Source organism: Nyctibius grandis, chromosome Z (assembly GCF_013368605.1).
Source record: "Nyctibius grandis isolate bNycGra1 chromosome Z, bNycGra1.pri, whole genome shotgun sequence".
Taxonomy (NCBI): domain Eukaryota; kingdom Metazoa; phylum Chordata; class Aves; order Nyctibiiformes; family Nyctibiidae; genus Nyctibius; species Nyctibius grandis.
Window position 1 is genome coordinate 47,392,152 of NC_090695.1, and position 71,766 is coordinate 47,463,917.

A 71,766-nucleotide genomic window follows, 5' to 3' on the forward strand; every position below is an offset into this window, starting at 1 on the left:
TCAAGGGTCGGTACTGGGACCAGTACTATTCAATATATTCATTAATGACTTGGATGAGGGAATAGAGTGCACTGTCAGCAAGTTCGCTGATGACACCAAACTGGGAGGAGTGGCTGACACACCGGAAGGCTGCGCAGCCATTCAGAGGGACCTGGACAGGCTGGAGAGTTGGGCGGGGAGAAATTTAATGAAATATAACAAGGGCAAGTGTAGAGTCCTGCATCTGGGCAAGAACAACCCCATGTACCAGTACAAGTTGGGGGCAGACTGTGGACGACTTTCTAGAGGATAGAGGACATGGAAAAATACTAGAGCTGTATCAGCAGGGTTTGGGGTCATCACGAGACACTCTGGTAAACAAGTCTGAGGAACTTGGCATCTAGCGAAATGTCTAGCGGATGTGGGAGACGGAACCAGGAGCAGATTGCGAGACTGCCTGGCGCCTCTACCAAGACAGCTGGACAGCAACAATGATCCAATCATATAATTGCTACGGCTTGTAAGCTCATAGAAATAACCAATCAGGAATAGCCACATAGCTTCGTGCCTTGCTTTTACAGTATAAATATACACTGTGTAACCGAATAAAGTTGGAACATTCACGATAACTCCAGGAGTGCAGTGTTTGATTCTCGCTCACCGCAACAGCAGACCTGTTGGAGAGCAGCGTAGGGGAAAGTGACCTGGGGGTCCTAGTGGACAACAGGATGACCATGAGCCAGCAGTGTGTCCTTGTGGCCAAGAAGGCCAATGGCATCCTGGGGTGTATTAGAAGGGGTGTGGTTAGCAGGTCAAGAGAGGTTCTCCTCCCCCTCTACTCTGCCCTGGTGAGGCCGCATCTGGAATATTGTGTCCAGTTCTGGGCCCCTCAGTTCAAGAAGGACAGGGAACTGCTAGAGAGAGTCCAGCGCAGAGCCACAAAGATGATTAAGGGAGTGGAATATCTCCCTTATGAGGAGAGGCTGAGGGAGCTGGGTCTCTTTAGCTTAGAGAAGAGGAGACTGAGGGGTGACCTCATTAATGTTTATAAATATGTAAAGGGCAAGTGTCACGAGGATGGAGCCAGGCTCTTCTCAGTGACATCCCTTGACAGGACAAGGGGCAATGGCTGCAAGCTGGAACACAGGAGGTTCCACATAAATATGAGGAAAAACTTCTTTACGGTGAGGGTGACCGAACACTGGAACAGGCTGCCCAGAGAGGTTGTGGAGTCTCCTTCTCTGGAGACATTCAAAACCCGCCTGGACGCGTTCCTGTGTGATATGGTCTAGGTAATCCTGCTCCGGCAGGGGGATTGGACTAGATGATCTTTTGAGGTCCCTTCCAATCCCTAACATTCTGTGATTCTGTGAAAGAAGAGAGTGAGAAGTGGGTGACAAGTGCAGCAGCTGCCAGCTGGGTTCCCTTGTCAGCCTCCAGTGGCAGCGCTTCCCACACACAATGACCTTGGGATCGTTTCAAATCTGGGTTTAAAAAAAAAAACAAATAAAACCCCCCTATTTTTTTTCTTGCATTTTAACGTTGTAGGATATTAGTCCTTCTGTTTTTTATACCTTTGTGGAATTCTTCTGTTTTAATAGTTTTTATTCAATTATAGTGGTATCTGTAGTAATAAGTTATTTTTTAGTACTTTGTATTAAGTAAGTCTTCAGAAGAAATTTTTAACTTTTAAAGTAAGATTGTATTTGTATTGATAGTAAATCTTAAGATTTTAATAGCTATGTATTTGTATTTCTATTAAAATTCTGTTTGAAGGATAAAGGGCGTAGACTCTGTGTTGTTAGAGAAATACCGAATGTAAATGAGCCAGGGACGGAGAAAGGAATGGCCGCAGCCCTTCCCAGGCCCGCAGGCACAGGGCTGCCATCGAGCGGGGAGCAGGGAGCGGCCGCCGGGCTGCTGCTCCCCGGTACTCGGTGCCCCCCGCCCTGCCCCGCTGCCCCCCCGGCGCCCCGGCCGGGCCCCGGCAGCGGCTGCAGGCGGGCGGCGGGGCGGAAGGGGCAGCCCGCGGTCGCGGCCCCACGGTGGGGGCGGGGAGCGGTGGCTCCGCCCGCTTCCCCCTCACTGTGTGGCCGCAGGGAGGAGAGCGCGGGCCGCACCGGGGGAGGAGACGGCCCGGCGCAGCTGCCTGCTCCGCGGCTGAACCGAGCGGTTTTTAGCGTTTCTTTCCCCTCTTCCCGGGCAGAAAGGCGTTTCCGCGGCAGCTCTCGGGGCTGTCCGGCGGCCGGCAGCCCCTGCGCCTGCGGGAGGGGATAGCCGCCCCCGGTGATGCTCAGGCAGCTGCGGGGCTGCGCTGCCGGGGCGCTGCTCGTGGTCCCGGGGTTATTTTCCTTCGTGCTCCTGCGTCTGGAGCCCATAACTGCGGGTGCTGTAGTGAGAGGAGAGACTCTGGTGATTTTAAAGGAGTTTTTCCAAAGTGTTTTTGGGTCCTTGCTCAAGTCTGTGGATTACACGCGGACACTTCGCTTTCAGCCATGCCTGCCCCAGGAGCTTTCTGTCTGCAGTAATTTTCTTCCTTTGATCTGGCTGGATTCTCTTTCGGGCTGTGGAGCTCTGCTTGCACCTACCTGCTTCCTGCAAGTGTGCCAGAGAGAGTTCTTTCTCTTTTTTTTAAAATATTTTTTTTATTATAAATACGGAATTTCTTTTTTTTTTTTTTTTTTTAAAAGACCAAACCCAAACATCATCAGACCCACACAGTTTTCTGAAGTTACTGGAAATAACTATTGCCTGGAATTCAAAGTGACAATTTCCACCCAGAGCCACTAGCTAAATCCCAGGATCTCCAGGACTGGCTCTAGGATCTCAAGGATTGGTTTTCCATTGCCGTATCCTGCCACAGGTAACAGTTCTCCAGCCAGCCAGGATTGCCCCAGCTGTGGTCCCCAGCACTGGACCTAGGCAGCCCCTTTCGGAGGGAGGCAGGAGAAGGAGGTGCTTCCTGTGCAGCCTGCCAAAACAGAGCTGGCTCTGCAGTGCTCAAAAGGGTTGCTGCTTTTCAGGCAGCAATGGCAAACATGAATTCCCTCACAAAGTTTATGTGTGATTTCAGAGATGCTGCGTTGTTAGCAACCTGGGATCTGGGTTTTCTAATTCTTCTTTTTCTGGGAAGGAAGGAGGGAAAAAGAAAGAAAACTTTCTGCAGAAGCATATGTCCCCTTCAGAACAGAAGTGTGTGCCCACTTGTGAATACGCGTATTTATCAGTGTGTGGGTATAAGAATGACAAGAGATAAGAAAAGAATCCCCAACCATTTCTCTCTGTCTTCTGTGGTCTGCTGTCTGGCTTGGGCCACTCTTTGCAGGGCTGGAAAAAGACCAAAGAGCTGCCAGAGGAAATATAGATGAAAATGCAAGGTATTTTTCTAGACTGGAACTAAACCCAGCATAGCTTCCCAGCCTAACTCCAGCCAGATGGACAAAGAAGTACAAAGTGCAAAGTGTTCTGAAGTTACCTCATCCTTTTGTTTCCCATTCACAATAAATACTGTGTTTAAATTAGACCACTGGAGCCTGAGATTACCATTCAGGGAATTGCACACAGACAATCTCAAGGCGTGTGCACGTGGGGGGATGATCCTCACCGACCATCCCGGTAACGTGGAGAGGGTCCTCTCACAACTTCTGTGGTGTGTTGCTCAGTTTCAAATAGAATACTTTTTTCCTTTAAAAATGTTGTTGTAGGTACCTCGAAGTGGATCTCTTAACAAAAATATATAAAGGCTGACATTAAAGTGACATGCTCAGAATTTGTTCCTTTGTTTACACTGGGGTAAGTCTACTTCATCATCTTTTCAGCTTACAAGTATTTCTTCAGGTATTAACTTGTAATGGTGACTTTGGATGGGAAGACTTTTGGATGCAAAAATAATTGTTCTGGTCAGAAAAAGACCTTTTTTTGTCCTGCTTCCATCATGGTCATTCTGTTTCTCCTGATTGGTCTTACTTTGACAATTCTCCAAGCATAAACTTCTCTTCCAGTGTGAGGAATGGAAACCTGCCCAAGCATTACTCCTCTTGTGTCATGTTAGCGATACCTGCCAATAGCTGTGTCTATCTACTAGGGTCCTGTGTATAAAAGACTGTGTTCAATGGCTTGGTACATGTGGATTCAGATGAACTCGTAGTTACCACTTTCCTTAGCAGGGAGACGCAAGGAAATCCTAACAGCACTGGAGTAAAGGAAGAAATTATTGCAGACCCGAAACTCCTTGACCAGGCATTCCCTCTCAGCATCATCTCAGTCATGCGACGTGCAATTAAATTATCACCTAAGACACAGCGCTACAGGAACAAAAAAACCCCAAAACAAACCCCAACAACCTTTGTAACTGCCAGTGATTCAAATTTGCCATACATCTATGAGACCGATGTCCTGCCTCACATATTTGATTTTGCCACTCATATGCAGGGGCTCTACGTGGTACGCTGGAAGAATGTTCTGTCTATAAAGAATGGATCTCATTTCTGTTTTCACAGGGGTTTCTCAAGGATGAGGGAAGGGCATGTTCATCACATTGTGGGCCTTGTGCTTCCCTCTGCTGTGCAACCAAGAGAAAAGCACGGGCGTGCAGAAACCGTTTCCTGAGTTGCTGATATTCTGAAATGTTACTGTGGGCCTATCTGGAGTGTACTGCCCTGGCATCAACACTGGTTATAAGACAAACCTTATAAAAAGATCCATTTTAGATGGATGAGATATTGCGTACTGAAAAACAATTTTAATTTTGACATTGTACAATGAAATAGTATCCAGAGCTTAAAATATTCAGAGCTTAATATTTTTTGGAATATTTTGCTGTTGCCAGAGTTTTTCTGCTTCTTGCACTCCCCTCTTCCTCAAAATACAATGCTTATGAAATCCATAATTTTGCATTGTATCCAGGAAAAGTCTTTGCTCTCCGTTTTTTCCAGCAAGTTTTGACGTTTATGTGGGAAATCCAAACTGCAGGATGGAGGAACAGTGGTTCCCGTTCTCGTTTTTTTCACTGTGCAGTTGCTGGTGACTGAGGCAGCGATGGTTTGGGCACCCGCCATGACCTGGAGGTGTCTTGGGAAGGAATGAAGAGTATGGCAACAGTGATGCCCTGCAGCCTGGAAATAGGGGGTGATTTATGCTGCTGCCTGGCCCTGCCCGTACTTTCTGAGTTTGTGCCCCTGTTGTGACACTGCTCTAGAGAGGAGATGCTGGTTGTGGCCAAGATGGCAGAAACTCAAGAAGTGTCCCCAGGAGCAGGGTGTTTCCAGATGCCCTGTTTGGTCAGTAGTTCTTGGGTGCGAAACAGAGATGTTGAAGCCCGAGCATCCCTCTGTTCCTCAGCTGGCAAAGCAGAATCAAGAGAGCTGCGGAAGAAGCTCTGAGCCTCAGGTCTTGCCTGTGCTGAAACCAATCACTCCTGTATTCCCGAAAAGGCAGCAAGAAGTTGCTTTCCATGCAGTTCAGGGCACCAAGGGAGGGTGAGGATGGGCTCATGTGTAAATAGAGGATGGCATTCAGAAAGTCCTTCCTCTGTCAGAACCAGTCCCTTTCTTTTGATTGCAGACCACCCCTCTCGTAAAACCAAGTGTCTCAGAGACACAGGCAGAAAGGTGACAAAGCATTTCCTAGAGGGTAGACACCAGTTCATCTCGGGAACGGCTTCTCTGCACTGTGCTGGGATGAGATCTATTAACAGCACATTCTGTGCGTGTGTCTATGTTCTCACGCCTCTGAAAGTAGCTGGGCTCCTCTGAATGCCAAGACACAGCCAAAGCAGGAAGGAATCTGTGTTAGAGTGTTCAAAAAGCTGTTTTCTGGGAGAGAAGCAATCAGACATCGACAAAGTAGCATGCTGCTGTGATTCCTACAGCCATGTAACATGCTAGCTGTTGAAAGCAGCAGCAGAAAGATCAGCTTTCTGCACCCTTGGGTGAAAGTTCTCCACAATCACAGAGTCACAGATCCACAGGCCATCTGCGGCAGTGAAAAAAGCTGTGACACTTGCTTCTCCAGCACACTGGCATGCCAGATGTGAGCGCTGAAGAACCGGTGCTGTCAGCAGCTGAGCTCTGCATGCACGAGAACCCCCAGCCCAGGCACAGACAGTTGTCCTGTGCAGCAGGACAAACATCTGCCCACCTTGGGGAGGTTCCTCCCTTGTCACGCTCTGTGGGGTGCAGCAACAAGTACTGGAGGTGGCAAGGTTATAGCTCATCCCAACTCTTTTTATGGACACAAAGAGAACTCATGGTAAGTCGATTTTTATTTTTAAGTATCAGCCTAAATGTATGTTTTCATTATTTTATGCATTAACTCTTCTGTATGCTACTTTCAACTTCTGCATTTAGTCCTTCCCTTTCTTTGATGTTTCCCTGCCTTCCTGTCTTTGCACCTCACCATTAGTGACTGTCAGCAGAGCTATTTTCAGATCTTTTAGGGTCTCTTAGGGCAGGCTGGTGCCGCCCCTGGTGGGACATGGGGGGCAGGGAAGGGCACCAGGAGAAAGGGGAGAAAGCAGCACCCAGCCACTGTGCCAGGCAAACAGGGATTTATTTCGTTTTCTTCCAATAAAGAGTGGATGGAGCCCTGCTAGTGTCACCGGTAGGGCGGCCTCTTGCAGGGCTGGGGAGAGTCCTGAGGGCCGGGGGCCCTCCCCTTTCTGGGGCGCCGGGGCCCCCCAGGCGAGCAGTGCCTGCCTCGGCCAGGAGCAGAAGGGCGATGGCTGGCCGCAGGGCCCTCGTCCTCGTCCCCGGCAGCATGGGAGTGCAGCAGCCTCCAGGCCTCATCACTGCACTGCTGCACGACCACATTGATGATGCCATGGACCAGCAGTGCTGTGTGTTCCTCAAGGCCGGGCTGCATCTGCTGGACCATGGCCTCCTCGTCCAGCCCGTAGTAGCACAGGGCTTGCTGGATCAGCTTTTCTGCTGCTATTGCCAGCCACCACTGTTCCTCATATATGGCCTCCAGCTCCTGGCGTAGCCAGGGCTGCACAGGGTCAAGCAGATGCTGGTGTTGCTGGAAAAGTGCTGCCCAGACTCAGGCAGGAGGCCACCCCTGGGAGCCCTGGCCTCTCTCCCCGCAGCCCCCTGCTCTTCCAGGAATGGCATCCCCTGCAGAGAGTTCGGAGGGGACGCTGCAGGGTGATGGGGGCTGCTGTTGGCCGGGCGGACAAGAGCTGTGCCTGCCTGGCTGCTGGCGACTGATGGCTGTGCGGGGAGCGTGATGGCCTGCTCGAGGTAGCTATTTTCCTGCACGGAAAACTTGACCTTCTCCATCAGTCTTCTGCAGAGCGGGCAAGCTGGTGTTCTTTCTGCCCAGTGCAGGATGCAGCCCAGGCAGAACTGGTGTTGTCACGGCTGCATGATGGCATTCTTCTGAGCATCACGGCAGATGGGGCAGCTCCAGTCTGTCTCCATGGCCATGTTTGTGCTTTGTGGCGGGTTGTGTAGCACTGAGGATGAGGAGCCGCTCCCTCTTGCTGGCACCGGTGCTGCCAAAGGTGTTGCGTGCTGCAGACTGGACAGAGGCCATGGTCACTTGCTGTCCCAAGGAGGGGCGGGGAGGAAGAAGTGCCCAGGCCCCTTGAGAAGGACACCCTCCCAGCTCCCCGAGCCCCATCACCCACCCCACGGCCACCTCGGGGGACGTTTCCCCGCACAGCTCACCTCCGCTGCTGCACGCACACCCCGCGGTGCCCGGCTGCCTGAACCGTTAAAAACTGGCTGGATGGCCGAGCCCAGAGAGTGGTGGTGAATGAGGCAAAGTCCAAGTGGCGGCCGGTCACTAATGGTGTTCCCCAGGGCTCAGTTTTGGGGCCAGCGCTGTTCAATATCTTTAGGACATAGCCTCAAGCTTTGCCAGGGGAGGTTCAGGTTAGACATTAGGAAGCATTTCTTCTCAGAAAGGGTCATTAGACATTGGAACAGGCTGCCCAGGGAGGTGGTGGAGTCACCATCTCTAGATGTGTTTAAGAAAAGACTGGACATGGCACTTAGAGCCATGGTCTAGTTGACACAGTGGTGTCAGGGCAATGGTTGGTCTCGATGATCCCAGAGGTCTCTTCCAACCTGATTGATTCTGTGATTCTGTGAACTAGGGTCCCTGTTGGGTCTCTGTCCCACAAAGGAAGGGACCATAGAGTGTTGCACCTGCGGCAAGGGGCGGACAGGACAGGTGACCCAAACCTGACCAACGGGGTATTCCATCCCATACATGTCATTCTCAGTATAAAGCTGGGGGACCACGAGGGTCGTGCTCTCTTCCCCTATGGCCGACATCCTGGGAGGACTCTGCCCGCGCTCCTCCCTTCGCTCCTGAACCCGGTTCCTGCTGCTGCTGCGTGTGCTCCGAGACTGCCCAGCGCCTGCCCTGCAGCGTTAGCGGGGATGTGGTCATCATCTGGGGGAGCTCCGTAGCAGGTTTAGATTTTAATGATTTTAATGAAAAGAACAGACACATCTCGTTGTGGAAGGAGTCTGTGCTAATTCCTGTGTTTCACTAAATGCAGTGACAGAACTGAGATATTCACTAATTCAAAGCAAAGTGCTAATTTAAAGCATTTCACAGGCTTAGTTTTCCTGATTCCTCTGGAATCAGGTTCATAAACAGAGTTGTTTTAACGAGGCAAAGAGTTATTAAGCATTTCTAATTTAACTGGCACTGGCTGAGCATTCTTTCCTCCCTGATCCGAAATAAAGCATATCAGACAGACCCATCATCGCAGTAATTCTGTTTCCATTATAATTTTTTCATTGGGGCGGAAAGATGAAGATTCTCTATACCCCAAGCCTCTCAAAATTCATTGAAATACATATTTCTTTCCAAGTCCAAGTTCTGATTACAGTGGTTCAACAGATATCCATTATCCAATAATAAAACCTCCCCAGCTTCAACTCTTTTTCCTGTTATACTCAGTGGGGATCTGTGGTGTCAGATTGTAGCAGTCTAGAATTCAAACCTGATACTAAGGGAGAAATTCACCTGTCAGGTGCTTCCACAGTTTTGCAATTCAAATTACTTCTGTTTCTGCTTACTTGCAAATTCATCTCCGTGATCCTGCTCAGCTAACACGGGCTCTTGTAAAGTCCTCCCCTTGTAATGACAAAAACTTACTGCACGTTCACTTTTCATCTGTCAATCTGCATTATGAGGGACATTGCATTTACATCTGTTTTAGCGATGAGGAAACTGAAGCAAGGAAAAATGAATTTATTTACTTTCAGAAAAGCAGCAATAGCTCAATGAGAAAGAGGACCCCTAGTCCTCATCCAATGTACTGACCATTAAACTACACGCTGTTGTACTCAGGATTCCTAGGTGAATGAGGATTTGCATTAAAGACTGTGCAGAAAAAGTTTAAAGAAGTTCAAAATGCAAGTGAACATCTACGTGGAGAATAAATTTCACCAACCTTGTATTCTTTCAATACAAAGAATTTTTTTTTTTCTTAAGAAACCTTTCAGCCACAAAGTATTGCAGGCTTGGAAGGGTGTCCCACTCTAAATATCAGTTTGTTCTCACATGCTTCCTGGGAAGTTTTACTGGTTGCTGTCAGAGATCAGGCCTTTTGATCTGCTGCCATTTGATGTGGATTAAGAGTGTGAATCCGTGAACACAGCACACAAGTTAACTGGAGCTACTGTACACCTGCTCCAGAGCATGTTTCTTTGCAGTATGAGGATCCACCTGGATGCATTTGACTCTAACCAAGGATGGTAAGGAAACTCCCCTGCAGAACAACTATCCCGCTACCCACAGGTCCCCTGTGAACGGCTGTGGTCTCTCTGGTGTTCGGAGTACCACCTTGGTTCTGTATTCTTTGGACCACGTTGACCCAGCAAGTTATGAACATGTACAAGCATGCCAGCTGCGGGCATTTTTTTTCTCTATGCATCAGTAAACAAAATGTGTTACCAATGCATTTATTAGCATGCCCTGCTCTGAATTTGTCATCCTCACCTGTATGAAACATTGCCTGTATGACTTTCACAACTTCTATATTTCTATTTCATTTTTGTAATTAATTGGATTCTTCTATCATGCACTACTGTGGGGATTTAAAGCAAGAAAGTTCAGTCCTACAGAGATGAACTGAAGGTAGGCAGCAGCATCTCTGTCTTGGTATTAATTAGGTGTATTGATTTACCCTTGCAGACATGTGCCATTCACGCTGTTTCTTTACCTCTGTGCATTCAATGTGCTGCTTCTTCACGCTCTTGTCTGAGCAAGTGCATCAGTATAATCACTGCTTCCAGCTAAGTGCTCAGAAGCGATCCTATTTTATAGCAGTCCTGCATGCACACAGGCCATGAGAAAATGTTACGGAAAGGAAACAGATACCCTAGGCCCAACCCTACAGAGTGCTACAGACTTCCAGGACACCCAGGAGTGTTTCCCTCTTCTCTTGACTGCAGTGGGTGTAGGGCTTCTGCCTGTGGACAGACTCAACTTTCAACTCTTGGGGTTTTACAGTGTAACTAAGGGGAGCTTTCGGTTTTTGATTCTTCTTACGTGCAAGTATAGTCATCTGTAGGAAGGTGTTTTCAAAAAGGAAATTCGGGCAAGATGAAACTTCGACATATTTTTTCAGACGTCTTGTCATGTGTTCTGTTCCAGTGTAGTGTGAAGAATAACAGCTTATAACAGAAACTAAATTGCAATGTTTAGACTGACATGTCACATACTTTCACGAAAAACATTATTTTCCAGTGCTTTTCAAAGATCATGGTTGTATTTTGAAATGCAAGCAGGATACGTTTCTAAGGTGGAATTTGCAAGAGGGTGGAAGTTGCCCTTGCTGCACAACTCTACTTAATGAGGTGTAACCCACTAAGGGCTTGGCCCAGGGATTTGTACAAGTGGTGAATGAAACACAGCCTCATTTTCTGCCCTATGAATATTAAGATTTCTGTGGCTTTGGTTCTAGAGAAGAGCAAGCATGGTGTGGTACTAAGCGAGGCCTTTAATGTCTTACACATCCTTGGCTGTGAGTGAAAGAGACGTGCAGAATCGGTGGGCAGCTGACCACCTTATGTCAGTTTAAGACAAGCAGTGACACTGAGAGCTGCGGAGTCATTCTGGGTTTGTATCAGTGGGATTAAAAGCCAGTTTGATGAGAGGCAGAGTATTTCACAGGTCACAGCACCTACTGGTTGTTACCAGACTCTGTTGTTCGTGTTCCCTTTCCTTAACAGCCTGCTGTTCTTCCAACCTCCATCTACCCTTTGACAAACATTTCTTCTGATTTCCCTTGGGGCAATTTTCATGGAATTCCCCATTATGGCCGTGCCAATATGCGTTAGAGAGAATGGATTCTGGTGTGAATTACAGCTGCTACCTGCAGATTGTGCTGCAGACCTGTGCTGGGGGCAGCAGCCACCAAAGGCCACCTGCCCCCCAGGACAGGGAGTGCCTCTTGTGTGTGGGGAGCAACCTCGGCACTCCTCAAGCCTCCCAAACCCTGCACACAGGCTCCTCTCCCCGCTCCGTCCCCTTGGTCCTCTTTTTCATCCTTCCTTCTTTCCCTTCCTCCCTCCCTCAGTCCTTCTCTTTTTCCTTTTCTTCCTCCCTTGATTTTCCTCCTCTTCCCCTGTTTCCCCCCTTCTTTCTGTCCCTATTGAGATACTTCCTTGACACCCAGTGCTATTGTGTTCTCCAAACACCAGAGCAAAAGGCAGTGCCTTGCCAAAAAAAGCTCGTCTCATATCAATACGTTAACATTCCCAAAGCCTTTTCCCTCATGTTTGATTTCTTCAAGGAAGAAAATGCTGCTCCTCAGTTCTTCATATCCTGCATGATAGCAAAAGCGTCAACATACTTTCTTTTTGGTAATTTACAATGAAAATTTATTTCCAGTAAGGAACGAACAAATCTGCCATCCTTGGCTTCAGGAAAACAAGTGTACATAAATTTAGGAAAGAATATCCCCAAGACATGGACAGAAGCGATCACATCCCTAACAAGAAGGTTCTTGCTTAAACCAGGAATACTGCACCATGTGAAGACCTCTCAGACTCGCAGCTGATCACTGACCATGCCCTGTCACACATGGCTGGCAGGAGGTCACAACAACCTTCCTGTGGGAGCACACCAGCAAAATGCATTCAGCTACAAAACGTGTACCTGAACAATGCAGGCTGTTGGAGCAGCTGGCATCCTGCTGCTCCGAGTCTTGTTCACTACACTGTGAGCTGGACAGTATCTCACCAGGAGAGATGCAGGCTATGAAAACATTTAGGAAGTCCTGTTCAATGGCCTCTGTTGACATGCAAACACACAGTTAACAGCAGCGAAACTAAGTAACGTGGTGTTCCTATCAAGATTAGTTTCTGCACTCTGGTAAAACCACAGCGCTGATGACTCATCAGCAGGGGACTCTGCATCTTGAAAACAGGAGGCTGGCAACAGGGCTACAGTACACCCCCTGTGCCACTCCTTGTCCTGTCAGCCCACCAGCAAAACAACCTGTAATGGAAATAAACATAAAACACAGATGCACAAGGCAGTTGAATTGCTTAAAATCACTGTGTTGCACACCAGCGATTCTGACCAGACCACTTGCACGTGTCCTGGTTCTTGTCAGCAGGTGGGGGAGAAGGCGTGAGTGGGTCAAATCAATCTGCTTGGAAGTATCGCAATGTAAAACCACCTTATGCTTACATAAGGTCTTGCCCTGAGGTTTGTAACATGGACTTTTTAATACAAATAATGAACCTTTTGAGAGCTGCTGCTGTTGGGTAACTGGAGTGTTTCCTAAGCTGAGATCAGTTGCTGCTTCCCCTCATGTCTTACAACAATTACTCGGTCAAGATCAGTAGCAACCTCAGCATGCACACTCCATAACCTCGCTTTTTTGGAACTTGATTTGACAGCCGTGGAAGTCAAGGGGAGGAAGGTGTGAGAAAAACTTTGCATCCGTCTCATTTAGAACTCATATTAAAACTCTTGGCTTCATCTCACCCCTGCCACCAAGCTATACAGAAGCAGCTTAATCTGTTTTTAATGACAAGAGATCCACTTCAAGGAACAAGTCCATGGTCTTACTGACAAGAATTAGCACTCATCAGCTGTAAATGCATAGGGACTACCTCAGTGGCTGAGGGAAATAACTCAGTAACGGTAATGACGATTGCTAAGACTTAGTTTTATATAATCATTGACATTAGATGATCCCCTTACTGGTGGATTTCTCCATGAGTATGGCTTCTTCCCGTGAAGAGCCCAATCAGGCAGAAAGCAAAGACATGAAACGTTTGCACATCAAGAATAACAACTAGGAGACGCGCTTTGATGGCACCTGAAGGCAAACCCATACAAAAGCCTCTGAAGTCAATACCAATGACACCAGAGTTGCATTAGACAATGTAAATCTGAGTTCTTGATAATATGCAATAAGCTTGCTTTCCGTTAGAGATATAGAATATAACTATAAGCTGCAAAAACCCTCACCACTTAGGAAACTAGATCCGTATCCCATGATGAACTTTACTCAACGTACCAAACACAGAACCTCTCCCTAGAGTAACCTGGTGCCGCATACCAGATTTCTGCACGCTGATGTGTTATACCCCAACTCCGTGCTGAACTGCAGGGCCAGGCTTTAAAAATTTCTTTCGTCATACAAAATCCAGGTTGAGGTGCCCCTGCTGTAGTTGTGCCCCCAGGCCGTCTGTCAGTCCGAGAAACTGTTTTAAATGGGTTGCAGTGGTCCAGAGCACATTTCTGCTTCCTCTTTGATAAAGGCCTTCATCATCATACAAGTCAGCTGATCTGCTGACTCATCTTTTCACTTCATCTAATTTTTATTTTTTTTTGTAAGATGATCAGCTTTAAGTGGAAAAGTGCTTCAGACCACAATTTATCTTAAGATACTTTCAAATCCTGAGTGCCACGCACCTAAAAAACCCCCAGACAACAGCTAGACCATAACAATAAGACATCACTGAAAGAGTAGAACCTACCCATACTTACAGACAAAAGCTTTTTTTAACCCAAGCGCTGTAAATATTCTTGAAAATTTTTGAATGTACAGCAGCCAACATAGGAGAAAACAAACAGGAAGAAAAAGCCCTTTTGGAAGGTGCCCACAGAAAGCAATGATGCCTATTCTATCTGGTTTTTAAAACTTAACTGGTATGGCCAAAGATGCAGCAAGAAGTTGCACAATATAAAATATCTCCAATCACACATTTAGTTACTATGTAATATTTGAAGTTTATATCCCCTTGTTAGACAACACTAATTGGATGCACTTGTCTAGCTCATCCCATATTAACCTTGTATCTGCAGAATTAATGTGAAAAGATGCAGGAGGTCCCAAATCATTCCTGGTATCTGTAGTCAAATGCTTTGAATTCCACTCCAACAGGAACAGATTTATGGATATTACCGCCTGCACTGCTAATATACTGAGCAAAGCGCCAGTAAACACACTATCTTGCTGAAATTTGAGATTTTCTAGTGACCTGAAAGCACAGCTAATTATGAACACCACTGACCCGGTACAGTTCTTGATGTACAGCAATAGAAGTAATGATCAAGTGTCAGGTGGTAGATTAACTGCAACTTGTTAAAAGACAAGTTGACTGCTCAAATCATTATTCAAAGCTTTTTTGAAGAATAATGCTCCCCATGCCCAACATGCAAAAGAAACAATCAGACCACATTCATATATTAATTTTTATTTTCCCATACAATATTCACAGGGTCTGCTTTTTGTCTTATTCAAACTAAACTTCCCCCCCCCCCTCCAAACTAAAACAAGAATTGACATTTCAGGACATGAAAAGAAGTTCTGTAAACATAAAACATCCAAGCAATAGCTGAAACCCAGGGCCTTTAGCAATTAAAAACACAGTTATATCCCCTTTAACGCAGTGTGTTTACTTGTGTATCACACCATTAACCAACTATTCTTTTCATATATTAAAAAGATGCAGGTTTAACCAAAAGTCACAACACCATTCCTTCACTCACTGCGTGTTAGCATGTGTTTTATTATTCCTATTCAGTCACTTATTTAAAAACTATATACAGCTATGTTTAAACATGTGTCTTTGTGCCATGTTTTTAATAACACAAAAATAAAGGCATTTTGAAGCTATTGCTGCATATTATGCAGCAGGATACCAGAGGATTGGTTTGGATACTTAACTTCAATGCAAAAGTCAAGTCCACTAAACCTCTGCAGTGGGAGTAATATTGGGCTGAACAGTCCCACTTCACACATTCAAACATTATGAAAGAATGAAGAGACATGTACGTGATGGCTGACCATTATCTGTTTTATCCCATTGTTTAGCAATTTTGACAGCACACAGAACAGCTCAGTGGAAAAAAAAACCCAACACGTTTCAATCTTCAGAACAAATGCTTTTGTTGTGATTAAAGCTACACAAGTGATATTCAAACTCCAGAAGATAATAGCGGACACTATAAAAATTAACTCATGTTTTCACTCGACACTTGCACCTAAAGTGTACCACTTGCTTTGTTATTGTGTGCAATGCAGCACAAAAAGTACTGAATATCAGTTGCTGAAACACAAGAATAAAGCATGTAGGTACAATGAAAAATATCGTGTGCAGGCACAGATTTGTATCCTAAGAAGAAAGCGCTAGTTTTTTTTGTTTTCTGATCTTTGTGAGTTTAACTATGTGTGGGAAGCTTGCATCCCAAAATGGGACTGCAGTATTTAAAATTCAACACAAGATAGAAAAACATTACATATAATCCTGCATTTTATGTACATTAAGCTTTTTAATACCCCTGTGATGTTTTAAACAATTTTTGAGCTCTTTGAGGTTTTTCTTCAGTTTCCAAAAGAACAATCATTCAGTTCACAACAGAGAGTAGGTGCACTTCTGTTTATTTTTTCAGCCATCACAAGATTTTAAAATCAAGTAATCTTAGATAAATTCTTCAGACTGCTCAAGTGTCATCTGTACATGTAATTTCAAATTTTTGCTGGAAATAACACAGGCAATTAAAAAAGAGGTTAGCATTCTTTCTCTGCTTGCTGAGAACTTGTTTTAAGAAGCATCTTTTGAATTAGCCAGTATATATATGACAAATTTTTTCACCTTAGTTTAGCTTGTATGCACTTAAGAACTGGTCAGTCTACTTATTCCTCCAGAGCCATTTGAAGGAGTTTAGCCTTATTATGACCAACTCAACTCAAGCTACTTGTAGGTACATACATTTACTACCTTCCACATCCAAATAAAACAAGACCTTACAGTACATAAGCTACTGAAGACATGAGCAGTGGAAACAATGTTAACTATAACTCTACCAAAAAGATAACCTGAAATATTTAAAACATTTCCTGACCACTAGCAAAAAAGGTGGCAATTAGATGCACAAGGCCATCAAGTATCAGTGCACCACACACAGGGAAGTAAAATTTACAGCACTTGTGCAATGCAGTATCAATATCAAATTGGCCTCTTAACAGGAAAACGATTTAGTAAAAGGCTTTGTATGTGCCTAACACATGATATAACTTCGTCCAGTGCTGGTGCTGTGCTGCTTAACAAATCAAGCTACTTCTGCTCTTAAATCCAAAAAGCAGCAGCAGCATATACGAGTACAGAAACTGTACAGTTTCAGCGACAAAGTTACAAGATTCCCTATTTTATTGCATGTTTTTAAAATAAACTTGGGAGATTTGGATTTTTGAATACAGAAAGTGGATTTCCTGAGTAGTCTCAGCTTAGAATTTGTTCAGTAAAACAAACATTGTAGAAGAGGAAATGCATTTATTTTAATATAGAGGAATGTATGTTTAAGTAAACATACTCAAATATAAAATTTAGCAAGTTTTGAAGATGAAGACTTACCAGGCTGATGGCGAATTTGCACCATGATGTAGTGTCAAGCTTGCAACAATTTTACAAATAAGCAAGGGGTATCATTGGATTATTTTTTCAACAGCAAATCAAAACAGTGCACTATAGTTCATCACATTTGCCTTTTTATAATCCATATAGTCTGAAAATTAAAAGCAAATCAAATTTTCACATATATTGGCTCTCAGACACTAGACTGCTGGGTTATTTTAAAGTGTTATACTGCAGATGGCTAATCTTACTGGTAAAAATCAAACTCAGTTTGGATTAAAATTGGTAGAAATGAAGAGAGGCTGCTCACTGCCAGATATTTAATACAGGAATCATAAAAAACTTAAGTTCCAAAGTATTTTTGAAATATTTCAGATCACGTGTCCCTTCCATAACATTTTGCATCTGTTTTGTGATTTTTAAGGGATGAGGGGTAGACACATTTGGATATTGCATATATTCAGATCCTTTGTACCTGCAATTAATTGGAGAACAGTAATTTTTACAGATGAGTAGCACACAATGACCTGAAGCATTACCACTACCAGTTACGATCCAACACGGGTTGTTGTGGTTCTTTTATCCGAGAAGAAGCTTTTGAGGAGAAATACCTGACCGATACTAACAACAAGAAGGATGATTGCTTCCCCTATTGACCAGTAGGCCACCCTCGTGTTCAAATCCTCCGCTCTGCTGCGGCCCTGCGCTTCCCTCAAGCGGAAGTGAGTCTGATAATCGATGACAGACTTCAAAGCTTCGTGAATTGAAACACACGCAGACTCCATCTAGAGAAGCAAACACACACCAGTGAATTAGGAACTTTTAGTGCTTCTCCTGCAAAGTTTTGTGGTTTGATATTTAAAATTAGGATTCATGTAACTTTGCAAGCTAAGGATTAACTCAGTCCATTGTCAGACTGAAATACTGTAAATGCAGCAAAATTTAACTTACATTGACCAAACTCTATATACAGGAATGCGACAGACTATTAAATACAGACACATGTAAAACTGCCGACCTAATAAAAAGCAACAGACTCTGAAAACCACGAAACAAATCTTAAATTCATGTATATTTGGGCTCAAAATGAAAATTAGAAACACTTTTGAAATGTCAGTGGTCTCCCAGTTGTTAATTCCACACATACCAGAAAAATGAACGGTTGCTAATAACATTAAGATGCACATAGTGTATATTGAATGCTTCTGGTTTCACATGTATGACATTCTTCACTGCATAATTCTCACTCAAGTTGTACAACATCCTAAAAATCTACATTACTGAACTCCACATATTCTTTTGGGAAGAGACCCTTCTCTCAGTTGTGTTTGCAAAGAGTGGTTAGAGAAAGGACAACTCTGTTACCTTTCAGTGTTCCTGAATGCTCTATAATATAATCATATAACAAATGCTTAACAAATTGCCAAACTTCACTGTCATTTTTCATGAAAAAGAAGTAATACCAGTTTTCCAAGCCCTAGATCATTTTTCACATAAACTTCTTCCACTTTCAGTTCATCTTCTGTAAGTAAGTCGGTACCATTCACTGTGTTTTGATCACCAAGAGATTAATCAACAGATCTTCAAATTACTTAATTTCTAGTCAGTGTTTGTTTTTCTGTTTTATGGCTTAAAATTATTTCCTGAAGATCAAACAGCACAACCTATTATAAAAGGAAATGTTTAACACACTGATAGGATCACTCTCAGTTACTTCTATCTGTTTCTAACCATCTTTTCAAGTTGATGACTTTCAAGAGAGGTCTGAACAAGTCTAAGATTTTCTTCTCAACAAAATTCAGGAAAAGGTTTTCCAAACTAAGTTCTGTCATTGGTCTCCCATAAATTACAGAGCTCTCCTAGTCTGCACAAGGGATTTAAACACAAAGTCACTCTGGTTTTAGGGATTTATCTTTTACTGTCCCTGTGAAAGGCTGCCCAAATTTGTTCACACTACAAGCCTCAAGAAAACTGCAACAAGAACCTTCTTACCAAAGATGCATTGTGCTCTGAAAATTAACTTTTCCTTTCCCAAATACCTTATTTGCAGTGTTTATGTTATAACCCAGTGATAAGCTTTTTTTTATATATATATCTTCTCCTATGGGCTACAGAGATGCTAGACTCAGGAACCGCATGTTATGTGTTCTCAAAATCCCTCCGCTGATGCCAAGATAGCAAAAGAAAAACCAGACGTAACCGAAACACAGACTGAACAGAATGAAGACTCAAGTAAGGAAAAAGAGATGGAAACATACAGGAACAAGAATCAGAATACAAAGTAAAGCAGAGCAGAAAAGTGACAAGAGGTAAGAGCTGCAGTTGAATTCACAGCAAGTCACCTACTCATTACAGATTTCAGCTACTGCAGACTTAAGTGAGGCAAATTCAAGTGAGATTGGCGGTACTTACACCATTGAGTCCAGACTAGCAAAACAACAACCATGTACAGCATTCTTTAATGGTTGTTTAAAGCACGGTTTGGTGATGGTTATAATGTAAGAACATTAGTGGGAATTCATGAAGCAAGTGATCCAAAGGAAGTTTTGATGGATTTAGACTGGTTAGAGGTGGCACAAAAGTGTAAAATCCTGAGGATATAATAATAACACTCTGACACTTCCTAGTGTCTTATAAAGGACAAACATCTAGAAGCCAGCTAAATATGGCTGATTTTGTCAATTTGTTTATTTTGCTAGAATTTTCTTCTCCATTTTAAAAATGGCAGTTACATGAGAGGTCAACTTAAGCCCTCCCCCAAAAGAGACTCTACCATTTTAAATAGAAAAACAATCTCAAAGTTTCGCCAAAGTTTGGAATTTTGAAAACCCTGACTCACTTTACAGTTTGTGAAATCCACACTGCAAGAGGCACAGAACCATGGCATTAAAGGGAGGTTCCCTTAACAAAAACACAAAAAAAAGAAGACAGTGGCCTAGAGTTCAAGGTTTAAGTTTCTACCCTAATTTTCTCTTAAGCACTTGGTGATTCCATCTCAGCTCTGCTCTGTGTCCTATAGAATCATTTTGGTTGGAGAAGATCTTTAAGATCATCAATCCTGTCTTCAGAAAGAAAGATGATTTCAAGTAATTCAGATTATTTTAAAGCTCCAATCCATTGATTTTTCAAAAGTGATATAGATATCTAATGCAGATCTACTTGAAAAAACATTGCTTCCACCTAACAGCTGCTGTCAAACACAACAGCATTTTACCTGGGTAAGTGCAGTTACTCTGTTCTCACTAGGAAACAGCGGTGGATCTTCTCCAACCTGGAAATCAAAGTACACAGTTTTGTGTGTGAAAGTGGAGAATTCATTGCTGAAGCAGAATTTGTATGTTCCATTTCTGGATGCAGTAAACGTGAAGCTATCATATTGTTTCTTCATCTCTTTGTACAATACAATGCCATCGGGATCTTCCAACCGACAGTCGACATCATAATGACCTCCAGTGATCACCTGAAAACAAAAACCAAGAAATTGTCTTTCTAACAAAACAGACTTTTATACTTTTCTTCTAAGAAGTATGATTTGTCAAGTGGCACTGAAAAATTTTTTAACAAAAGTTTTAAAATACAATGAATGAATCTGAAAATCTTTCGAAGCAAGCCTGCAAAATTATTTTCTTACGGAAGACATTAAAATACTTTTAGGTTCAGGACATGTACTGTCAACTACATTTTCAAGCCATTTACAAAAGTAATTCTAGTTTGTTATAAATAATTGTACAACAGCAAAGGCTACAGTAGATGAAACTTGATGGGGCAGCAAAGACATTACTGTAACAAATCAACCATTTGCTGTATCCACAACTGCTCCACGAAATTCATTCAGCTGGCTGAGATGGCTCCTTTCTGGATGGACAAAAGAGCATAACTACCCTTCCAGCTCAAGCTGCTTTAGGCTGCAGGAATGGCATTCAACGAGTAGAACAGGTATTTCAACGTGTGCTTGTGAACACAGCAATGTTCTAGAGGGGTCTGCTGCCTCCCTCCTGCACAGTTAGCCACAGCATTTCATCCCAAAACCAGCACATCCAGATAATGTCTACAAGTGAGTTAAAGCTTCACATGATTGTCTCAAGGTTTTTTTCAGGCTTTGATTATGGTTGGTTTACAGCACATTGCTCTGTAGATCAGCCTCCCCACCTCTACAGAAAGACTAATTGGTAGCTTAAGTATTTATAATTTGGGTGTTCTGATGACTCTTAGGCTAGTAGTTTTACACTTAATCCTTGCTCCAAACTTTTTCCTTTTAAGATAAGGCATGCTGAAGGAGCAAGAGACTTCTATGTAAAGGCATGTCCCTTTTATATGTGTGCAGAAATTGCTGAAATATTTCAGTATCTGAGTACCTGCACTTCACATAGTATTATTTAAACTCACAGAAGTTTATTTAGGTATCAAGTTATTAAAACGATAACATTAATGGTACAACTGAAATAACAAGAGATCTGAGCAGCAGCTGCTCTGTAAGCAGGAAGTTCTCAAAATATTCAGTTGGCAAGCAGTATCTTCACAGTTTTTCCAAAAATGTGATGACAGGATACAAAGAGTAAAAAAATTTTTGGATCTCTGGATGTCTTTCCCTGGATGTCTGCATCTACTTGGGTTTTCATACAGAAATGCTTATCTGGTTGGAAGGAAAAACAAAAATACGATTTTCTATAATGAGATGATGGCTCATTTTTGAAGTGTGATCTCAAATGTGACAGGGGTGTGCTTTTTACCAATTACATGAATGTGACTCACATTCAGTTATATCACACACCTTGAAAGGGCCAGTTTACGTCTACATGGTAAAGATTTGCCAGAGCTTTAAAGTTCCCCTAGAATTCGTTCCCACAGAGCTTGCTTGAGCCTCCTCTCAGCTCTTGAGACATACTGCCAAAGGACACGCACACAGCACTTCAGTCTATTGGCAGTTCGTCAAATCCAGACTTTATTTTTAACAATGCTACTCCTGTTCTGATCACCAACAAAAGTGACAACAGCAGGTTTATCTGTCCAGCAACCTCCAATGACATCCACCTCAAAGCAGGGGGGAAAGTACTGCACAGAAAAGACTTTATTAAAGTAACAGGCAGGGACAAGAAACATTTGGGTAGGGAAAACAATATATCTAAGGAAGAACTATAACACGTAGGACAGAGTAACAAGGACTGATATTTGGCAGCAACATTCCCCAAAACACGAAAGGCAGGACAGCAGCTGGGAAAGAAAAAAACATGGGACTTAAGCAAGAAAAGCCAGACCCTAAAAGTACATAGTCCCTTCAAAAGCCCCCGAAGGTAACTGTGATTCCTATTGTCAAGGACGATTTCTCTCTCATGCTGCTGCTGTACTGTCAGTGACTTCACCAGCTGAAGTGACAGACTGAAGGGTTCAAACTCTGCTGATACACTCAAAGGCAGCAAAACTGTCAGGGCTGTTTGCTCGACACTTCTCAAAGTTGCACAGTGTGCTCTATCATGATGGCAGCATGTTCAAACTGTTAGAAACTGGGAAGAGGAAGAAAAACCGTGCAGCCTCACTTCACAGAATCACGTAATCACAGAATATTAGGGATTGGAAGGGACCACGAAAGATCATCTAGTCCAATCCCCCTGCCAGAGCAGGATTACCTAGATCATGTCACACAGGAACGCGTCCAGGCGGGTTTTGAATGTCTCCAGAGAAGGAGACTCCACAACCTCTCTGGGCAGCCTGTTCCAGTGTTCAGTCACCCTCACTGTAAAGAAGTTTTTCCTCATATTTATGTGGAACCTCCTGTGTTCCAGCTTGCAGCCATTGCCCCTTGTCCTGTCAAGGGATGTCACTGAGAAGAGCCTGGCTCCATCCTCGTGACACTCGCCCTTTACATATTTATAAACATTAATGAGGTCACCCCTCAGTCTCCTCTTCTCCAAGCTAAAGAGACCCAGCTCCCCCAGCCTCTCCACTTAATACGTGCCCGTTAACTGCAATCTTCAACAAGATGTCACTTGCCTGAATGTTTTTTTGTATGACTCCCGTCTTGCTATATGCCTGGGACACTTTGGTAGTACAGCATACCTATTCCATCACTTTCTTACTGTTTGCTATGTGACCCCCATCTGAACCACACTCTGACATAAGAGGCATCAGCGTCAGCTTGTATCGTGCTCATCATGCAAATACCTCACAAACCGCAAGAAATCACTTTCGCAGCGCCTTGCTGGGCGGGGGCGCTTTAGGTGCTCTCCGTGCCGTTCAGATGGGACACCGCATGACAGCGATCAAGGGTAAAAGACACCACCAGTTTTCAGGGCCAGCTTTATAGGTCTTACTTAGCTCTGGACTAAGCTGACGCCTCCCCGCCGCTCCCGCGCAGCGCACGCCAGCGTGCCCTACTTCCTCAGCTGAGCGGAGAACTCCGCATCGGCTCCAACCGCTGCGCCCCTGCCGGGCGCTTCTCCTCACCACTCGCAACAGCCGAGCAGTGCGCAGCCCAAGAACGAAGCTGAGGGGCTCCCCCGCCAGCACAAGCCCCTCGGCCGAGCGCCGCTCCCCGGCGGCGGGCGGGCTCCGGGCTACGGCCCAGCTCCGCCAGCGCGGCGCGGCGCACCCAGGGCCGGACGGCCCTTCCCCGTGAGGCCGCCCCCGGCTACCTGGAACTCGAGGGTGCACTTGGTGCCCTGGACGATCTCCTCGTAGAAGCACTGCTTGGCGTTGTCGGGCAGCTCGAAGGTGATCTCGGAGGCCCGCGCGGCGCAGGCCGCCAGCGCCACCAGAAGGAACGGCGGCAGCCGCCCCCGCGGCGGCGCGGCCCGGGAGCCCCGCAGCGGCATCGCCCGGCGCGGGGAGAGGTGAGGGGGCGGGACGCAGAACAAGCTGAGGTGAAAGAGGGGGGAGCGGGCGGACTGGCGGCAGGCAGCGGCGCCGGCGTGGCGGAGAGGCCGAGCGGGGAAGTGCGCTGCCACCCGGAAGCGCTTGCGGAGGGCGGTGCCTCCCAGCGTCGGTGCTTCCGGGTAAGCGTCGCCTCCCGCCTCCCGAGGGTGGTTTTGCAGACGTGGTGTGCGGCGCGGAGAGGGGCGGGGCCGAGGGCGGAGAAAGGGCGGGGCCTCGGGGTGGGGGCGAGGCGGGGGGCGGGGCCTGCCGGCCGGAGTCCCGACAGCGTGCTCGGAGCGGGCAGGCACCGGCGCGGTCCCCGCTCCGAGCGCAGCTCTTGGCCCCGTGTCCGCTGAGTGCAGGCAGCCGGGGGCTGAATGGCCCTTAGCGTCCCGGGAGGCACGGCCTGGAGCGGGAACGGTGGGCTCTTGCCGCCGGACGCAAGAGCGGCCTCAGTGCTCTCCCTCTGCAAGACGCTGAGCCTGAAGAGTTCCCCTTCGCGGGCCGTGAAACATTCCTTGCTCCAGAGAGAGAAAACACCGACTGAACGGCTCACACCGACGGCAGGAATGTCGGCTTTAAGTTCTTCTTCTCAGTTATTTTTACAAAGTAAAACAGATTCAAAAGCAGAAATCAAATATAACTGCCATCCTTATATTCATCTTACGTTCTGTGGTAATTCGGGCAGAGTAGGAAAAAGAAAATTCAGTTCCAACCTCCCAGGCAGGAGAATGAACTGGTACCAGGGTTGGTCTGGCCTGCCGTTTTGCTCCTCTGGAAAAGGGGCTAACCTGGGTGACGTGCCTAATGCCCAAAGAGGCGCCGCGTTGGTACAGTTCTTCATCATCCTCCAGCCTCAATGAGGTGACTCCCGAGTTAGCTTGTGGAGCCTGTGAATTTCATCCTCAGCACTGTATGAGAATCCTGGGCATCTCTTTGAGGACGGTGGGTTTCACAGGACAGAGGTACCCAAAATTCATATGTTGAAGGCTCTGATAGATTTGCAGGCATGGATTAAAGTGAGATGGCAAGATGCTTTACTAAGTGTCCACGCCACCTCTGAGGCAGACATTACTCGCCTACAATTAACCCTCAGGTCTTTGCTGTTTTCATTTAAACACACTGGTTTTATTTCAGATGGCATTTAAGTGTTGGCTGATAGTTGAGATATCCCAAAAGCAGATTATATATTTGTGCCATAGGAGTCAGCTTCAGCCATTTTACTTAAATTGGTGGCTACAAGCTTGTAGGATCTATATGCTTGCGCATAGTGCTCCCAGTCATCTTTTCCTTCATGTGGCAAGAAATACACTTCAGGAAGACTCACTCCATGATTTTTCACAGCTACTGAAGTGATACTGTATAGCTTATGGTTTCCTAGTTCACTCTTTCCAGCTGTTTTCTTAAAGCCTCACTAAACAGGCAAAATCAAGCTTACCTAAGAAATGACAATTGTAAGCCTGCCACCAAATAACCAAAAAACAAAACAGAAGGGGAAAGATGCCTGGTAAAACAAAGGTAATCCTGCAGAGCAGGCAAGAAAAGTGTCTGGTGGCACCTGCAGAATAAGCAAAACCACGAACATGTCCCGATCCCCAAAATAAGTCATCAAGAGCAGATGACATCACTTCCTTTTCTTTTGGATTGGAGACAAAGTATAAAACATCAACTGAGTAAAGAAGAAAGAAGGCAAATTGCCTGCAAGGAGCTCTCAAGCCTGATCACCTTGGCCCTGGTGACTAAGGACCACCAAGGAGCGCAGCGATCAGCACTAACTACGTAGCATCAGCTCCACTGTGTTGTGTGCTTGTAGCTCATCTGGGCTAGATTGGTTAAGGGCTAAGTGTTTCACATATGTAGCGATAATGATTGATAGTAATTAAGAACTATTAGCAACATGAACTGCTTGTGAACATCAGTACTTCTTTTGAAGCTTGAAATTGGCTTGATTTGTCCATTTCCTAAACACTCCAGTCACAGCGATATCCACTTCCATTAATGATATCATGGAATCATAGAATGGTTTGGGTTGGAAGGGACCTTAAAGATCATCTAGTTCCAGCCCCCCTGCCATGGGCAGGGACATCTTTCCACTAGACCAGGTTGCTCAAAGCCCCATCCAACCTGGCCTTGAACACTGCCAGGGAGGGAGCATCCACAGCTTCTGGGCAACGTTGTCCAGCGTCTCACCACCTTCACAGTAAATAATTTCTTCCTCATATCTAATCTAAATCTACCCTCTTTCAGTTTAAAACCGTTCCCCCTCATCCTATCACTACATGCGGTTGTAAAAAGTCCCTCTCCAGCTTTCCTGTAGGCCCCCTTCAGGTACTGGAAGGCTGCTAGAAGGTCTCCCGGGAGCCTTGTGTGTGAGCCGACACAGGCAGGACGCAGGAACAGCCACAAGACCATGGATAAAATGCAAAGAGCAAATTTATTCCCGTTACCTCGCAAACCGGGGGATCTCCGAAGCAGCACCCGGGGCAAAGGCACGCAAGCGGGGACGCAGACACCACGGAGCTCGGTTCCTGCTAGTCAGAGAGTGAGAGATTTTGGGCCTGCTGCTTTTGCCTGCATATAAAGGATTTCTAGCAGGCGGTAGTTTTCCACAGTGCTTTGATCTTGCAGCAGGGCCGGAATCTCCGGCCTCAGCAATTAGGTGCCCCTGAGTCTTATCACAGGCCTCTGTTATCTAACTGCAGATGTTCAGTTAGATAACTTGTGTCAGGCACACAAGACTAAACAACCGTTAGTAGTATGATATATGTGTTTTTCGATACCCCAGGTGCAAGTCACTTGAGCGTGTTTACAATCCTCCTCGCCAATCTTCCGTTATATTCCCACACCTTGTCTTCTCCAGGCTGAACAACCCCAACTCTCAGCCTGTCTTCATAGGAGAGGTGCTCCAGCCCTCTGATCATCTTCGTGGCCCTCCTCTGGATTCACTCATATATATGAAACTATATATTAATTTGTAACATTAAAGCTTTCCTCTTTTAGAAGAACATTACATAGGCCTTTGTACTTGATGATTTCATTATAATTTTCCTTGAGTTAACCCGTTAATAATTGGTAATCCTTACAAGGAATAAAAAAATCAAGCAGGTTGCTGGTTTTCCAGGTTGCTGGTGCTCCTGTTACTGTTAACAGATTCTTCCCAGTTTCCATTGTTCTGTCTCCACGTGTAACCACTCTGTTTGTGAAGCAATAAAATTTCACATGTTGTCTTTATTATCTTACTGCACAAATAATATTTGAATATTAAAACCCCCAAAAGTTCAATAAATATATTTTAGAGGGAGTCATATAAAGAGGTTTTCTTTCCTACTGGACAATATTTAATTAGGGTGAGACTCAGTTTCAGATGCTCTTCAGCATAGTTCTTGCTTGAGAAAATTATTTATATTTTTTTTCTATTATGACAGAATATTTGCAAGCAGAATTCTGAATTACAACCTTCCCCAAACACAACATGCATAGCTAGATAATTTTATTAATGTCTTTTTTTTTACCTTATGGGTAAAATTAAGCCATAGTTCTCAAAGACTGGGAAAAAAAAGCACTCATTTTACTGTTAGATTACTTTGACATCAAGTTTGTAAATGTGTGTTGCCACTTTCTGTCTGTGGAAAATTAAAATTGTCAAATGGCAAGCGTTTCTTGCACAGGCATTAATTAAAACATGTTCTCCTGAAGAATGTTAATGAACCATAGTGGTACCAGCAGTTCATTTCTTCAGAAGCACACATGGAAGCAGCTGCAAAAAGACTGAAGAAACCTGCAAAGTAGAGGAAACTCAGGTGTCTGTGTTTCTTCTTCTCTGCTTAATAGCTGAGACAAGTTTCAAACCTTTTCTCCTGAGGTCGTCCAAGACCTTTTGCCCATATTAGAGGCTGTAGATATGGATGTAATTTCAGGCAGATAAGATGAGATCTTACAACTGAAATAACATTTCCTGTTGTTTGAGTAGTAAACCAGAAAAAGCTGTTCTTCACCTTTGTAGTCCTTCAATATGCAACCCTCACTGCTAGAGGTTTTGAGAGGTGTTTTCACAAAATTCCTTAGCCTGTGTGGCCTCATACTTTTCCAGAAATCTAGTTGCGTATAACAGTTTAAAAAAGTCCACCTTACTGTTGTCATTTAATTATCACTTAAAGTACATTCCATGGTATGCTTTATCTCGCTGCTCAAACTCACCTAACATGGTAAAGCTTCTCCATTTTAAGTACCTCAGCTTTCAAAATCGTTGCTTTGGGCTTGCTTTGACAGATTTGACATAAATAACAAACCTTGATGTGCAGAGATTAATTCCTGCTTACTTTCCAGTACAGTGCTCAATTTTTGATAGATTAAAATTAGTCAAATAAGGTGGTCAGGTTATAATACAAATTAATCTTCCTTTTCACTGTCCTTCATACTTAAGCAGCAGCGCTGAACAACTTTGGCACCTGCAAAACACTCGAAGGGCAGTCAAGTATACTAACTACTAACGCAGTTTCGTCCCACACTTTCAGTGCGATTTGTGCAAAGTCATGCTGTGGAGGAAAAAATCACCAGACCTTAAAACTGCTTGAATTTATCCTTTCTTTTAAGGTTCAGTGCATTTTCTAACCTCTGTTCTCATGTTTTCAAAACTGCAGTGAGCAAGAAATGAGCTTGTTTGCATCTGAAATGTCAGTGTGCTACTGTCTATACTCGTGATATTTGATTATGTAAAAGCCAAAACACATCCAGGCAGGACACCCCAAGAAAATAACACATTTAAGTAAATGTTTCAGATGAAAAAACAAATTTAGCTGCACCCAAAATTAAGCATTTACTGTATTTCCACATGTTCAGCTTCACAGAGTAAGAGGTTGAGAGCTGCAGCAGTGCAAGGAGTTGGCCACGATGGAATCAGAAGGGAGATTATTGGGAAAGTTGTGACCCTTGCGACCTTCTGAAATACCCCATGTGCTGTCTTGCAGAGTCTCAAGTCTTATTGACAAGAAGAATTTGTGAACCTGTATTCATGAAAGCATGTTTTTAAAATATATTTGTAAGTAAGAGGTTCAAAGGGATAAGAATTTGTTTCAAAATGTCGGTTCAGTGGGCTTTTTTCTTTTTTTTTTTTTTTAAGAAAAATTAGGGAAATAAACATGATTGCAAATGTCGGGAAAAAAGTTTTTACCTTCCAGGAATGTACTTGCACCCTGCCACGACAAAGCTGGGGAGCTAACCGGCGCGGAGCTGAGCCGTGAGCTGGGGAAGGCGCTGCCGGGGACCCCCCCGCGCCCGGCGCCGCCCGGGGACCCCCGCTGCAGCGGGCCTTTGCTCCGCAGGCGCTGCTCTCCCTTCAACACACCAGAGGGAGCTCTTGGTCACAACTTCCTTCGCCCCTCTCTGTGTTGAAAGTCTATCCCCTGCCTAAACTCTTTCTACTTGCAAATTGGCTCTTTCAATACAGTGATAAATGGATATTGGCAAGCTAAAAAAAAAAATAGTGACAATCTCGGCCATATATAATGTAGGCATAGCTCTAAGGAATGGGTTACAACAGCCAGGTCTTAGGCATCGGTCAGGATTCCAGCTCAGCAGCGAAAGCCCAATGTCACTTTAGGTACCAGGTCTCCCTATATGTCACATACAGAGATCTCCAGCAGTGAGGCTCACCAGCACCCACATCCTGAGCAGTGAGCTGCAAAAGCTGCTCCGTAGGAAACGAAGAAATGTTACCCCATGGAAATACCAGCGTGTTCTGACACCCATGGCAAAAGTGGCCTGCTCTCGGCAACAGGTAGGAATTAATCTCCGATTAGCATTCACAGTTCCAGATCCTCTCCTGGGACACGTGCCTGCACCAGCCCTGCTACAAAGCATGTAGCGCTGGGGTGGGGCAGTAGGGACCACCCCCATTAATTCTATTTCTTTAGCACTTGCAGGGCTCAGGTGGTGCAAAAGGCCAGTTCCAGTCTGTTCTCAGTCTGAACCTGGGTTTGAGTGGACTGTGTGAAGGGAAGAGATTGGGGGAAGGGCTCAAAAACCTCAGAAAGAGACAGACAATGAAAGACCAGCTGTCCTGAAGTAGATAGGAACCCCAGATGATGCCCTGGCCAGATTTTAAGTGAAGAATCTGAAGAACCCAGGCATCCTTCCCACAGCACTCCTCCCAGTGGCTCACCTTTTGTTTTGTTTTGTTTTTTCTCCCAGTCATGGCTGAATTTTGATAATGCTGTTACACTTACCTAATGAAAGAAAGATTTGTTCTGTCATATGTGCACTTCTATCCATTCAGATTTCACGTACTTACCATATGCTATAAAACACTTAATAAAGATAGTCCACTTTTTACAACTATATGTAGTCGGTCTAAAAAAAGATACAATTCTCTCTACATAAACTGTTTCAATTAAAGCATTTTAAGCAATATTGTGGCTTCGTAACTAACGGACAGGTTTTAGAAGACGAAGAATACCTTTATAGAAAAATAATTCTGTATGTTTTTCTTTTCTGTTCTATACCTAAATGGTTCTTCCCCATTCATAGTAATCCCAGCTATTCATGCTCAGGCTGTAGTTATGCACTGAAAAATTAATTTATTGGTCTGTTACCTTCTGTCATGCTGTAATTATTGCTTATAAACAGCAGTCAATTGAACAAATAAAGCCTTTAGCATGACTGGCTCTCTAATAGATATGCTACTCTTAATATTTCCTGAGGGAAGCAATACAGAGTTTCATGTAAGTGAATAAGGATACCCATCTGGTACATTACCTGGCTACCCAACTATAGCCTGTTGATTCCAAACCCATCTTTCTTAATCTTAGGTAAAAGAACACAAGGTATTGAGTATTTAAAAGATACCAGATAAGCATTAGTATCTTAAGTATTTCCAGTATTCTAAGCCAAAGGGAGTTTCCACATTTCGTCTTAGACATAGCCAACACAGCAACAGCATGGTTAATATCTTGGAAAGCAAAATAATCAGGTACGCTGTGAAGCAACTGGCATTTTGTTTTGTGTCTTTTCTCATTTGTTCTGTATGCTGTGTTGCTTTTAAGATATTTGACATACTGGTACATACTGGTACATTCAGGTATTCTTTCAGAAAATAGAAACAGCTAGAAAAGCAACATATTATCAGTGTGTTTAAAAATAGGAGTCCAAGCCTGGATGTGGCAATTTGTAACAGATGAAGTCTAGGCAGAGATCACCCATTAAATAAATCCAGGAAAAAAACATGTAACAGTGTCACATGTAGATAACAGAGAAGATAGAATCAAGTGTGTTGCTTGAGGTGGAATAAGAATGGGGAAAACAAGATTAAGGGGAAAAGCAAACATCTTAGGTGGGATAGAAAATAAGAACAACAAAGCTGCTACCCAGGAGATCATAGCTGTTGTAAAATTGCCTTGCCATTCTGCAGAACAGGATACAGACATGTGAACTTGTGTTTTGGAACTTACAGTTAGATGAAGAAATATAGGAACTCTTTATAGTCCTCGTTCTTCTCCTCTTAGCTGCAAAAGAAGTGAAGGGTCTGTGAAGTGCATATTGCAGCAAAAGTCACGCTTATACAATTGTTATACAATTCTTCAAAGCATTCAACAAAAATAGCTGGCAGGTGAAGACTGACTAGAAGTGCTCAAAACTTGGGTGACAGGTGATGACAACTTCTAACTGATACAGGAGAGGTTGTCTACTATTGTCACTAAAAAATTGAGAGAGGGATGCTCTTTAAACTGTTACACAAAACGCTTCACAAACTACACTGATGTAAGCGTGTCCAAAAAATATTGGTTCTAAGAAGTGCCTCAGTTTGTAAACTTGAGCAAAGACATTACAGACACTGTTAAGAAGAGGAGAACTGGAAAAGGAGCAGGAAAACCCACAAAATCATTTGGCCTCTTGCATGTCCGCAAAAAGATGAGTAATGTGCTGACCAATTTCTTCCATAACTAGTCTGCATAAAGAAATACAGACACAGAAACCTAAGAATGATCTTATCTGCATCTAAATCCAAAACCTAATTTCATGGAAATCTCAGAGAATATGCTAGTACAAGACTGATAGTGAAGATCCTCTGCCCAGAACAGTGTCTTTCAGAAAATGGTTCTCTTTACTACAAATTGGCTTAGACTAGAAGCCTATAAAAAAGAGCCTTACCACAGACACACAGACCTTTCTCAGTGCAGATTGCTCAAGACTTTGGGCTGGAAGCCTAGAGTGAAAACTGAATAAAAGCCTGTCTGCCTAGGAAGAATTTATTTCCAGCGACCTCTGTTCCACAATGGCAAAGCTCTGCCAGCCACATGAGGCACAGCAGGAGGAAGAACAGAAGCCAAGAGGAAACTTGGCTTTGTACCTATTGCAGCCTTAGTCATCCTTTTTGAACAGAATTCAGCTGTCAGCCATGTAGAAGACAAACACCTGCGAGGAAGCACAGAAACAGCTGGCATGAGAGGTGATATTGCAACCACCATCTGCTGCGCTCTTTACCAAGTCCTGCTCTTCTGCTAGGTGAAAACAGTAATGCCGGTCCTGTCATAAAAACTAATGCACTGGGATGAATGAGGACATCCAACAGGCAACGGGGGGAAAATTTTCTTTGAAAGAAAGAAAGAACAAGGATGACATCATGTTTTTATGGATTGATTATTGTTGTTGCAGTTCTTTACTGTATCTTGGGCATGGGGAAATAGTAACATGGATGGACAAAAAAAACCTGCTCACTTTCTTCCTCTTAAGGCTTCTATTGCACACTCATAGTTTCTCTTTCAATATCCTGTAATTTCTCTAGTAATCATCTCATCTGGCCATTGAAAAGATATTTTCAAAGTATTTGCTTAGATAATCCACCTAAACTTGAAGTGTTTATTATTTGTCTTTATAAGGGATACTATCAAGTCCATGGGTCCTATCATAATGATGTAAAACAGGTAGCTATCTCTAGGTTAATAGATAACCAGGGTTTATACCAGTACTGACTATGCAACCGGAGAGATCTCCATGCTTGTGTTTTGAATTACATATCGAAAGCTTTGATGGTGGCTGATACTTAATCACAGACTTGGAAATATGATATGCTTGTGCCAATCTGCAAAATTAAATGTATACCCATGGCTGCCTTCAAAAGATACTTCCAGTGACTTCTGTTGGCAGTTTTGCAGCACACTTGGTGTCCCAGGAACTCACAGGTTCTTTCAGTGCAAAGAGTTAATCTGTTTTGTTAGAGAAGGTGGCAAACAGAGAATCTGACAAACCAGGTCTTGTGTGATACAGGCGTTTTAAAGCAGATAGGGAAGAATTTTAAAGTGGCTGTGGGAGGGGAGCAAGACCAGGAATGTGAGGGTTTTCTTCAACGGTTAGGTTTGCTTATGGGCAGAAGAAAGGTTAAGACACTACTGAAGATGAATGAGAGGCTGTAGCAAAAGTCAGACTGCTAGGACAGGTATTTATTCTACACACTTGAGCACTTTTAGATATTCTTGGTGCCAGGAACTGCAGTTGTTAATTTTTCAACTTCTTTTTACAACTTATTATACTGTTAGACATTTTCAGTACAGAAATAGGATAGACTGAAATCTGACTGAGGTGTAAAAGTATGTAATAATTAAAGTTGTATACAGACCCCCCCCCTACCCCCCAAGATTCTGGCTTAATGTTATAATGTGTTTTTTATTTGTGTAATAACTTACCAAGGTACAGACAAGATTTTGACAAGGGCTTTTTCTACATTAGGTGAAACAGAAAGCTAACATGAAGAAAAACTGCAGAGAAAATAAAGTACTTCAAGGGATTCAGGGGCTTAATTTAAGATACTGGTTCCATTTTTGAAAGTCACATGGGCCTGCATTTTAATTCCACAGAACTTTAAAAATTTTACCTGTTATTACATTGAAAAATATTGATGTTGACTTTAACGAAACTTGTGGTATGAGGCTGTATGGAGGTCGCAATGAGTTTGTACTTTTTTCTGGAGTTTAAATGCTCAGAGTTTACATTCTGCTCATTTGCCTAAGTTAGAATTTATGTCTCTGTGTTGATATTACTACTAACTAGTGAGGACTTTAAATTGTAGGGCTGCATCTGCAAGAATTATAGTAATCATCATTGCAGTCTGAAAGTCTGGACACCAGTACATGTGGTTCTAGTGACGAAGAGAATAGGTAGTTTCTTTGATTCATGGATACCATTTGTGTTTGTACATTTTTAATATACTAGATGTTGCAAAAATGGAAGAACATGAGAAAATAAAAATATTCTGTTTCCTTCCTGGAATAGTAGGCATGTCGTGTATTTGTGTTCTTGAAGCAACTTTGAGCTTGGACAAGTAATAAAAATAAACCTGAGACTATGAGTAATACTTTTCATAACAGTAAGTTTACAAATTGGAGAAGGAACCTTCATAATATTACTGGATTTTTTTTCCCGGTATACACATCCTTTTCTTTTTTAAACATGTTGCTACATCTCTGCAGATGATCAATAGCTGTTGATCATTCTTAACTTTCTGTGTGTGCCAAAGGACACATATACATTTCTTCCTTGTGTTTGTCTATTCAGAATATTAGCCGTAACTTAAGGGGAAGAGGAATCCAGCATAGCTGTCTTCAACAAGACTTTTCTATTTGATCAGTCTTATACATGAGTAGAGGAAATTCTTTAGTCCTGAACTCATCTATCCAAGAAAATAAAGGAATACAAGCAGGGAAAATAAACATATTATTTTTTCTTTCTCTAGAAATAGCTAATTCTTTCACTGTGAGATCAGTTATTCCCAGTCCAAAAGGATCACCTACTTGACTGCAGAGATTCCAAAGTTTACCATGGACCAATACATAACACCTCTAATGCAGCTGCCTGATCATCTGTGCACCTTAACATACAGGTCACCCAGCTGAGGGCATCTCATTCTGTCCTCTGTTACTTCTACAGTTGGACACAAAGGTTGCAACTCAACACATTTCTTAGAGAGTAAAAAGGTGAACCAGCTAACTGGGTAGAGTGTCATTACAGATATGAACTATAGCACTGAACATGATATATGTAGCTGGAGGGTAGCAGCATCTCAAAAATGAAGGTGTTCTCTATCTTGTTTTCATGTCAGTAGGTTTTTAAGTTGTACATTTATACAATTAGTCATTTGCCACACTGATTAAAATAGGAAGCGTACACAGTTATATAATGGGACATACATGGTTGCAATTGCTAAATCATTTGCACCTGTGCAAAGGGAATGCAAAATGGAGCGGGTTTATGCCTGCTTTGCAAAATGGAAGTACTAAGAAAAGATTGGGAAATAGATGTAATCAGAAACAGCGAGTTTGTGTAAAGGAGGATCCTGCATTGCTCATTTCTAATAAAACTAAGTGGCTGTGAGTGATGATTTTAAAGACTGGTGTGCCTGAAGAAGGTCTGTCTCTTAATTTGTGCTATAATGTACTAATATGTATGCTTCTAATGTTAATGAAGTACTCCCCGTACCTCCCCCTCAGGAAGAGAGGGAAAGAACCACTGTGTTTTTGGACAACAGAAATCATTAGCACAGCTAGAAAACAGGATGATTACTTACTTTAATGGAAAAACACAGAAAGTCACTTGTTCCAAGACTCAGTTAAAGAAGTCAGTTTCCCCTGTGAAGAGATGCATTTCAAAGGAAGATAGACTTGAATATGTAAGGTTAACATTTACCTTCCTGAAATTCCTCCATAGTTTAGCTATATCATTCAGGTACTCTTACAACATATCAAGTGAAAGGCCTCTGAGTGTTAGTTGCTCATCCTCCTGAAATGATGCTCTTCTGTCCTGTTGATACAATTTTTGCAACTGTTGCTCCATACCTAGAAAAGATGCACAAAGCTTTCTTTCAAAACTTTAAAAACCTTGTTCTCCCCTGTTTTTTTTAGACCCATTTAGGCAGATCAACAGAGATGTTTGATTCAGAAAAAGCAATAGTGCTGAAAATAGAGTATGAAGATTATCTAGTACCATATAGTTCAGAAAACTCACCAAAAAATTCCCCGTGATTCAACAAGCTGTGGGTGAAATCCAAGCTGTAAATGAAGCCAGTGGAAAAATTCCCACTGACACCCTTAGGCCAGATTTTCTCCCTAAATACCCAGTAGCTAACTTGAGACATAATACCTTTATGTACTCACTGGAGTAACAAAGCAGTAGTTACCGCACTGCAGGGATGGATTGGAGCACATCACTGAGACTCAAGTTAGTTAAGAGCCTAAACTCAAATTTTGATTTTATCTGCTTGTCAAACAAAGGATCACCTGTACTATGGCTGCACCTCTGCCAGCCAATTAAGGTCAAAGAAAAGGGTTTTGTAGCGCTTTAAATTAGATTGCTTACCTTCTATTTAAGGAAATACACAAGTAATATGTATGTAAAATTAAAGAGAGTTTTTCCTTTCTTCTCAGTCCTGTAAGTGAATAAGAACACTAGGTCCTTGTGTCCTAGAGCACCAGGCTTGAGAGAAGCTGCAAAGTTTGTTTGTAAATTAGCCTAACATCTGCATTATTTCACTTCAGAAATTAAGATCCTCTTTACTTTCTGAGTCCTGAGCATGAAGAACAAAGGAAATAGTGACTCCACAATGGAGAAGAGCAAAAATTGATTTAAGAAGAGAAAAATAGCCTTTGTTATGTTATTTTAAATGTTGGGGTTTGGGTTTTTTTTTGTTTTCCTAATTGCTATTTGTCTTCAACAACAAATTATTGTAATGAAAATTTCAGGGGGGGACTTATCAACATCGTGTCTGTACTTGGAAAGTCATGGTGATATCCTTTTTTCTTCTGAGTAATTCTTGAGCAAGTTCCCAAGTTCAGTGTTTATATCTTACACTTTTCAGGGTGGAATAACAAACATCCTGCCATTCCTATTTAAAACTTCTCTAACAATTAATTTTCTGACCCCCTCTGTAGCCATATGGATGCAATATCATCCAACAGACATTGTTTTCCAGTGCTCCATGTGTACCTAATGCACCCAAAAACAACCTTCCAAATCGATGGTGATCTGGACAGCAGCCATTTTCCACAGCTAGAACTCTCCGATCTGTTTCCAATGAAACACTGTGCTCTTGCACACAAAGCATGCATTTATGCTGATTGAGCACCGGTTTTTATCAGCAGGGTGTGCATAATTGACTCAAACACAGAAGCATAGATTGATTTACTCAGTTAAAAGCTTTGATCGGGCAACTACAAATATTAGGTAGAGCTGAAGGAATCCATAGTGCTTGCGGATCCTGATTTACTTTTGGCCTCTGAAGCAGAATGCTAAAGGTAGGCAGGGATTTCTTAACCGGCACTAACAGAGCATTGAGTCCTGAAAGCGAGAGATGTGTTCTTCCTAATAACTTTGCTTCTTCATATGACCTTCACTTACTAGTCTGACACAAATAGACTTCTAAATTATCATTATGCCACATGTTAATACAAAATTGACAAGCATCCCTAGCTGCCTCGACTCAAGACAAGACACTAGCTGCAAGCTGTAGGAGCTTCAATGAGACATACTCAGAAAAGGAATCCTGCCCTTGTTCAAGGGCATACATTTACTTTCAGATTTCATTCATTTCAGTTGGTGGATGAAGCCAAAAGAGGTAGTTATCAAAAGGGGTACACATAATTCTTAAATATTCTTTTAGGATGTGCCTGCCATCCTAAGACTTGGAAATAGTCAAAATATTATGTTGTGTCCAAAGAACTGCTACAAAGTTAATATGAAAATTTTATGACCATTAAATTGAAACCCGTGCAATAATTTAGTTATAATCCTCAAAATCACTGATCAACATTTTTCACCTAGTCAGCTATTTGCTATGACGAGAAATGAGGAAACAGTTGCCTGGATGAGATAAATAAGCAACTTATCACTGCAAAATTGAAGTGTGCAACTACTGCATGACCAAAATAGCTTTTTGCATTCTGTTTTTATCAGTTACCACTTGCTGTCTTATTGTTAAACTCCATCTTACCATTTCTGTATTCATGTTTTGTGTTACCTTAAAAAAACAAAACAATTATCCTTCCTGCCCACTTTTTTTTTAAAGCATTTTCCACATTCCCAGCTGTTACAAGAAATTTAAACATACAGATTGGTTTACTCAGGTGTTTTGGCTATCAAAGGTCAAGAGGATTGGGTTATAAATATGTAAATCATTAATTGTAGTGTGTGTTCCTTTTACTGTGTTGCTGAGAATTGCACAGGAGAACAGAGATTAAATACTTCCCTATAGGCTGCAGTTGTTTTCCCTTCGTGTCAGAGTTAACTCTGCCCTGGTGCAACAAGGCATCTGCTCAGCTGTGTCGGTTCCTTCTGCCAGCCACTTGAACATACCCAAAGAAATAACGTTACATAGAGTTTTCCATGATTGGAGTCCCTGCTTTTCCCAGAGAACAGAGCCTTGGTTTAAAGTGCTATAATATCAAATATTGTAAGGGTGTCAATCTGCCATTTTGTCAGATGCTTCAATACACATACATGTTGATAATGGCAAGGGACTTTAAGCAGATCTGGGAGCTCATAGCCTCAGGTGACTGATCCCAGAGCATTTAATATGTGAATACGCCCACTGAGTTCAGTGGGAACATTTCTGAGCTTGAAGTGAAGTTCGTGATCTATTAGTTGGATATTGGTGTCTATCTGAGTACGTGGTGAATAGAAGCCTATGCCCCAAAAATATGCTTGCAAGTTACAGGTCAAACCTACTGCTGTCCCAGTGTGGTACCCTCTGAGGGTAGACATTAGTTGTGAAGTAAAGACCAGGTGCCTAGGGCATATCCCAGCTGGTGCAGCCCTTGACGTTTCAGGTTGTGGTGGTTAGTCACTGAGTACATTCATATAGTGTTAACGAGGGTCAGGCTCAGGATATCAGTGGCAGGGCAGTATTGCACTCAAACTTAACACACTCCATTTCTGAGTGGAGGTTTGGACATGTTTTGGGGCTCTAAGAAAGGGCAAGCTGTCCCCTCCGAACATGTCTGCAGAGCTTAGGCTCAGTAGGGCTCTGGGGATTTCAGTGTGGCTCACTGGCAAATCTGGATCAAAAAGCAGGCTTGAACTGCACTGAACTGATACTGCAGACATGTCCAGGGCATGCAACACTTGATGCATGTGCTTCACTTTGCAGAAGAGAGACCTCCATCAACAGCTACCACTGAAGAGGAAACTTTTAGTATGCAAGGTGCTTCCTTACCAGCAGCAAGATTAGCACTCAAGGAAAACTTGGAAAAGCAAGCAATGAAATCTTATAGAAGACCCAAATATTGCAAAGTATCTAGCTTTGAGAAAGGATGTATAAGAGCCAGTAGTGAGAGCCGTGCTAATGTTTTGGCATCCATATGCAAGTAGCAACCTTTGACTTTATGCCAGTTCAGCAATGGGTGTGAAACTCTTGGCAGTTTGCCTCAACTTCACAGCATTTTTAGGTCTGGGTAGAGAGAGCGTGAGAGAGAGCAGAGAAAGAGAGAGATCAGAGACCTGAGTATTCAGAAGACTTTATAAGTCTTGTTTCTGTTTCTCTTTTCTACTTACAAGAAACTATTCATGCCTTTTGGGACTATGGCGTATCTAACTCCCAAGGATCAGGTTAGGGAAACAAACGACATCCCCCATTTCTTTAAAAGTAGTATTTAGAAGTATTAAACTGTATTTTGTGCTCCATTTACACACAAAAGTATTTATTGTCAAGGAAAGATATTATCAGATGGATTTTCAGGAAGTGAGTTATCTTTCCAGCTTGAAATACAAACTTCTTTGTTAAGAGACAGTATTTTTTTAACACCTCCCCCTCTCCCAGAAATATCAGAACTGCTTAGAGAGTCTGGAAACAGACGGTCACAGATCCTAAAAAATTAGAAAATGTAAAAATATAAGAATGTTTATTTAATTATTTATTTTGTGTTTGTACAACAAATACACTACATCATGATGCTTAACCTGATGCTTCAACCAAAGTAATTTTAGATTCAAGGGGTGCTTTTCTAATTCAGTGGAATAATTTTTCTTGTGCTTGCAGGTGTGAGTTTACACAAGTCAGATGAAAGTATCATATATGTATATCTAATGTATGGTATACAATCAGAAGTCCTCTCGCTAATCAACTAACCCTGTTTCTAAAAGTTTAAGTTAGCAGGAGCAAAAGTATCTTTGAGATTCTGGTAATTATGCATTTTACTCAGGGGTCTTTTGCCTGACTGCTGTTTAAGGCAGCAGTCCTCCTCTACTCAGAACTGTGTGTGGAAGGATAGGGAGGGCAGGTTGTTGCAGCAGACCTTTGCTGCAGAAAGCCCTGTCGAGCAGCAGGTGTGATCTAGAAGCATCAGGGTTAGCAGAGGCAAAGCCTGCTAACCTCAGGTCACTGGCATGTGAAAGGATTCCACAAGCCTTTTCCTTCTTTGCTTGTACTACTGTACAGTCATGTACACTGATTTCAGTGCTTGTAGTACCAGCTTTTATTACCATCATCTTCCCCTATGAGCAGCACAACCCACAAATTTGCTACTTTGGTTATTCCAGCATCACTTTGGGAACCTTAATGCCAAGCATGACTGTGCTACTTCAAAGCAGTGATCCTGCAGGAAGATGTTGTGGTGACTCTTACAGGCATTACTGAGAGCAGTAGTGTATCCCACAGTCTGCCAATACACATGCCTGTTTTGTTCCCACGCTGGCTTGGAGAAGGAGGCAGAGCAGCAGGGACGTTCATTTCTCCACGTTGGCAAATCCTATATACCCTGTTTTGTACTATTCACAGTTTTGTTCCCCTGCGTGTCTTGAATAGGATTAACAAATAGAGTTTTTCCTTTAAGCTCCGGTGAACTTTACTAAGATACTCAGAAACTGTGTCGGAAGTTTTAAATAGTCTTTCTTACTGGTGGTTCTCTTGGCGGCATAATTTCTTGTCTTAATAGAGGCACTGACACCTTGTCAGTGACAGTTCTTGTTCTATATCACCATCAGAGTGTGTGACATATTAACTTTCAAGCAACCTAGAGGTTTTATTTGCTGTCACCAATCTCTTTAAATATTGACCTCTTTAAACATTAAACATTACGGACAAACACCCCAGAACTGATGATGCAGAGATTGCAAAATAAATTACTGTTTAAACCATGGAATGTGCAACATGACAATTCAGAGCAGCTGTCAGGGCCACCTCCGGCTACCCTCTGGAAAGTGCTCTCACCAGCTGCGATATTGGTGCTAACAGTGGTTTCAGACTTATTTCAGGAAGCATTATCGTCTAATAAGCATACTGATGAATTGCTTTAATGACTCCAAATCAATCTCTTATTTTCTGTCATCTGATCAGTGTAGTTATTGCTTTATGAAAAACAAAGTGTCATTGGTGATTTGGGCACACCAAAAATGAATATATGTGACTTGAAAGGTTTAAAACTTCAGTAGTGAGGCTTATATCTTGGTAATTTCCTCTCCAGGTAAAAATTTGTTGGTCAGATCTTGGTTATTGAAATTACTTTGGCATTTGTGTCTGTATTGCCTCAGGGAGCTTGCCCAGGTCCAGTTTCAAGTTCTTTGAGTCAAACACCTTGCCCGAAGTAGGGAGCGTAAATTCTAAGCCATTACCACCCCCTATCTGAGTTTTCCTGCTGGATCTGTCTCCTTTTCACTATGCTTGAAAAATAAGAAACAGCTGTTCTCTGGCAAGCTGCCGAAGAGTGTAAACAGTGCCGTAGTTATATGCTATACACCAGATATGTTTTACTTCAGCTCAGAAACAATCCTTTTTGCAAGCACGCTTACCTCTAATCTAGTAGGAAGACTTTTAGCAAGGGAAGAACTCTCAAGATTGTACCGAGACTATGCACTTATTGCTGGATATGCAACTGATGACTTGTCTTCAGGACAGAGTGAAAAACCATGCTTCTGTGTTGCACTTTGGGTGGGACCAGGAGCACAACTTCAAAGCAAACCACCTCTTTTTTCCCACATACCACGCTGCAGAGAGGTCTTGAAGCATATTATCTGGATTACCTGTGGATAACACTAACCCAGATGTGCCCCTAGAGTGTTCCAGCCACTAATAAGTTTTCCATTCACAAGTCAGACCAGAACCAGTCTGAACTAAAACCTACTGAAATTAATATATTGTGGAATACCCAGTCCTCAGCACCAATTGTTTTACTCTACAGATCCACTCCTACTGTGTTACCCTACTTGTCAATGTATGCATAGCCCAAATGATCTTCTGATATTCAGTTACCATCCATTACGTTTTTAACTGGAATGTCACCTTTGGTAGGTGTTGACTAACTCTTATATAAACTAACAAATTAAAAAAAAACAAAGGAAAATAAAATAAATGGTCTCTGGTTCAAAACAGAAATGTCAGATCTCTCTAATGCTTTTTCTTCTGCTACTGCAAAGCATCTGAGGGAAACGCCAAAAGCCAGGGCTTCCAGCCTCAGGCAGGATTAAGTCTCAGATAATTTAGGTCACTGACACTTCATCGACTTCAGCGGACAAAATAACTACACATCCCAGATGAAGATCTAGACAAAAAGTATTTTGCTATCAGCACTGACTGCAAATTCAAAACGCAAGGATAGATTTTAATGACTACAATAAGGATACTATGCCAGGACAAATAACAAGATCCACCCAGCTATTTTCTGCTCTTTATTCCAAGCCTCCAGTTTTACTACATTAGTGAGGACCAAGGTGAGAGCCATGGGAAACAACAGCTTCATCCTACACAGCTCTACAGAACTTGAGTCAAAACCCTACACTTTAAGCTTCCCTTTGGATGCTAGATGTTTCTGTATGTCTCCCTCCATCTATCCACATGCATAATTCTCAGCTCAGGCAGTATTTAGAAATTACTTCTGCCTCAGAAGTTTGCATTTGTTTCCTCCTGTTTGAGCAACTTTGCATTGATCTGCTTTCAATTAAGAACATGGGTTATAACTCATAATTTTAAGGAGGTTTACCCCAGCCTGTGTTCTAGCTAGCGGTATTCCACTCAGCAGAAGCTGCAGGCTAGTTCTTCACCTAAAGATTCACATTTGTATCTTAAATTTCCAGATCCTATTTCTAAATGAAGATTGGTATGCTGAAAAAGATTCGACCTGGAAGAACCTCCTTTGGGAAAGACATCCCTCCTTGGCACCTGCAGTTGCTTAGATGCCTTCCCCATTCACCATTTTTCAAAGATACTGGGGTTCCATCCATCATCTCCTGCACTTCCATTGCTGCTAGGTTTTGTCATTTCAGAGAATTTCTTTATTTTCCCAGTGACCAAAGCGTTGCAGACCTTCCTACCAAGTGCACCTGGAGGTAGGCAACATCACTGCTATAAAGGGATTGTTGTTATGTGTACATAAAATGGAATTTTACTGGGGCTAGTTGAATTTTAAAATCTAAGTGGAAGGTTACAGTCAGCTGAACTGACCTTAGAGGACCTACAGATAAAAGATACAGGTTCATTCATCTGTAAATCTGTGCAGAATGGCATACCAACAGTATTAGTGTCCAAGGAGGAACTGTTGATCTAACTTTAGGTAACTGCTGAAAATTATTTTCCTGAAAACATAACAATTCTGGAATAGACTTATGCCCTTCCAAAGTGGGTTAACTGCTATGCAAAAGATGCCAGATGACCAAAAAAAAAAAAAAAAGCAACCCAAAATTGAGCACGAAAAATTGACCCAAATATGAGCACGAAACAGTTGATCCTGTAAAAAAACCTAACTTTCCCCACAAACACAGGGCTTAGGACACAAAGTCTTGAGTTTATTTTTCATGAGAGAATTTTGACTCCCAGCCATCTCTGAGCAGACTGACAGCAGTGGTGCTGCTCTTGAGTCTGCTAGATATTGGATGAGGTACCAACAATTCTCCTGCCATCTCTGGTGGAAGTCAAAATCCAAGACAAGTTACAATAAAAGCAGCAGATAAATTGGCAGCTTTAGCCAATGTGCCCTTTAATCCAAACAAGTCTGAATATTCAGTTTTGCAAGTGTGATTGTGCAACTCAAGATAACTGCTCCACTTCTGTCCCACTGCTCTTTAGTTAGTCACCACCTGCAATGTTTTCCGCCATACACGTCATTGAGACTATTCTGTGCAGATGATTATGAACTTATACATTTGAAAATATTTTCTTTGTGTATGCAAGGCTCTTCTTTTCCTACTGCCTCTTGAAAAAACTGCTTCTCTTTCTTTGCCTCTATCACTGCTATCTGCACTTCATGTTGAGAAAGCTTTTACTGCAGAGGTAACAGCCTCAGTGAAGCCACTCATGGAGGACAAATAAAACATCTCAGAAGCTGGCCAACAGTACAGCAATTTTTTTCTCTCTCTTTAAACATATGAATAGTTCCAGTCATCCCGTATTTAAAGTCAGAGATATGCTTATGTGACTTAACTGTATTGGGAGATTACACAGAAAAATAATTTATCTAAGCCTGAATTACCTACTGCTTTCTGCTGGTGCTACCAAAAAGTCAGGCTGAGCCTGTGACACCAAGTGCAATCTGCATTTAAAAAAGGAAACAGCACAAGCCCAAATCCTGCTTTTTCCAGGTAAGGAAATCACTCAACTTGGGAATTTATTTGTCAGAACTTACAATATATCAGATCTGACTGAACATCTGGAAACTGCTTAGTGTCTTGCTAATGCTTTTAAAAGGGAAACTTACTCAAGACGAATACAATGACAACTGCAAATGCTTCATGAATGTGAATGAAAATGCAGCCAACCAACTCACACAGCTAAGAAATGCTTTTCTAAGACACACAGCTGCACTGTTGGGCTGCCTGATGGTCAAATTGCAGAACACAAGCTTTCGTCCGCCTGGCAAAGAACATTCAATTTTAAAGGGTTTATATGGCCAACTTTCTAGCTGCAAAAGGTTGTTGAAGCATTTCAGTTTTGTTTTTCACACACTGTCAAAAGATTTTTTGTTTTGGCTTGTGTGCTTTCAAAGGCACAATAGAAATATTTACAAAGGCACTATTCATGTCAGTATTTAACTACTGATTGACAACTCTTCTTCTGCTTGCTGGTGAAAGCTTGCTGAATTGTAGCTTTGGCTGGAAGGAGCTGACAGTGAAATTGAACATCTCTTCCTCAATCCCAAATATCTGCAAATCTAAAGGGCCTTTTGTTGGAAGAGTGCTGAGTTTCAGAAAGCCAGGCAATAAAGGGAAAGAATTCTTTTTTCAGTTCTTTCCTTCTGCTTATTGCTACAGAGTCCAACTTTGACCCCTGAATTCAGGGTAGATATTTCCATCATCCTCATCAGCGTGCCATCTGACATGAGGTTGTTAGCTGTTGTCAGGTGTTCTCTTTCCTCCCACATCAGTTCTATAAAAGAAGGGCAAAGTTAAAAATGCTGGCTGTTCTTCTGTTTAAAATATCTATGGTAGAAAAAAAGAATGATTGAAGAAATAGACCTTGTTAAGTAATGTTTTCTGTACATGTCACTGGAAACTTTGCTTTTTCAAGGCATGAGTTAAAAACTGAAGAAGAAGGTGTGTGTTTTGGTTTCACATCTTAACAAAAAGTGATTACAATGTTTTTAAGCAGTATTTACACACAATTGTCTACTAAAAGAAATTCAGCAAAGTTTCCATAGAACAGCTGCCACTTTTACCTTTTTCTAATATTTTGAGCTTTCATTTTTAAATCTCCCCTTTTAAAACACTTAGCTCAGTATTTCAAGACAAACATGCTAGACTTCGTCTTTCAAATACATGGAAACAACTTGGCATTTGCATGGGCCAAGACACTTAGAAGGGTTTCCATTTCACAGGTGGACTTTTTGAATGCTTATACAGCAAATGAGACAAGATCAGCCTAATATTCTACAGTATGAGAATATACCAGGAATAAGTGGTCTACATCTACATCAGCATTTGAATTGTCTCTCTGGTATGAGAAAGATTTGTGTAACTTAATGTTTCAGAATACTCTGACATGTCAAACAAATGTGAAGTAATTGAATCAGCAGAAGTATCAAGATGATTATTTTTAAAAAGAGAGGAAGACAGTAAAAAGAGGAAAAAAACAGCAAAAGAGAATTGCAAGCTGTTCATAAATTCACATTTCCTATCCAGCATTTTGACAAAATTTTCTGTGAGATTTTGTGCTCTGGGTGCTCAGTACTTTTGCCACACTCCTAAGTGTGTAAACTCTGAAAGAGAGTCACCTTTGTCTTAGGAATTTTCACCTATTCAGGTATTCCTCCATTACTTGACAGAGAACAGACTTTCTTGCTCTTCACATTCTTTTAAACTTCAAAGCACATTAGAGAGAAGATGACTGTGGCAGTCAGGCAGAGGAGCCTTACATCAGCTTTTCACAGAGTCTGTCCTAATAAAGGAGGTGTCTTCTCCCATTACGTTAGTAAAGCTGCTTGTGTCATCAACTTCTCAACAGCTGGCATGTCTATGGATCTCTGCAACCTTACCGTCAAGCTTTCATTTGAAACTTCTATTTTATATTGTTCTATGTGTCTTTTGTCATGACCTTAAAGTCTACATTTCTCCAATTGTTGATTTCAGTCTTGAAAAAAAATCAATGACCGTTTGCAAACATCTTATGGACAAGATTTTGGGAGCACAATGGTAGAAGAAGAGAACTTTGAGTATAAGGAATAGATTTAAATAGCAATTTTGTCTTCCACTTTTAAACTTTTTCTTACATAAACTTAAATCAGCAAATCTTATAAAGAACTATTTTAAATGCTTTCAGAGGAAAATCAGGAAAACGATCCTGCCAAAATAAAATGAGAACTTTGCCTGAAACTATTCAGCCATCACTTTGGTAGGGCATGTGTACGTGAAGTACCCCAAGACTTAAAAAAAAAAAAAAAAAAAGCAACCCCACAAAAATTCTTAAGAATTCAGAAAAGAAAGTCTTTCCCTGTATGCAAAAGGAAGCCTCTTCCAGCCCTACCTCCACCTCCTTAAATGAATATTGCCTTACAATCCTTTCTTTCTACTTTATGTGCATTTAAGTCTTGTATATATATATCTAAACACTTAGATGTGTGTATAGGCATCAACATTCTTTCAAATTCAATTTTCCCTAAGGTTTTTTTAAATTCAGCCTATTCCAAAACTTGACTTCCAGGAAGCGAAGGACTGCTGCAGGAAAGGACTATTCTAACATCAGAAGCACACTGCCAAATTCAGTACAAAAGCCTTAAAAATTCATAGTAAACTGCACAAAATGGCTTCAGAACTGCATACCTGTTTTATCAGCATAACACGGGCTCTGTCACAAGCATTGGAGTATTTTAAATAGACCTATTCTGTGGTGCTTTCACCCCAGCAGTATCTGTGGTCAGGTGAGCAAGGCTATCTTAGAACTATCTAAACCCTCAGAGTCTCTTTTTGTCAGTAAAATTGATTTCCCTCTTCCCTGTGTCTGTCCCAGTTCTGCTTCTAGAACTACCTAAAAGTTAGATCCACGTTGTCCTTCTGGACAGCTTTTTTTACCTGCATTGTGGGAGACATAGACACACTATGTGTAAACAGAAACCACCAGCTGATTGAACTACTTTGATTTGTTATTATATGTATTTATACTCTGCTGTGCACAATGTTAAATATTACCCCAAAGAGCAAAATGGAGTGGAAAAATACTCTGGTGCCTCATCCAGGAGCAGTGAGTGCAGTTCCTCAGAACACCACAACCTCTGGTAGCTTTGAGCAAATCATTCTTCTTTCTTTCCCTAAGGTTTTTGTCTCAGAAACTGTGTAGTAATACTTCCTTTCCCCTAAAACTTTTCATATTTTTATCTTCAGATGCTGTAAGCTTCTGGTGCAGGAAACCTCTTGCTGTGTCTTTGACTGGAACCAGAATGAGAAAACTGTCTCAACTTCAACTTTTTGTGCACTCTGTTGGAACAACACTGAAATAAGTGCTAAAAGTATTTGGCCAGTTCTGTTGAGGCCATTCAAACTAACATTACTTTTGGCTGTTTTCAGCTTTTTATCATTGTGCAAGATGGTAGTTTTAAATATGTTACTGCTAAATTAGTTTAACAGTTCCTGTATAAGCATAACTAGTTACCATCTAAACAGCTAAAACAGTGTTTTTCACGAGGTGCCTGGCTAGGGGGAATTTCCAATAAGAACTGATGTAATACTTCTGCTTGTGAAACAGACAAGCAGGGTCACCTGTGTCATCCCTGGGCTGCGCTGCAAAGGCATATCTTTGTGTCAACAGGGCAGTGTGGCCTGTCCTCATCATTGATGCAAAAGTACTGGCAAGTTTGCAGACCTACAGTTGGCAAAGTTAGAAGTTAGCTTTGACTTTCACTTGGGGTTGAATGATGGGAACAGACACCTCACTTTAGGCAAGCAAAAGAAAAGAAAAATAAGTTTAAAATGGGCAATGTTTTAGACATATCCTCTACATCTAGAGAAAAGGAAAAAATAATATGTATTCTGACCGAAGGCCAAGTGCTAGGCCTTGGCTGCATGTGCTTGGCTCTCATTGTAATCAGCAGAAGCTCCATGTGAGTATATCGAAGGTCAGAACTGAACCCTGATTTGAGCCCAGATCAATATAACCACGTGTTTTCACCAGCTCCACCTAAGTGTAATAAAGTAGAACCTAAGCCATCATATCATTGATTAATGCATTTTGTGTTTAAGTAAAGATACAGAACTTTATTTAAATAAATAGTAGTCCAAGGAAATGAAAGTCCGTGTAAAGGGCATGAATGCCTTGCTGTACAAAATGTAAAAGAACAGCTGTTTATCAGTGCAGCTTAATTATTCTGAGTGCAAGACAGTAAATCTGAAGGAATAAGAGATGTGCTAAGAAACCAGACATTAAAGCTGCAGAATGAGACGCAACTGATGGGTGAATTTAAGTCAAACATGTCACCTCAACTACAGCGCACAAGTTTAAAATACAGCAAGCAATCTTTATACTTAAGTGCTGATGAGAGCTCAACACTTCCAGCTGGATCCAAGACGAAAGTACACAAACTGTTCTCCAGTCCTTCTGTCACTGAAGAGAGGAGTATGTTCCCTTTTGAGACTCCTGCTACCTTGAATTGTCTTTTCATTGTCTGTTTTTTCTGTGCCTGCCATGACATCAGACTACAATGAATCTTCCCCTTCCAGAACATCACAGTTTTCATTCCACGCTCTGTCTTGTCTGTCCCTTAGGAAGATGCCTGTATGAAGTGCAGGATCTGACATACAGCATGATTTAAACCCCCAGGCTGCCTGCTCTCAGCAATGCGGGGTTTGAAGTACAGGGCAGTTCTAACTCCTTTCCAGCAGAAGCCATGCAGGACACCTGCTCTAGCTCTCGTCACACTTCTGTGCATCCTATGAAGGCAGCCAGGCAGGAATTGCTATTTAAATATAGTCTTTGAATAAATAATTCCTATTTTCTTGTTTAAAAACAGGCATACATACAATCCGTACATACAGATATAGATACAGTTGTTTAGAGTTGGTTGGTTATATACACACAGATACAGTTGGTTGTGTATAGCAGCCTGTCCTAAACTGGCACATGTCTCATTGTAATTATTTTTCTAAAAAAAAGCTTTTGGCAAAGAATTTTCCTCATCCATTTGGGATGCACTGTTCAATTTACATGCTTAGAACAGGAAAAATTACCTTCCAGAACCCTCCCAATTTGCTTTTCTGTGAATATTCAGTTTAGCTGAGTTGATATATTTAGAAAGTAGATTATATTTACAAAGTAGAAAATTAGTACAGCCAAGGAAAGTATAAAATGTTAAATAAATCTGAAGTGTTTGCATATTATGAAATAGTTTTTAAGTTTCAGTCTTCCCAAGTGAAATTGGAGATTGTGTAATATGGTGTGACATAATATGTGCTTATGTTAAACTGTATTATGTTTTAAAATATTTTACTACTAAAGGAGAAGCACTCAAATCTTAAACAAGGCAGGCTTAGAGTAAGAGCCAGAAGTAATAAAACTGTCTTCCAGCTGCTACTGTGCAACGTACCAGCAGAGCCTTTCCTGTTGGCAGCTGAGGTTTATGTTACATTTAACCTTGAGCTGTTCTGATAATGTGGGGCATGGTTCCACCTTCCTATTCCATCATGGTCACACTAGTGTGATGGTACATCATTAACATGGCACAACAATGAAGATGTCTACCAGGGCTCCCCCAGAAGGTTCTGAGCATTTTGTTTGCACAGACAGCAGATCTGGCTCTTGAATTCTCTCTCCTTGTTTCCCTTAGCCAGATACAACCTTTGAGACTTTGGTCTTAAGCATTAAAAGGAGTCCCAAGAAAAGTTCTTGCAGATTGTGGTGACTCTTCATTCTGAAATGACAATTTATTTGTTATTTCAATATCCTCCACCTTCAATGCCCCAACTGTAATTGCAGCATCCTATCTATTTGATTTAAAGCAGGAAGTTTTAATGCCAGCAAATACAAGGTCACTAAGGAAACAGATACCTCTCATGCGCAGGGGCCTGTTAGCCTTGATATAACCTCCACGACTAGAAGGGAGAGAGGCAAGACAGAGAATCCTGTCAATTTGGTAGATTTGTTTAGCAGATTCAAGCCCTGAAATAAGATATAGTTTGAAGATGTTTGAAAAGAATATGATAGAAGAGTGGAAGAAAAATCTATACATCTTCCACACTAGATGTGTTGCTTTGCCTATCCATTTAAACCATCCACTCTGCTTTGTCAGAGCTTCTCCACGTAATCAAATTCCCTATCCTGGCTGTAGCCCACAATGCATAGAAAATAAGATGAAGAGGCGGGGGCGTGGGGGATGAAACTATGATAGTAAGTCAGGAGGAAAAATGAGAGAAAACAAGATGGAAAGAGGGAAAAGGGAGGAAATAAAAACAGATTGCAAGCTAATACTACATTCCCACAGACCCAAGGTAGAGAAAAATAAGGTACAAACCACATCAAGACTGCGCTTTAAAATGCCTGGCTTATTTTCACTGCTTTTACTCCAGTGAGATATTACTGGTCAGCATCCAGCAAAGACGACACCCTCTTAACTTGAGAAAACCTTCATCCATAGTGAAAAATACAGCTGTAGACCAACTGATGTTCTTCAGTGAGTAGTAATGCTACTTACCAGAGTAAGACAAAAAGTGGAAAAAAGAAAGTATCTCATCAGAACTGCAGGGGAAAAAATGTGTCTGTGTGGAAAAAGGTAATTTCCGAGTTGAAAACTAGCCAGGAAACAGTCTTGAAATAGTGGAAAATAGTAAACAAATTCCTGTGAGATGAGCTAACATTGTGCCCTGCAATGAAAAAGTAATTGGAAAGTAAAGAAAACAAGGGGTTTGGTGCCAGAACATGACAAGAACCATCACGGAGTCTCAGATCCCAGCTAGCCCAGGCACTTCTGGTGCTAGGAACCTCTTGGAAGAACAGTCTGTCTCCTGTTCAACCCAGGAGAGTTCACAGGAATTTATAAATGATAGCTGCCTCTGCTGAAGGGGACCTAACAGGTATAAAGAACATTACTGCATTGGTGCTGCTCTTTCCAACCCCACAACCACAAAAACTCACTGTTACATCATTAGGATAGAGATCAACACCACTGAATCCAGTTCTACTTCTGTAGAAGTCAATGGTAAAACTCAGATTTATTACAAAAGCACTTGTCTGAAAATCTTTTCTGAACTTACCCATTGTCTTATTTTGCAAATCACATTTTAATGTTTTTTTTTTTTTTTTGGCTGATATTACCCTTCTATACAAGTATCCCAGCTCCATCAGGAACCTTCCTGTAAACCAGTGGATTGCCATCTTAGACATATTTCTTCTGAGATCAAATCAGATGTGCTCGTTGTCTCCATGCAGTAAAAGGTTGTATGTGCCTGAAACTTGTCCATCTTTCCTAGTTGTACTAGCTGGTCTAATGATGCTTGTGGAAAGAAGTAATGTTTTATTTTGTATAGGTCCCTGGGCCATTATTCTTACTAATTTATTAATTATAAAAATGAGTCACAAGGCCCACCCTATCATGAAGACCCCCCATCATGATTGTCTATAAGTCAGTTACCTTCCTTGTGCCTCATCCAGAAATGTGATGCCAAAGGATGAGTGCATGGAAGCTACTGACAAATCTGGAAGAGCCAGTGGTAACCTGAGGAGTTACCTGAGAAGGAGCCTGAGAAGGAACCTGAGAAGGCAGCTGGCCTGTGAGGTCCTGTGTCAACACACAAGTAGCTAGTAAAGAGTCTGTGCTTAGGAGAAACACCAACAGAGATGCAGCATCCCAAAAGCGTTTAAGAGCCCAGTGTGTACCCTAGAACAGTGGTCCAGTGAGTGTGCTGCATCAGATCTCTATCAATCAGCAAAAAAGAATAAGTCCAGATACACCCCTGATTCATTCAAATGAGATGGCAATACTAGCTCCTCCAACCCATGGTGTCCCCACCCTTGTAGACAAGGCCATGTACTTTGGCCCCTAATAGGAACTTCATGTACTTACTAAACAAAAATAAATCTCTTCTCAGCACTCTTAATGTTTGGGATAAGCTATTTGCATCACAATAACATGGGTAGCAATAACATTGAGAAATCGGCAAGGCTTTTAGTCGCTAAGTCATTGCCCTTTCACCAATCAATAATTCCAGATCTTTTCTAAGGGAATGCTTTCTCCAGAGTCCTCAGGGTAATCTTACATGGGGAGATCTTATGTGATCTTAAGAAGAAAAGACTGAGTTGATTGAAGACTTCTGTAAAAAATTCATTTGAGATCTGGTTTGTGTAGACAACTCTGGTCTTAGAACCTTGTGGTTACTGCCAGTAGGACTGCTTGGTCCAAGGTCATCATCTTTCCTTCTTTGCTGCATGGTTCCTCATGCATGACTATTTAAATTCTGTTTATTTGAAGATGGGATCACTTCCATGAACCCAGAGCATGGGTAGTAGTAGATGTTACCTGTATGCTAATCTAATATGCTGCTGCTTTTCATTAGTGCCAGGAGAAAGAGCAAACTGAAGCTGCTTCAGGCTACTGTGTTTCTTTAACAACAAAGTTAGAGCACCTGTGTAGAGGGTTAAACCACCACTAGTAGTTCCGAGTTGCCACATCAGTGAGCAGACCTGGTACAACACCAAAATGTTTTCTTTCTTCCCATCCTAAATCTGAAGGAGGTAGCTGACAGCTGAAGGGGTTGCTGCTTCACTGTTTATTGAATGTGACCTGACCGCCACACTTTCCTTTCCACCTTGCACCAAGGACAGCCGAAAGTGTGTGTAGCTCCTCACAAGCTCTGGTGATTTACCGTTCTGCATGTAACAAATCTAGCACCAATCTCAGTGTATCTTAATATGCAAAGCTGCAGACTGTGGTGGCTCAGAAGCAGCTTCAGCCTGTTATGTGGCTCCAGCCTTTGGAAAATAGATGGGCAGATAGACAGCTGGAGGTAGCAACTGCTTGGCCTGTCCATTTTAAATCACTGATGAGTCTCGGTCCGGAGTGTTTCTCACTGAACTGTACTAATGTCTTCACATAGTTAATCCCAGGGAGCCTGCAGCCCGTGGCAAAGCCTGAGCTTTGGAATCTCTCTGTTGTACTGATACCAGATGGTTTACTAAAAGTAGGCCTCAGAGCAGGCCCTAAAAGGGCTACTTTATGTAACCTTTAGACAGAACCAATTTTCCTTTCAGTAATTTTCCTCTCAGCTAAAATAACTGCACTTTCTGAAGCTAACTGCATGTTTTGCAGACAGTGTCTGCTTCTGGGACTGATCATGCTTAAAGTTATATTCGTTACTGACTCTTGCTTGCGCTTAGTCTTAGACAATCCAAGGTCTCTGTTCAATTCCTCACTAATTACAAAGAAAGGCCAGAGATAAACAAGCCTGTGAACAACATCTTTGTAGTGTCTTAAATGACTTGATTCACAGCTCTAGCACCAGGAGAAGAGATAAATCCCGTAAAGATGGAACAAGATCTTTTCCTTGGAGCCACCTGCACGTGTCAGCAAAAAGGCCTCAACCACACTTGCGCAGAAGCGGGGTCATACAGCAGACAGCATCACTATGGGGGGATTACGACCACCAGAGACCCCTTCCCCAATTTAGTACGCATGTGCAAAGACATTACGTAATGTGTTAGCATATGCATAAGATTTCTTGGAATAGGTGGACTTTTCTTTGGAATTGTATGAATATTCATTTTTCTATAATGTATATAATGAGTGTACTTTTGTCCCTAGGTGTCCATGCTAGGAGGAGAGATCCCCCATGCACCCAGCACTGCAATAAACCAATGTTGGCTTTCTAAAATATCGTTCGGTCTAGAAAGTTTTCTTGGTTACTATTTTCCGGTAACAATACAGTGTAGTTGGTTCTCAACAGGGGTTGCAAGCCTAAGCTAGTGGTGCTGTGAACAGGCAGTCATTTGCAATTGCTTTGTTTTTTTCAAGTGACAGTGAGATATCCCTTACAGCTGATCAAATAACAGAGAGAAGCAACTGTTTCAAAGAAATGGCTTATAATTAAGGTAAGCATTTGATGTTGCAGTGACTCCGTGACTCACTCATTTACTTAGGATCCTCTTACTAGCTGCTCTGCAGGTGCAAATAAGGGAATTCCAAAGGCAAGTCAATATCTGGGTCTTGTTTTGTGTAGAACTAACTGGTTTCCAAAACCCCACCTTTATTTTAGTATAAGTCTATGGAAAGAATTCTCCATTTGTTTTGATTCATTTTCAGCTCTGTGGAAAAGACCTGCACAAGTGTTTGGGACTTTTTGATAATGAAAGATGCTTTTATTGAATGTTATAATTGTGTCTTCAGAGTCAACGACTACTACAAAATATCTAGTGTTATTTCCTTTGTGAGTGGGCTTTCTCTCCAGTCAGCTCACTCCCCCCACAGTGGCATGGGGGAGACAATCAGAAGGGCAAAAGTGAGAAAATTCATGGGTAGAGATAAAGACGGTTTAATAGGTAAAGCAAAAGTCTTGCATGCAAGCAAAACAAAAAAGGAATTAATTCGCTCCTTCCCATCGTCAGGCAGGTGTTCAGACATCTCCAGGAAAGCAGTGCTCCATCATGCATAACGGTTACTTGGGAAGACAAACGCCATCACTCTGAACATCACCCCTTCCTTCTTCTTTCCCGAACTTTATATGCTAGGCACAACATCGTATGGTGTGGAATATCCCTTTGGTCAGCTGGGGTCAGCTGTCCTGGCTGTGTCCCCTCCAAGCTTCTTGTGCACCCCCAGCCTGCTTGCTGATGGGGTGGTGTGAGAAGCAGAAAAGGCCTTGACTCTGTGTGAGCACTGCTCGGCAGTAATGAAAACATCCCTGCATTATCAACACTGTTTTCAGCACAAATCCAAAACATAGCCCCATACCAGCTACTATGAAGAAAAGTAACTCTGTCCTAGCAAAACCCAGCACACCTATATAGGAGCATTTCATATTTCTAGGTCTTAGTTCAACTTTTTAGTCTTATAGTAGAAGTGCAAGGTAATTGAATTATAGATGCTCTATAAGAACATTTACTCTTCTTATATTTTAGCTCTCCATTGAAGATGGTATTGTTTTAGGCAGCAACAGACATACGGACTAGCTAAATGGATTGGAAACTAGCATGGGGTTTGCAACACTTTTGTAGAGCTATCTGCCCTGTCTTACAGAAGGTCACCAATTTCACTGTGCCTCAGTTATCTTATTATTAAAGAACTTAATATTATTCACCTGCCACAAGCTTGATACAGTAGGAACAAATATTTTTAGCTTAGATCCTGCAGCTGTTGAGGCTATACAAGTTACTTAGGCATAATTTAGCTCATTTGGTGTATGAGAGTCTAATTCTCTAATACCTTTAACATACTTCCACGATCCATGAAGGAATGGCACTAGTGATATCACATGGCATGTGAGAAGGCAACAATAATTTACATTCTTTTACCTTATGCCTTTCATTTTCATTGAGAACCTTGAGTTCTTTTTGTACCTGGTTTAAGAAAGTTTACAATTGGTATATTGCACTGGTCTGCAAAATGCCCAAACCACTGTGTTAGCAAAAATTCTAAGTTTGGGTAGTCTGCAGGTGACTTAAGCTGTTTTTTCAAGTGCTTCGTGGCAACAGAGCAGGGGCCAGAATTCAGACCGTAAACCTTAACCCAAGGGTTTTATTTTTCCAAGATATCAGAACCTCAAAGTAGGTACTACAAATGAAAGGACCTCCTTAATCTGAGTTTATGTTGCAATGAAGCAATGAAGTGAAGTGCAAAAGCAGAGAGGTGTGCTATTTGTTTTAACTGATATGACGATGGTGGAAGAGGCTTTTCCTCTCACACTTGCCTTTAGTCCAGAGACTCAAATTCTGAATGCTCCTGGCCAACATGAAATAGTGGATGTTAAAGCTTTTCTCAGGCAGTGAAGGAGTACCTTTTCACTTGTAAGTAACCACGTTCAGGGAGGGCCACAGTTTGAAGTCTCAGATGATAAATATAACCAGAATTCAGCACTCAGTCCTAGTAAAGGCTTAAAATAAGAACCATTGTTTCAAACAATGTAAAACATTGTAAATCAGTTGACGACAGTATTGCTATTCCAATGTATGTTGAATAAAGACCTAGCCCAAAAAGGTGATAAGGCTTCCTTCAGCCTCTGAGTCTAAACAGGGCTATTTTGCACATTTCCTTTGAAGTAAGCTTTTACAAATGCTGTTTTCTTCCTTATGAATATGGTCGGTAAATATACTCACACCAGCAATCCTAAGCCCATCCAGAGCCCTAGTTATGACAAAGAAATAGCTATATGCCACAGGTCTGAGTGCCTCCCAGCAGGCTTTTCATTATTTCAGTGTAAGGTTCAAAGCTGGGCTTTTACAATCATATGTAACCAGACCTCAAATGAGCTTGGCCTTTGCAATAGCAACAGACCCTCAGCATTTACAGAGTGGTTCTCTAATCTCCAGAGCTATTCCTGCTCCTCAGGATTGCCTGTTCTTATGCTTAAGGCACACACTTTCAGGGCCATCCTCTAAGTGAGCGATCAACAGGAGGTCTCTGCACCTAGTGACAAGCACTCACACAGCTGTTTTGCAGTTCTCTTAAGGGCAAAGCTTTGTGCCTGTCTGCAGGTAGAAACAATGGAAGAAACATTTTTCTGCATGCTTATTTGATCAGAGTGCTGATTGCAAACAGGTGATGTGTTGCAGGAGCAGCTTTTTCAGCTAGGGAGAGAAGAGAAGGTTAATTTTTCTGGCTGCTGTTCTCAGAGCTTCCTGAGACAGTGACTTTATAAAGAAAAACAAACACTTTGCATTCATGTTGTGATTTAAAAAACAAACAAAATGAAAAACCAAAGACACTGAGGGCCTGAATCTGAATAGGAGCAGACAACAGGATGTAGCTGTCTTTCAGAGCAGAATTTTTGCTTTCTGGTCAGTGAACATGTTTTGCTCATGGTAGCTTTGTGATTCATGTGGATCTCAGGGACGCTGGCCAGATCAGAGTAGCATGTGCCACACAATCCTCTTATGTCATTTCTCTAATTATTATGAATTAAGGAAGCAGGCTAATGAAGTTTCATCCCCTAAGAAATACATTAATTCACATTTAATCATCATGTTTTAAAACATTCTTCACCACCATTGGCCATAGGTCAGCCAGCTAGCTAAACTAAACCTGGGAGAGCACAGAGCCTTGAAAGAATATAAATCTAAAGCCAAGAGCAGGATGGGCATGGAAAAAAAAGCAAAGCACGAGCCAGAGAACAGCATATACACTTTATCTTTGTGATAATCCTTCAGAAAAGGACTTTTTTTCCTACTGGGAAATGAAGTGCAAATAAAGTTGATTTTGACATTATGTGTTCCTCTGAGCCTACAATGAGACAGGAAGGAGGCATACCTCAGATGTCAAGAAGTTAGTCTTTAAGAGAAAATAATGTACTCATCTCTCTGTACCAAAGGTTTTTAGTGAATTGGAGAGTAAAAGCAAAGAGGAAACAGGTCTGGAAAAGTCGTAAGATGTTTCATTATTCGAGCTCCCACACCTCAGCACGGGAAGAAAAAGAGCTGCTCACCTACTGGTTATACACAGGTGGAAATCCCCACAACACATGTCCTGAGCTTCTGTGAATCTGGTCCTCATCAGCCACAGCCACACAGACAGGGACAGCATTTCCATTCCTGGAAGAGTCCCTGTTGTCAGTGTTTCCCTTGCATATGGCATACACCTTCCCAGGCACTCTTTTCTACGGAGCTTCCCTGTGTAAAACACGTGTTTGATGAACTGCTTCTCTCCTTGCAAAACTTCTAATAGTGACTCCCCAAAACAACAACAAAACCACCAAACCCTTGCAATTTGCTTAATTCATGTAAACATTGCACTTCACTCCACTCCTGGCATTACTTTGCCTCCCTATGTCTTTCTGTTGAAGCTCCTTCACTGAAATGTTAGTTAATGCACCAAATCATAATTAGACTGAGTTCCTCCTGTTGTTGCCAGCCTGAATAATTTAGTAGTATGAATGGTTTAGGGCAGTATCTCTTACCACATAAGAATCTTAGCTGTAACCCAGGTAAATGTTAAACTCTCTTCAATTTACAGTGACACTGCTCAATAGCACCTTCCCAGATGAAAGCATACGAGACACTAAAGATCTGTTCGTTGCCCAGTGAAAGTTTATTGTCAGCCTACAGCATATCACTACCTCATCAACTGGCCAGTTAGCATTACTCCAAAGGTCAAGTCCTTTCATATGCTAGAAGATTTAATACCTTGGCTGTTCAGCCATAGTAATGTGCAAATACTATTTTGTCGTTACTGGTTTCTATGTTTTAAGCCAGCACAGGTTATGCGAACATATTTGTGTAAGTGAAAAGGTGACTCTATTTCTCATTAAATTGCTTGATATTTATTGATTAAATATTGCTTTTGGTAGGTATTAGCTTTATGCTTGTGCCATACAGAGCACAAGATGCATAGCTAGTGCTTAGGAAGTAGCAAAGGTGGCACCTGTGGTATGTGTTCTAAGGACTCTCGACCCAATTAATCATTTGTCTTGGGGTTTCCTGTATTAATGTCCTTTATGTTGAATAGGCTACCCCCTTATGTTTCTGGTGTGGAGGGCGTAAGTACCTGGTAAGTATCTTGTTCTGAAACACTGAAATTCCTGTATTATACTATGCAATGTATGATACCATGTTTACTGTGGCTAAACAGTGTTTGGACAACTTGAGTAGATAGTTGTTATCTTTTCTGCTTATATTTCCTCTGCCTCACTTGCTAGGCATGTGTGTGGCTAGCTGGAGTACTGCCTAAGTTTCTATATCAATGGATCTTGGTACAGCTAGCTGCTATCATCGCTGCTGTGCTTCTGGGCTGTCCCTCTGATCTCTTTAGTTCCCCTGACCTGACTGAATCTGTAACCTACAAGCTGTTGGGGTTGTACTTTAATTTTACCTAGTAAGCAAAAGCATGATGAATATGCTATATTTGAAGTTAGTTAAGTGAAACTGCTGATGTCCCATGAAAAGCGGAGGAGGAGAAGAGGCAGCGGGTGCAAACTGAAATACCAGACATTTTGTCTAAATTTAAGGCTTTTTTACTGTGAGGGTTGTCAAACACTTGAGTTTGCCCAGAAAGGCTGTGGTGCCTCCATCCTTGGAGATACGCAAAACACAACTGGATATAGTCCTGAGCTACCTGCTCTAGGTGACCCTACAGGAGCAAGGTGGCTGGACTGCCAGCCTCAGCTCATCTCTGATGCTATGATGCTCTCCCAACAACTTGAGCCATGCCAAATTAAGATGCTCAAGCACACATCCGTCTCGACAAGGTTTTTCAGGAATCAGTTCATAATGAATGAGAAGGAAACATGCTAAACTCTGGGGTACGCTGGAGCCAAGGAAAAGCACAGGGGATTCTTTACACCTGCGGTGTCATTGCTCCTAATGCTTCTTCCAGTTTTGGGCTGCACATTCCCTTGACCCCTCTTTGGCACAGCCTCCAGGTCCACCTCATGCAGGCAGTCCCCACTTATTGCGCATGTTTATCCCTGTTCTTTTGCCTTTAGGCCTGCTTTATCTTTTCAATTTTTTTCTTCTCCTTCCATGCCTCCTTTTTCCTCCTGCCCCTCAAAAAAAAAAAAAAACCACAAAAAGAATACTGCAAAGCACCTACTGCTTTCCCACTGGCCCTCAAGGTATAATTGCAGCCCAAGGGCATAGGTTTGGTTAAAAACTGTTACACTGCTCAAACATTTTTTGAAAATTTGACACAGCCTCCCTGGAAACAGGGTCTCATAAAGTAAATATTTTCTGGGCTTGTCAATATGGAGGGAAATATGCAACTCATCTAAAAAGGATACTGTTAAACTGCTGCCTGAGTAACCGGCAGTCACCTATGAGACCAGGAGACTTGCCACACATTCTCTACTCGTCTTATGTACTAGCTCCATTAAATGAATGGGTTAGCCTCAGTGCAGGAAGCTTTGCTGATTTTGATATCTTTAATTAGACTTAACTTTTTTCAAGGTGGTTCTCTCCTTGTAACTAAATCTGGGGGATAAAACTAAGCATCAGTGAACTCAACGGCAGAACTCCGACCAACCTAATTGAGATCAGGATTCTTCACATTTCAAATACTTTCAACCTTTTAAAGCTTTTTCTAACAGTGTATTGCTAGGAAAAGACTTAGATGTTCATAAGGAATGTGGATTTTGGTCAAGTGTGGTGAATATTTTAGTTACCAGGAGAAAAAGGCTGAAAACTTTGAAATCTGTGCACAAATCCAGTTTTATTTCAGTTACCTTCTTCAGTAGCTATACAGAATACTTTGGAACTGGACATTAGCTGAATTAAGTATGATTAGTCTGATTAAAAACCCAAATATCTGCCCAATCAGTTTCAAAAATCATTATGCATGAAGCATTTCACTGCTCCTATTTAAAACAAGATCTGACAAATGAATTTGTAAAAAATAAAAAGTAAAAAATGCACAAAACTATCAAAATGGCCTAGAGCATTAAAACCTAGAAGACTTAATAAAAAAAAAAAAAAAGAGCTGCTGTTTTTTGTATCTAGTGTACTACCCATCAGTACAAGTGACTGGAAGCTTAGAAGTTTATATAGTTATTAATTACATTGAGAGCATACATGATGTAGGCCTATTAAGTAGTGTCAGATGATGTTTAAAAACCCTATTTCTGATATTCTCAGTGTGGTATCAGAAGTGGAATTAAAAGGAGGCTAGAATCAGAAAACAAACTACTTAATTCTGACAGGAGCCTAAGAGAAGGCATCTAACCTCTGAAGCAGTTCATGGCACTAGTTAGCTTAGTGTCCCATAATTGGCATTCACTCGGGGGAACTGCGGGTGGCCTGGAAGCTGCCTAGTGTACTTCTATGTACAAGGTATAGAAATATAGCTGTCTGTTGGCCTTAGCCATGCAAGTCTTCTGTCCCTCGTTAAACATTCAGCAGGTCTTATGCAAATACATGCCGGTGCTTCTCAGTTGTTCTCCTGTGGCACTGCTGTGGCCTAAAAGGAAAGAGGAGAGATTGCTGTTTAAGGAAAGAGACAGTCACCACCTACTTCATCTTCTCGGCATGGGCCTTTATTCCCAGAGTAGCTCAGCACCTTAAAAAACTTAGTGTATTTATTTTCAGTACTCCTTGCCAGAGTTTTATAGAGAACGCTGTGCACCCTCTCCATTGGCCCTGTGTGACCACAAGCAAGCCCACAGCAAGAAGGGACAGCTGAGGAGTGCTTTTCTCCCCCATACTCTGCTCTTCTTTGTTTTGATGGAAACTGCTTGAAAGTCTAGCTTGGAAGACAGGCTGCAAACAGAAACCACCTCCCCCAGCAAAATTCCTGGCAGCAGGACCAGGAATTTTGTTGTGTTGTGACACACGAGACAAAATCAGTTTTCCTTCAGTGAACTTTTGCATCGCTATTCTCATGGTTTGCACCTGAACTGTGTAAACAGTTACTTCCACTGGCAAGTCCTTGGACATACGACATACTATTTTAACTATTAGGCCTATATAACTTATTATGTATTTAGTGGAGATTTACTTATTTAAGACTTCCTTATGGCCAGAAGCCACAAGGGATTTACCTGCAGAAAAAATTATTACAAAGAGGAAGCGCTAAATGGGCTTTAGCTAGGCAGATCTTCTCACTCTCAAAAGATACACAAGAATACTGTGCATTCCTCTCTTGGTGTTTTTAACTTATAGCTTTCTGTCTTCCTACATCCTTTTGAGATCTGGTCAGCAGAAGAATGTTTGATTTTCCAGTCAGCTTTTCAGAAAGTCTCACTGAGACCAGAACGTTTTTGTAGTGTGAAGTCATTTCAAGCTGCTGGATGGCCCAGACTCACTACTACTTTCCCCCTTACTGGAATTTCATTTACAGGAATTCATGAAAGAAACCCAATGATTAAGATTTACCTCTCTCCTGTAAGCCAGATCCAGTTCCTCACAAAAGGTACAAACACTGCCAGATGCTTACAGATCAAGGGTAGGAAAATAGTCCAAGTCAAAACATCTAGTCTCACTTGTTATCTTACATACTTCATAAACACTTAAAACAAAGCAATCAAACACTGAATTCTTGTGTGAATTTTGTTCAACTGTTTTCCATGTTTATTTCCCTTTAATATCTGAATTATAAATTTGAGTTTACTTTCTCAAACTCGGGAAGGTCGAAGTTTGTGTTTCAGCTGTTTGGTAAGGTTGTAATCATGTAACGTGACAAGCTTCAAAGAAATAATTTACGTGGTACTTGTCGATTATATAAAACTTTAAACTGGATCTTACTAAGAGCTCACTCCAGGAAACTCCTGAGCACTGAATTTCTGGCTCAAGTGAAAGGTGAAAGTGTTCTGTGTCTAACAAAATCAAACAGTCTTTGAACCTCTGTGGCTGAACATCAAGATTCTGTCTTTTCTCCCTGTATAGGTAGTTATGTTTCCCAATGCATGGAAGAGTGCTAAAAGGAACTCTGTTAAACTCTCTCAGATGTCCTAGCTTGGTCCTCCAAAGCTCATCTTAAGATTTCTTTTCTATCCAAATGATATATCCTGCCATTACTCAAGAATGCAGGCAACAGCCAACCAGCCTGTTCTCACTCTCAGAGCAAGTATTTCTGTGTCAAAGTTTTGATTTTAAAGAATTAAATTAACTTTATTAAAGAACTCTTTACTTTACAGTAAGCTACAAGCTTTAAAGCAACTGACTTGAAATGTGATGCTTTTTGGCAGAACAGTTCAGGCAGGAAATGTTACACATGACTTAAGCTGGCCAAAACAATGTAGCTGCTTCACAGTTTTCCATTGACTAAGTTGCCATCATTTGCTGCCTGAAGATGCTTAGCTAGTAGCAAAATTCCCATTAATCCTCCTCTCTGCTCGGAAATGATCTCCTGCTGATGAAGGGGAGGGAACTCCACACCAGGAAAGTGCAAACTGACAAATAGAGTAGTATTCGGAAAGAGATTTTATGCTGGTCCTAGAGGGGAATGCCCTGGGAAAGGCGGGGCTGCTGGACCTCCTGCCTGTCCTGCGGCACCGGTGCTCTGCCCTGTGCAGGCAAGAGGGCAGCCCCTCACCCCTGTCCCCACAGGGGCTGAGGGCTCAGAGCCTGGGGTCAGGCAGGGAGCGTGTTATCTCATACTTACGCAGAGAGTCCTTTCTCCAAACTGGCTGTAGAAGGTCATCTTGACTTTGTGCTTGTGTCCAGTCCTCTGATCAAAGGTGTTACAGCTGTCGAAGGGTGGGCTGTACAAATGAAGACTAACGGCAGACTCTGTGTGGCTTATGTTCTCCACACGGTGCAGGCCAATGGAGTCTACACCAGCGAGGGCATGAAACAAGAGGTTATGTTAGCGGGAAGCTTTAATGAGATCTCAGATGCCTGGAAAAATGCTTTCTAAACCGAAACTCATGAGCAAGCCAGTTAGGCATGCCCACACTTTTATGGGCAACAAGTAACTCAGTACAGGGAATTTGGCTGCTGTTCTCTAGCACAGATTCCTAAATACACTGTTAATTCAAAATATGTTATTGCCTTCCACACTTCATAAAACTTCTGGATTATCTGCTACAGCATAAAGGCCAACAGAAATCCAGAGAAACTTAAGGAATGCTGTGCTATCAGTAATTTTCCAGCTATCATTCCCAAAGGACTTCAATGTTATTTACTTCCCTAGGAGATGCTGTTGTTATAGGTGCTCCAGAAGCAGAAAGGTCTGTGTTTCTAAAAATTAGCATGACATTTTACAGGGAAAAAGTTTTTGTATTGCTAATTCTCAGCCCTGTCATTAAAGTCACATTAAAGGTCAGATATGTGTATTTGGGGCAAAGACATAGTTATCTTCTGGACAGAGACATAGTTGTCTTCTCCTGCAGGCATCGGTTTCCTGATTAATCCTTCCAATATTTTAGTTTGGAGAACGGGCTTTTCATTTGTCTGCTCTTTTGACTACGGCGACAAATTAGTAGTGACTGGCATACTTCCAACCTTAACTGAATAGTAAGCATAATTGAACATGTAATAAAACAAGGCACTGTCTGTTGTGTGGTTACTAATGAAGTAATGGCACTTTCTGCAATGGTGGAGTAGAAACCAAACTATTAACGTAAAAATGTGAGGTATGAAGAATAACATCAATGAAACAAACCATCTCCATTCTACACTAGTGTGGAGTTTTTGAGTTATTTAAAAGAGACCTTGAATTTAAATTTATGACCCTGCTGTAAAAACAACTCAGGCCTTTGTACTTGAATTAATATGTTATATAATACCTAGACCTGTGTTGTGCAACACAGGCATGATACCCTGTGAATCATGAGTACACTCTTATCTCTGATACATTTGAAGTGTGAGCTCTAAGTGTCATTAACGTAGTTTATCTAAATAGAGGATGTAGGGGAAAAGAGTCCTAAATCTGTGCTTATCTAATGGGAGACTCGAATGAACTCTTGTTTAGTGGATTCTAACCTTAAAAATAAGGTACGAGAGCGAGAGCAACCAAGAAGCACACAATAGAAACATGAAGCTCACTCACTATTGAAGTAGTTAGGGCAATCAACACACTGTCAGTGATTTCCTTCTACTTGTTTTACCTCTTTCTGTTAAAGCAAAATATCTGTTATGAAACATGGCAGAGATCCAAACTGCCTCAGAGAACTGGACACCAAATTGTTTAAAACAACCAAGGAAGCTTTGGATTAGATGCACACACAGAGTATGATTGCTTTCATTGGAAAGAATCACATAGGTAGGAAAACCTGACTGGGTCTGAGAACCCATGTCTCTGGCATGGGAGGATCAGCAGACGTGCCAAGCTGCTTCTTGCATTTCCTGTCCCGTGGATTTTGTGTCTTCACTTAATGTGGCATACCTTTAACAGAGGGCTGCAGAGCACTAGTCTTTCTTCCCCAGTGCCCTCACCCTGCCTTAGTCCATAATCCAACATGAGGCTCCCTCCAAGTGGGGAGTTCCCAAGCTCAGCCCACAAGGTGTGTGCTCCATTTTTTAACTCACATAAAAGGCAGACGCCCCCCTTCTCTGGTGCTTTGCCTTTGTTCTGCTGAACTCATTGCTGTTCAGCACGATGTGCACTGACTTGCATAGCATCAGAATACGTTACACCCAGCTGGCCACTCCAGGATGGCCTCCAGCATAGCACAAGATGGTGATAGTTACAGATACATGTAATGGCACAAATTCAGGTACCTAGGGAGGCCTACTGATGGAGACTTAGTCATCTCACAGTATCTGTGCAGTCAGACAATTTTTTTTTGTAGACTGGATCAACTTGAGCATTTCAATTCTGCTGACGCTGCACTTCAGCACTGCAGCCTTTTGTTGATTTGGACAAGAAGCAGCACTGAGGATCGAGGCCTCTGTTCCTGGGTGGTCAATTTATTTCATAGACAGCTTTTACATTTTTGCCTAGGATTTCCATGCCTGACCAAAAGGTTTATTTCTTTGAAAAAAATCAAGGTCATTAAGCTATCTAAACTTTTGTTCCCTTATTTCTCACAAAATACTATTTAAGGTCTATGTTTACAAGCAATTTCAGATAGTTATTAGGGACACAGTGCTGAAGGCTGCTTGGTCTAGAGAATATACCCAGTATATTTAAGTATCAAGCAATCGCTGCAATGTCTTAAGAGTGAGTTAAAAAGACTTTTTTGTTGTTGTTTATTTTACTGAATCTAAATACAGGTTTCTGCAGAATCTAGAGAGCCACGTTCTTAAACTGTGCATAAAGACATTAGTATTGTACTGTTACAGGTAGGAGACTAGAGAGCAGATGAACTCTTCTGAGAGGAATAATACTCACGGATGGGTAGTTGTCAAAACAAGCTTAATAGCTTACCATTAATATAGGCACATTGATTTTCCCTCAAAACTCGTTCTGATTTCTTAGTCATTTCACCATTCCCTTTTTTCTCAGGCCATTCAAACAGAGTCTCCTTTAGATTTCCCTGAAGGATCTTCATAAAGCAGTGTGAGTCAGTGTGATCATGGATGCTGCTATATATGTAAAAAGAATAACTGAACTCAGTATGATATACATATTTAATTTCATTACAGCAAATAGGACAGATGGCATAGCGTATTGTATCTGGACATAGCCCTAGAATGAAATGCCATTGCACAAAAGTCTTAGGAAAAAAAGATTCACAGTGACTAAGATATGCCTACTTAAAACTGCTACTTTGGAAATGTAATGGGTTCAGCTTACACACAGCAGGACTTGGAGAAGAGTCAGATATTGATCAGCCTATGACTTTGCTACAGAGAAATACAAAGGAAGGCTGGAGGAAGGAGGAGAAGAGAAAAAATTCTTCAGAACAAAAAAACTCTTGTTTCTTGTGGGCCAAGAAACAAAATGACGCTTTCCACAGTGACCCCAGGCAGAGGCTGGTATAAACTTACAAGTATACCCGATATTTACAGATCCACTATGCTCACTCCCAAAACATGAGAGAAATGAGCTACTTCTGCTTAATTTCTACTGTCCCTTAACATTTGCTTGTGCTGTACCTCTCACTTGGATAGTACTAAGTACAACCAGCTACAGTAAGCTGTTAATTTCACTAGTTTGGCAGAACACAAACAACACAGCAGGATCTGGTATGATTTGTCCACTTGCTAGATCTGTCTCCTTCTCTGGAGTATGTCTTAATTGCTACATTTGGAGACATATGGGCTAGATATGTAGTTTAGTTTTGGTTTCATTCTTTTTTTAAATAGAGGACTGTTAAATCAATGGGATTAGGACAAAGGGGGAGCTCTCCACTCATTGGGGGTGAGGGAGAAGGGGGAATTTGACTCTCCTGGAAGTACAGTGCTAATGAGTTTCAATCAAAAACTTGGTACTGAAAACATTACTGTTTTCAGTAAACAAATGTCAGGGTTTCTTACTAACTGAGATGCCAAGAGAGCAGAGCTTGCTTCAGGCACGGAACAGTTCACAAATGCCACGCTGTCATGCTCCTTCCACAAGCCATGAGAACAATCTGATCCTCCTCATATAGGAAGAAAAAACAACTTGTGGTCTCAGTCTAGCTCTAGGAAATGCTCATCCAACTCAAACACAGTTTGACATAAATTACAGGCTTTGTGGGAATAGTCTGGAAGGAGTAGAGGTGGTAGGCTTGGTTCTTGTATCCCTCTGAGTATAACATCACAGCATCCCCTACAGCATACTGTAAATGTTCAATTAAAACAAACAAAAAAACAGGTCTGACATGTCATTAGTTTTTCTATTTATATGCTAGAATAATCAGTCAAAATCTACAAGTTTTGTTCTTCCATATTTTGTTTAAGCCAACATTTTGCAAAGGACCCACCAGGGGACAGATCCTGCCCTCACATTTGTAGGACTACACAACCCAGTGTACTGTCTGTGTACACAGCTCCAGAGGCCACATCAGCAGTGTGGTCTGTTTTGAGGGAGAAGATGGGTTGTGTGAACCTAAAGAAAGCCAAATACTCCTGGAAAGGGGCTCCCTCCTCACAGCCTGCAGTCCTAACCCAAACCTACTTTTCTCATCTTGTCCCAGAGGTGGAATTTAAACCCCATGAGAGAACAAAGACTATTTAAACCGAACCAAGTCCTGCCTCTGCATCCAAGTGTTGTATGCGTCTCTTGTGTGGGACAGGCTGAACAGGGTCTGTTCAACCTGTCCTGACCACAGGACCCGCTGTACCTCTGGGACTAAAAACGTCCTCTAACAGGAGGGAAGCTTAAATTTGGTAGAAAAACAGAGCATTTTTAGAAGAGTGCTCTAAAAATGTCCATGAGGTACAAACTGGCAAAAGATATAGCAAATATTCAGGACTGCTATGCCAATAGGAGTCCTGCACTGCTTAGTTTCCAGACATTTTCTGACAGCTCACATAGGGCTGGTTATGTCTTTTTGTATGACAGTGAAAGATACAGTGCCTTTATATCTGTTTGCTAAAACCATAGTCTTTGGATACGAACCTGCCATGCCCTTCACCCCAGCACAAGATCATCAAGTTGAACTTTCCATTTCCATTGTCCACAAGATTTCTTGTATACCTGAAATACAAAGTGTTTGCTTTTTACTGTACTGATATGCCTATAAAAGACAAAATTATGCAAACATGTTTATCAAGGAAGGTTGTGATATACAAAAATCCCTTTTCTTCTTGTTCTTGAAAACCAAGTGATAGTTGGAAAAAACATGAAACTGTATTTTTAAGCTTTTTTTTTTCCTGAGTTCTTTTTCTGGGAAGAAAAAAAATAGATGTATTTAATATTTTATATTCATATTGCTTTTGAATTACAGAGATGATTAGAGATTTTGGAACTGTGAGTTCGAGACGGGAGTAGTAGACAGGATCAAATCAAAATAGTTATTGAATGAAGTCACTTCAGCAGCTGGCTTATAATTGGAAACAGAGGACTGCAATGAAACAAGAAAAATATATGGTCACATTCTTCTGCAGCTCCTTTTCAGACATTCTTGGCTTTTCTTCTGTTATGCAGCATTCATTTGTACAAAGCCAAAAACCCAAAGAAATAAGATGTCGGGTTTTCCGTACATGGTCCTCCTACTCTGTTCCTGAATGTTCTATGTCTTGTACTGTAGCATTTGTATGTGGATAAAACACCTGTGGGGTAATTTCTGTCAGCATCTGCTTTTCAACGAAGTTTATCAAAGCAAAATTTCTTAAAAAGATTTTTGTTGTGATAACTTATAGGTAGCACAGAATAAGCTTGCTTCTAAAGGCTTTTTATCAATATGCATGTTCTAGACTGTGATTTTGTCTGAGGGCTTGAAAACATCTTTCACAGCAAAATCTTATGTTTGTTTCCTTGTACTCTCCTGCAAGCGTCCCCCGAGCTGCTGCTCGTTTCATCCTATTGAAAAGTTCACTAGAGAAAGGACTGGGATTTTGCTTTATACATTACTTTCCATAGTGGGGCTCTTCTGATCTGAGGCTGGTGCTTGTAGCTGTTGCAGTGCAAGTAATCCAGTGGGACCTTCTGGTTTCATTTTAGCTTTAGTCATGACTATTCATACGTTGCCAAGTACAGCAAATATTTATGCCGGTGACAAGATGCCTCACTCTTGCCTAAAAGATGCAAGCAGGGGCTCACAGAAATGCACTGATGTCAACTGAATGTTTTTTGATTAGTTTCCCCATAAGACCACTGTATTTTAATCAACATAGGATGTTCATAATGAATTACTTCCAAACCATAACATGAATATCTATATGCTGACTCTCACTGCATTCACAATTTGTGCATATATTAGGTGGACATATTTTTCCTATGATGTCAGAACATAAGCAATCAATGCTGGCATTTGACTGAACTTTTCAAGTGCTGTTATTTCTGTGCAGCAGGTCTGTCTGGCCAAAAAAAAAAAAACAACCAAATCAACAACCCACGGCTGCCACGCATTCTTCTAGTGTTAGCACACTTCGTTTTTCCGATTCTTTGTTTCGTACGTTCTGTTACAAATTTTGTGATTTGTTCTGAATGGAGGATAGTCACCGCGAGGCAAAAGGAGGCTGAAAGAAGTCAAGCCAGAGTGATGCTTGTATGATAACAAGGTTAAAGGAACAAGTTTGGGGTTTTTTGTTGTTGTTGCTTTTTTAAAGGAAGCACTCAAATAAAATGTATTTATACTGAAATTTAAGACAGGGAAGTCACCAATGGCAGGAATAAAGAAGCTGTTAGCAAATCCGGAGGGGCAACACGCCTCGGCGGTCCCCCGGCTGCCGTCCTGCCCCCGCGGGGCCGACCCGCAGGACGGCAGCCAGGGGAACGTCGATGCCGGCAGCCCCCCGCCCGTACCCGCCGGTGCCGCCATTGGCCGCCGCTGTCCCGCCCGCTCCCCCGTCCCCCGCCCCGGGGTCCTTTGCCCTTCGCCCCCCCTAGGTGCTCTGCCGGAGGGGCTGTCGATGGGGTCAGAGAAGGGCGGGGGGGGGGCGTCAGCCATTAGTCTCAGTGGTCCCCGCTCGCTGTCCGCAGGTCCCGGCCCCGCTTGCACGGTGAGGGGCGCAGCGACGGGGCCGGGAGCTCCCTGCTGCGGGGTGTTCTGTACCTGTACTGGTCGAATTTGGCGTATTGCAGCCACTCTTCGGGATTGCTCTCATACGACTCCATCAGCGCCTGCACTTCCTCCACGCTGACTTTGTCCTCGGCGAATATCCGATGGAGGATGCGGACCAGCTCCTCGAGGCTTTGCGCCTTCCACGTCTCCGTCTGCACCGGCTGCTCCATCACCGCCGGTTGCTCCATCGCCGCCAGCCGCTGCCCGCGACCGGCCCGCCGCCGCCTGCCTTTATGCGCCGGGAGGCACAGCGGGAGCCTACCACCGCCCCGGCGGGGCGGAGGGGCCGGGCGGCGGCGGGCGGGCCCGCGGCCAGCCGTGCCCGTCCCCGGCAGCAGGGCCACCGACCCCGGCGGGCGGGGACAGCCAGGGCCAGCTGTAAGGGCGCGCCTCGCACCGCCTGCCTCTGCCTCCCCTCCGGCCGCCCTCAGGCCGTCCAGCAAGCCTGGGCGGTCCGGGGCAGCTCTCCCTGTAACCCCTCGGGCAGGCAGGCAGGCGTTTAGCTCTCCGATATCCGCGGTGGAGGGAACACGACGAGAAGAAGCGTCTGCCGCTGCCGGGTGCAATGCATCTCTCCCGGCAGCAGTGTCCACGCAGCTCTCCCTGCCAGGCGTCTGTGTGTGCGCATCTTCATCTCCTTTGGACAAGGTCTGCAGCTTACAAAGTGTGGCCCACCGCTGCCTCCGTTACTTATATCACAGCGTAAGAAGCTTCCACGCAGATAGGCTGCAGCAAAGAAGTGTCAATTTGAGGCTGGCCTTACCGAAAATACATTTAGAAGCTCTATATAAAAGCAAAACAAATCACATTGATACCTAATTCACACACAAAATTGCTGCTGCAGCTTACATTAATACAGCCTGCCTGTTGAAAGTGACGTGCCTTGAAAGCAGTGCACTCTGCAGTCACATTTAGGGCTGCTGTGACCATTAGCACTCGGCATGACACCTAAAAATGTAATGAATGGGACAAAGGAGGCCAAGCCAAGATGACAGACCATCCTCGCACTCCTCTGCCTGTCAAACCTACATACTGTCTGCAGAGTGAGCAAATGACATGCCAGCTGTCTTAATTTCCATTTCAACTGTTAATAGGATGTTTATTAGTCATGAATTCTGGCAATGGAATTCACTATATGCCATAGAATTATGTTCTAAAAAATTAATCTTTTCTTTCTAAAAAAATAAGAGTTCAGCTATTTAGGTCTGCGTGATGATTGTGGGGCTGGAAGTAAGCAGACTGGTGTGGCAGTCCGCTCCAGCTCCGAGGCTTAAAGGTGCCCACTGGCAGCTCGCAGTTTACCTTAGAGACAGTTACACTGAGGGATGTCTATCATGCCTGCTTTCTCATCCCTCCTCAAGACCTATGCATCAAGTAGGTGTGAGAAAAAAAAAAGCACTATTAATACAGTAGCTGCAACTTGAGAGGCTGGATGAATTTCTGGCTCCACTGCAGTCAGGAATACATTCCAACAGATTTAAATCAGGCTGGGATCTAGTGCATTGGAGTGAAATACAGATTAATGTACTGAAGAGGTACATTGTCAGGCATC

At 42.3% G+C, this 71,766-nt stretch overlaps 2 protein-coding genes across 3 annotated transcripts; both read right to left on the bottom strand.

Annotated features, from left to right (window-relative positions):
• Positions 1-17,274: 17,274 nt before the first annotated feature.
• Positions 17,275-23,780, bottom strand: TMED7 (transmembrane p24 trafficking protein 7). The gene is made up of 3 exons (XM_068422570.1): positions 23,450-23,780; positions 20,035-20,280; positions 17,275-17,605 (listed from the first exon to the last, which is right to left on the bottom strand). Exons 1-3 carry the CDS (start codon positions 23,627-23,629, stop codon positions 17,369-17,371), a joined length of 663 nt encoding a protein of 220 aa, XP_068278671.1. The 5' UTR covers positions 23,630-23,780; the 3' UTR covers positions 17,275-17,368.
• A 36,595-nt stretch (positions 23,781-60,375) lies between these two features.
• On the bottom strand, positions 60,376-70,458 carry CDO1 (cysteine dioxygenase type 1). 2 transcript variants are annotated; one of them, XM_068423122.1, is made up of 5 exons: positions 70,206-70,458; positions 68,108-68,185; positions 65,990-66,147; positions 63,281-63,450; positions 60,376-61,138 (listed from the first exon to the last, which is right to left on the bottom strand). In XM_068423122.1, the coding sequence occupies exons 1-5, from the start codon at positions 70,400-70,402 to the stop codon at positions 61,109-61,111; spliced, it is 633 nt and encodes a 210-aa protein (XP_068279223.1). In that variant the 5' UTR covers positions 70,403-70,458; the 3' UTR covers positions 60,376-61,108. The 2 variants fall into 2 exon arrangements, with proteins under 2 accessions (XP_068279223.1, XP_068279224.1); XM_068423123.1 differs by having other exon boundaries at positions 63,277-63,450.
• Positions 70,459-71,766: the final 1,308 nt, after the last annotated feature.

Excerpts from the sequence above, each read along its gene's own strand:
- TMED7 (XM_068422570.1), bottom strand. The coding sequence starts at position 23,629 with ATGCCGCTGCGGGGCTCCCGGGCCGCGCCGCCGCGGGGGCGGCTGCCG. Across the intron at positions 20,281-23,449 it reads AGTGCACCCTCGAGTTCCAG|GTGATCACTGGAGGTCATTA; the intron begins GTAGCCGGGGGC and ends TTTTGTTTTCAG. Across the intron at positions 17,606-20,034 it reads GAGTAACTGCACTTACCCAG|ATGGAGTCTGCGTGTGTTTC; the intron begins GTAAAATGCTGT and ends TTGCTTCTCTAG.
- CDO1 (XM_068423123.1), bottom strand. The coding sequence starts at position 70,402 with ATGGAGCAACCGGCGGTGATGGAGCAGCCGGTGCAGACGGAGACGTGG. Across the intron at positions 66,148-68,107 it reads TGGGGTGAAGGGCATGGCAG|CAGCATCCATGATCACACTG; the intron begins GTTCGTATCCAA and ends TTACATATATAG. Across the intron at positions 61,139-63,276 it reads AGAAAGGACTCTCTGCGTAA|GCCACAGCAGTGCCACAGGA; the intron begins GTATGAGATAAC and ends CTTTCCTTTTAG.